The 72,089-nt window shown below is 37.7% G+C and overlaps 1 long non-coding RNA gene across 2 annotated transcripts; it reads left to right on the top strand.

Annotated features, from left to right (window-relative positions):
* The first annotated feature begins 38,031 nt into the window (after window positions 1–38,031).
* Window positions 38,032–59,698, top strand: LOC125251407. Of its 2 annotated transcripts, none has more exons than XR_007180991.1 (3): window positions 38,032–38,159; window positions 41,343–41,462; window positions 59,428–59,698. It is a non-coding gene; the product is annotated as an uncharacterized LOC125251407 (long non-coding RNA). The 2 variants fall into 2 exon arrangements; XR_007180990.1 differs by having other exon boundaries at window positions 38,047–38,168.
* The last annotated feature ends 12,391 nt before the right edge of the window (window positions 59,699–72,089 follow it).

Raw genomic sequence — 72,089 nt, 5'->3', positions numbered from 1 at the left:
AACCAGAAAGAGACAATAAAACATTGAAATAAACTGTGTCACCTTTCCTCTGAGAGGCCAAAACACAAGACTAAATGAATCACAAATCATCTGCATTTCAGTTTTCAGAGCATGAATTCAGCTTTCTCAGCTGTCTCTTGTTAATTCCTGATAGCTCAGGAAGAATTTTAAACATTTCCCCCTTCTTTGGAAACAATAAATCAGGGCTACATCACTTTGGAAAGCTCAACGGTCACAAATCCCTTTTTGCACAAATTTTTTATAGTAATTATTTTATGTTAATGAGGCAAGCAGTGTAGAATGCATAATGACCAAACTGTTATATTACAGTATGATTAATTTTATAACATGGTAACAGTTATATATCATAAAATGGTTCATGTTTCTGGAAATTAAAGCTAAACATCTCCTATATACAGTACTAGGCTACTGTTCAAAAGTTTCAAAAGATTTTTTTTGGAAGAAGTCTCTTATGCTCACCAAGGCTTTATTGGCATGAATCAAAAATAAAGCAAAAACAGTAATACTGTGAAATATTATGTAAGGAATAACTGAAGAGGCGAAGCGGATTCTTTCTAAGAATTCAAATTATTCAAATCGTCAATTATTCCACTTATACTACAGTTACCACACCTCAAGACACTGTTCTGATATTGTATTTCAAGATATTTGTCAGGCTTTTGTAATTAAAAAACTGCGGGACTAATTTCTTATGCATCACATCCCAAGCCTCTGTTGCAAATTCAAAAAGGTCATTTCAGAACTAGCAATGAAGGCTTGAGCCTTGACAGCAGAATAATACTGTTGATAAAGTTATTAACACACAGAGAGAGAGAGAGAATAAGCATATGTGAATTAGCCTACCTGAGTCTGTGCGTCTCTCACAGCAGCAGTGTCTCTACTAATAGAAAACAAAGTTTATCTACCTCTAGAACCGCACAGTTATTACCTCGCTGGTGAGAAATGCCATGTAACTTTTAAGTTGCTAAACTATTTTACTGATTAATTCGTCAGAGCAACACTGACAAAAGGTTTCTGTGCGAGTGTGTGTCTGTATTACATGTGTATGTTTGAAAGCGAGAGAGCGAGAGAGTATGAGCTTTCAGGACACAATAAAACGTATTTTGTGGCAAAAACCATGACAATAATTTGTCATTTTCATCCTATTGTTTACTATATTTATTTGCTTGGTCGGTACCATTGTAGGTTTTGTTTCTTTTGCGGTTGAAATAACTGAAATCATTTGACGGAGTGATATGGCACTGTAATGTGGTCAAGACCTGCTAGAACTACTTTAGCCGTGCGTTTCCCTGAAAATAACTGCACACCTTAGAACGATGGTCAACCAATCAGATTCGAGCATTCAATAGCCCCATAGTACAATACAATTTAAAAAACAATGTAGAAAACAATTGTGCTTAATATTTTTGTGAAAACAATTCAGGATTCTGTGATGAATAGGTAAACAGAATTTATTATAAGTAGACATTTTTTGCAACAATGTAAACGTTTTACTGTTACTCTTGATCAATTTAATGCGCCCTTGCTGAATAAAGTATTCTTTCAAAAAAATAAATAAAATTGTACTGACCCCAAACTACTGAATGGCAGTGCATTACATAACCTACCTATTTTCATATTTAATAATACAGTGAATTAAATACTATTATACGGTTAGCTCCTGTCCTTGAACAATAGCTGTGTTTTATTCACGATAAAACACGGCTATGACTGCTTCACCCATCGAATCTGTGTATCACTACCCAACACCATTAGCAACTACTCTTAGCAATGTAAACTGTTTGTTCTCAATTGATATTGTTCATTGAAACTTACCGTATTATGTAGAAGAGTATTGTGAGAAAGAGATCGAGTGAGCGAGTTTATTACCAGCATTCAGATTTAGCATTTTCCTTCAGGTCAGTCCTATGTTCATAATAAAAAATCTGTTTAAATGTCCAATGTATTAACTTGTCCTTTTAACAGTTAAGGGGTTTTTCCGTGACTGACAGCGCTAGTCAAAGCATTTGTCAGTTGTGTCTTGTTCCGTGTTCACAACAATTCAGTCTTTTCAATGTACAAGTCTTCGCTACTGAATGGCACACTCATAAAGACAGTCTTTACCGCCATCTAACGGCGTAATAATATAACTTCTGCTGCTCTTCAGGGTCAGGGATTATATTTTCCAGTGAAAGGAAGGCTTTTAGTAAAGGTTACTTCATGAAAGTTGCATTGTTACAAATATTTGGCTTTAATATTTGTATTGTGTGATAACTGTTTTATAAAAGCAATAAGGTAGTGCTGTATCATGACTAGCTTCGCGTCGTGCCTAACAATGCCCTTTAGCCGTGACTTATTCACGATAAAAAGCACAGCCTCTCGTACCTTATTGCTTACTTAAATGTAAGGTATATTTCAATTTGAATTAACTTTGACAAAAAAATTATGATTAAAATAAATGAAAGTCTGCCATCCATGCAAAAATTCAAACTCCACATCAGTTTTCTTGCAGTCTTACTGCTCCAAATTTCAGCTTTGCTTGGCAGCCATTACCTAATACACTACACTGGACACAAGTGGAGCATTACAATGCATCAAAAAACAAAAAGCAAAAACAACAACTTGCTGCCCTAAATCCTTATAAATGGACATGAATTGAGAATTTCACCTCTCCAGGTTTAATCACAATGACTAACTTGAGGAAAACTGATGTCACAGTTTTTAGCTCAGAAATAGACTTATTAAATTTTCACCTGGGAAGTATTTCACAGCAAGTTGAAAAAGTGCCACAATAGGACATGCTAAATGTCCACAACCCCTGAAGTACGCCATTTTAAAAGTGAAGTCAAATATCAGGGTTCCTAATTAGGACCCAGGATCGTTCTATTGTGCTAATTGGTGGAAAGACCGCTGACATCTGATCCAGTTCAGCAGGGCAGTGAACCAGGGCTATGGGGGTCTCAACAGTCATAAGCAGTCTTATCTCTAACAGTAGAGGGTCTCATTTAGCTTATGAACCAGCATGCATCACTGCCTAATGAGCGAGAAGATATAGAAGAGCGAACTGTGACAGCAGCAACAAACAATTCACCAATGACATCATCAAACTATTAGGGAGATGATATTATTGTCTGGATATGTGATGGCACAAGGACCAATTAAGATGATGGCGGATGATCAATACATTTGTGGTTAGATAGCTGAGGTTTAGGGTGCATTATAAATGTGTCAGAGTCAGCGGGGCGGGTTTTAACATTTCATCCAACATACGCTTCCTCTAGACAATTTGGCAACAAAATGGGATGTTTATTTTGTTTTCGTTAACAAGAGCGCGCTCTCCCCATTCGCAGCATGCATTACAGAGCAGCCATGAGTTTCAGTCTGACACCCCTGCCAATTATGTTTGTTGGATGACTTCAATATCATCGTTTTATTAGAGGGATGTAATTTGTGCTATGGATTTACAGTCAACGTAATAGAAATCCTGCCTTCCAGGTCTGTTCTGTGCTATAAAATAAGGCAGCTGTATAAATCTTACTTACTACATTAGGCTGATTTGGGGGAGTGTGGGGACTAAGGTAGACTTTTTTCTTTCCTTTTTTTTTTTTTTTGTGCTAATTTATTTTGATTTACTTGGTTTTGCTGCAAGGATGTAATCATTACCTAATCAGAAAATTAGTCACACAAGTAGCCTGTCTGTTTTGTATCCTCACCTCCTAAATCTCCTCATGAATGTTTCATTCAAACATCTTGAATAAGGAAAGGATTTCACAGGAGATGCTTCCGATTTACACACACTTTCTGAGCCTTAAAAGGCGGCCCTACTCTGACAAGCCCTCAAAAGTGTAACTGTCACTTTTATTGGTGAGTCACATTTTTCCGGAAGCACAAGGCCCAATGCTGACAATTATTTCTCCAAATAACAGATCTAAATGACAGACACTAATACAGAGACACATTTCAGACTGGGAAGAGGTTGTTTCCGTACGTGCTGGATAATATATCTTCTGGCACCTGTGCTTTATTGGCGTTAAGCTATCCGTATGCAATCGGCAGCCTTGCTTTAAAGGGTATTCAAGTTGCCAGAGTGAAGAAAAGTCAATATTGATCCAGAGTCTGTGTGCATTTTGTTGGGTAGATGCTAATTCGCAGGCCCTCTCTCCTCTGTTCAGGTCAGGAAGAAGAGCTGGTCTTAGAATAGCGCTGAGGATCGAGCTCGAAATGCACACTGGCTATTTTAGTGCTTGGCGTGAAGCCGGTAAAAGAGCACGGGGGTTTTGAGAGAAGACGCTGTAATCAATGCTGCTGTTTTTCCAGAGGACTTTGGATGTCTGTGCTGGGATAGAAGAGTAGAATAATCACAGTTTTGCATTAGATAATCCTGACCACATGGATGTTCGCCAAGAGACTGATGTGTAACGAATGTGCAGACAGAGTGACGATGTCACTAAAATGCTGCTCACATCTGTCTCAGACATATGGCTAAAGTAAATACTGCCTTTCAATTTGCGTTTGTCAATAAGATGCATTCATACTTGTGGTGAACATGTGATTATAAAAGCAATTAGATGACTGTACGGGAACAGTTGTGTTTATGATGAATTAAAATGTATATAGGAAAAGGAATGATAGAATATTTTAAGGATATGCACATCTAAAGAGAGCTAAATCTGCCTCAAATGGAAAATTAACTCATAAATCTGTATGTCCGCCATTTAGCCAAGTAAACATTTGTGTATGTGTGAGTGTGCAAGGCAGTGTCACCAACCAATGCGTGACATCCTGCATTTGTGACATCCTCATGTCAGTTTGGAGGACTCTCTAAAAGCCTCTGCAATCTCTGGCTATAATCACATGTTTGAATGGTGCAAAAATAGTCTGTTTATCATGTTTATACTTTAAATATATCAGTACAGTCACATTCTACCTACTATTATATATAGATATCTTAACCACTGCACAACAATATAACAAAACAAAAAGACAACAAAGAGATACATAAATTAAAATAAAAATGGTGCATATGGCTTGTGTGCTGTTAGTTTGCAATTACCGTAGGCTCGAGATGACAACACGTGACGTTCTATTTGGAGCTGGGAATTATTTGTTTCTATAGCACCACTATCAATGCCTAAATGAATCTGTCAGGTGTAACAGGTCACGTGGTACAAGTAGGAGCTCTCAGAAAAGTCCCATCTTACAAGCGGTAATTACGAGCTCTATGAGGACGTGAACGGTATTTACAAGTTCAAACCTCGAAATTATGGCAATTTCAACATGGCGTGCTGCAGTCACAAGATATGTGAACTCCAATGGTATTACACTTGACTGGCATCAAACCTGTTGTATAGCTTCTTGAGGTGGCAATATTTGTAGGTCCAAATGCAAGATGTAGGATTGGGAGGAAAGAATGATTATCAGTTAATAATGACTTTTGATGCGTTCCCATGCAAAGCTCTCATATGTTTATTTACACACATTTAATATACATAAGCATATACACTACCGTTCAAAAGTTTGGGGTCTGTAAGATTTTTTAAACAGAAATTAATACTTTTATTCAGCAAGGATTCGGGGTGTAACAATATTCAAACTGAACCAAAAAACTACGATACACCACACGATATGAACCGCGATACTCTGATAGTGTACCGGATACGCCCCGCCCCCTGCTGCCTCGCTCAGCCCTGGCCCATTGCATCTACATGACGAATATAGCTTTGTAGCCTAACCACCATTAACCATAAGACAAATCGCTCTTTGATGTGGCATGACAGATTTGTATGCAGGCAATGTTGCCAAGTCCGCGGGATTGGGTTAATTTAACAGTGTTGCCGCGGGTTGTTTTTCATGTCCGCGGGTTGAAGCGACAACAAATAACATGATATTTAGCCCCTGGAATTTGATTTGATATATTAGACAATGTAATACTGAAAAAATACTTGTCAAGGGTAGCACAATAAAGTTTAAACAAAACTTATTTCCATTATTTCCGTTGTGTGTAAATGCGAATTTTATCCCATTGAAATGTGACTGGTCTAGTTTTGAGCAGCAATTGAGCGGGTTTTGTTGTGAAAACCTGGCAACCCTGCATACAGGCGCCTCAGTTCAAGCTGCAGCGCGGAGCGCGAATGAACTCGATCATCTCATCCTCTTTAATACTAGTTACAGAATAAACACGAATGAACATCTGAAGTTTGTTTGTTGAAAGAGACAGTACAACTTACTGAAATGTATCATATCTTGTGTAATCGCTCAATCAGTGTTTCAACAGCAAAAAAACGTCAATAAAACAACTTGTAAACACTGTCACGTAGCATTTAGCTCAGGCGAGTCCACAGCTTGTTAGTTCACCAGAGAAATTAACTCTCTCACTAAATATATGTACTATATTAGCCTATACATTCATTATATTTTACTTTACTTGTTAGTGATGTCTTGATTATTTAATGTAAGTTTAAATAAATCTGTCATTAAAATGACAGCCACTGTGTAAATGATTACATTTCAACAACGAATTGGGGTAAAAACAACTTTAGAATTAGATTTAGAAGTTAATGCAAAAACTGCCTTATGTGCAGTTTACAAGTTTGCATATAATTTGTTATTTTAGTTTGAATTATTATTTCTAAAAACAAATAGCAACTGAATTTAGGCTAATAGTTTAGGCTCTGAACCTTTATTATTATAGTAATGTGCATGTAAGCACTCCTTATATAGTTTACAGCATTGGCAGAGTTTTTTTTTATCCTTAAGAAACTTTTAATTATAATTGAATTCATTTAAAGACAGAGACACAATTTGTTCAGTAAACTACTGTTTAATAAAAAAAACAATTTTGCTTTCTCCCCCTGCTGTACTGGACTGTACTGAACTGCGACTTCAAAACCGAGGTACGAACCAAACTGTCAGTTGTGTGTATCATTAAACTCCTAGCAAGGATGCATTCAATTGATCAAAAGTGTCAGCAAAGTAATTTATAATGTTGCAAAATACTCATTTTCTAATAAATGCTGTTCTTTTGAACTTTCTATTCATCAAACAATTCTGAAAAAAATGTAGTTCATAGTTTTCACAAAAATATTAATCAGCACCACAGTTTTCAACATTGATAATAATAGGAAATGTTGAATTATTGAGCCCCAAATCAGCAAGTTAGAATGATTTCTGAATGCTGTGACATGGCTGTGACAATATCTCACAGTATTCCTGTTTTTACTGCATTTATGATCAAATAAATGCAGCCTCGGTGAGCATAAGAAGCTTTTTTCAAAAGTGTTTTGAACAGTAGGGAGTGTGTGAATCCGCATTCTCATCTAACACTTTGAGCATTTGAAAGGAGCCTCTCTTGTAGACGTCTCTCAGGGCTACCAAAGGCCTTGTTGAGCGATTAGGCCTGTTGTTAAAGTGTGTTGTGGTCTCTGTGCTGCACCCTCAAAGGACAGAGTGATGGATGTAATACAAATATCCCTGTCCTGGTGAGATTATCCCTACATCTTTTGACAGAGGAGGAGGAAGTGACTAGAAAGAAGTCGAGAAAGAGAGAGTGGGAATTTAATGGTTGTGTGAACGAATACACGCTCCATGCTTCGCGTTCTGAATGGAGCAGAGGAGCTGTGTATGTATTCATGAGCTGTGATGAAGGAGGGAGAGATTTGTAATGGAGTGAGAAACTCCGGTGAAGGGCAGAGAACAATTTGAGATACATTAGCCACACCTCCTACCCCGCACTTCCTCCCTTGTTTCATGTGATTGATAGCGCACCTCAGCAGCCTTTGCTAATAGAAAGCTCTACTCTTCATGAGGGGAACAGCATATGTCTCATTTTACGCAGGAGAATAGAAAGGCTATAAATGGCTCGGCCAAAAGCAAGCAAGCAAAATCTGCGATGATGAGCCTACCTGTCTGCAAAACATTAAAAAAAGCACTTGCAGACTTTTTTTTAAAGCTGACTTTCATCACAGCACATAATTATATCCACCAAATCAGCACAGACCTTCTGGAAACGGTGCTAAAAATGTTGCTTACTTCATGCAGGCTGCTGAATATTCGTCTTGTAAAGGATTAGTTCACTTCAGATTTAAAATTTCCTGATAATTTACTCCCCCCCCCCATGTCATCCAAGATGTTTATGTCTCTCTTTCTTCAATCAAAAAGAATAAAGGTTTTTGAGGAAAACATTCCAGGATTTTTCTCATATAGTGGACTTTACCAGGGATCAACTAGTTGAAGGTCCAAATTGCAGTTTCAGTGCAGCTTCAAAGGGCTCAAACGCCCTTTACAAAAGTTTTTGCAAGCCACAACAACTTTTTTGCCATACCGCGTGACCTATCCAATGTGATTATGTAATGCGTGGCACTCGCAGAGCAATGCAAGACTAGCATTTGTGGTTAAAATGTATATACATTTTTTCTTTTTTTTTTTAGAAAATGCACTTTGAAGCTGCACTGAAACTGAAATTTGGACCTTCAACCCGTTGAACCACATTGAAGTACACTATATGGAGAAAAATCCTGGAATGTTTTCCTCGAAAAACCTTAATTTCATCTCGACTAAAGAAAGAAAGACATGAACATCTTGGATGACATATTTGAAGGGTGAGTAAATTATCAGGAAATTTTAGTTCTGAAGTGAACTAATCCTTTAACGCTTTTGAACAGCTCTGACCTGGACTTTGATTCTTGCTATCGAGTATATAAAAAAAAAAGTTCAAGGGAGCAGTCACTGCTCTGCGCAGTCTGTTGCATGCTGGGAGGGCTTGTGGTGTATGTCATCCTATCAGTCTCACACATTAAAGAGTAAACACCAGTGTCTTCTCATTAGCAGCTTCTAAGTAATGATCCCTTTAATTATTAGGTATGCAGAGATGTTAAAGTGTTAGGGCTGAATGTCACAAATGTGTTTTGTAGTCCACGCTGTGCAGTAGTCTCTCTGCCTAAAAGAGCTTTTCTTTATTCGGTAAGCTTGACTTAGTGTTCTGCTTTTTGTAGGGTTATTATTTTATTCAAAAGTAAAAATGCTATTTATATAATGAATTCAAAAATGTCAGATGTCAAGATATCATAATGAAAATAGCAGAATAGAATTAAAAATTACAGTATTTCTTTAAAAGAAATGTGTCTGGCATAATATTTTATTCCTTTTTCCTCAAAGTAATATGCAACATTTTCACAAAATGCTTCACTGCTTAAAGGGTTAGTTCACCCAAAAATGAAATGAAAATTCTGTCATTTATTACTCACCCTCATGTCGTTCCACACCCGTAAGACCTTCGTTAATCTTCGGAACACAAATTAAGATATTTTTGATCAAATCGGATCGCTCAGTGAGGCCTGCATTGACAGCAAGATATGTGACTACAGTGGTCCAACCTTAATGTTATGAAGCGACAAGAATACTTTTGTGCGCCCCAAAACCAAAATAATGACTTTATTCAACAATATCTAGTGATGGGCGATTTCAAAATACTGCTTCATGAATCTTTTGTTTTGAATCAGTGGTTCAGAGCGTGTATCAAAGTACCTAAAGTCACTGAACCATTGAAATTTCAAAATTTTTCGAAACACTTATGACGTAACAAAGCCTTGTTTACTGAAATCACGTGACTTTGGCCGTTTGATACATGTTCCGAACCACTGATTCAAAACAAAAGATTCATAAAGCTTTGAACTTCATGAAGCAGTGTTTTGAAATTGCCCATCTGAAAGTGTTAATTACCTTGCTGTCAATGGAGGCCTCACTGAGCCAACAGATTTTATCAAAAATATCTTAATTTGTGCTCTGAAGATGAACGAAGGTCTTATGGGTGTGGAACGACATGATTACAGAATTTTCATTTTTGGGTGAACTAACCCTTTAATAATATTTTGCAGAAACTTGCTGGAAAAAAAAAAATCAAACAAATTATATCAGGTGTGGACCCCTGCAGACCCTCATAACTTTGTGTCAAGATCAAAAAATATTGCGTTATGCAGTGTCACTTTGAAAAGCAATTTATATACTTTTTTGTAAAACGATAAATAATGATAAATATCAATCAGGCATTAAATCACTGTATTTCAGCATCTTAATGAAAACACCTCTTCTACTCAAAATATAGAGATTTGTATATAATGCAGTAAATTGCTGTCTGTCCATTCCAAGTGAAAGAGGATCAAATGAACCATAAGGCCCTTCCCTATGCACTCATTGGGATACATTTTTATGAAGTGCACATTCCAGTGCATCTGGACACATCAAAAGCATTACAACATCACTTGTATGAGCACAGCCTCCAAGCAAGCACACTTACAAAGCTATGAGGGATCGATCATTTCACCAAGCAGTCGTCTGTTGAGTATAGATGGCTCTTATGTGCAAAGATAGAAAGACTGCATTAAGTACAGCTCTAGGGGAGTTAAAACCTTGGATTAAAATGCAAAATTTCTAAAGAAAGCATTCTGAATGTCAATCAGTGTTACAGAAAATATATATGCAAAGGATGTCCTTCTTAAAGGACAAAACCAATGAAATTGACTGAAAATTTCTTCTTGATTTATATACAAGACCCTGCTAAACTCTCTACATGCTACACACACTCATTTAGTTTAGTAAATTTTGGCCACATTGTGCAACCGTAATAATTTATAAAAAATTCTAGTTGTGATAACTGCATTTATATAAAATCTCCATTTCCTATCACAAATATTACTTTTGTCCACAATTTAACCTAAACAGGTTAAATTGTTGGCGTCCTTGCAGTGTTTATCACAACATCAACTGTTATATTTCAGAAGTGCATCCTATATTCCATACATTCTCTGAATGATCATTTAAGGGATACACTCTCTGATTTAAAAAGGAATAGTCTTAGGCTCAGTCGACAACTTTTGTGGCATAATGTTGAATAAATCGAGGTTACTTTGAGAAATTGACATTCTTACAGCTATTTTATGGTTTATGGTGTTGAATTGTCATGGCAACAAAAGTTGTATTACACAGTAAAGGTTAGCAAGCGAATCTTGTGGCTATACTATTGTAATTGTGAGTATTTTAATGTTTTCAGATTGGCCCTATTCACTTCCATAAATGCCTTACTGCAGAATCCCATATTTTTGTTTAAAGGGGACCTATAATGCCCCTTTTTACAAAATGTAATATAAGTCTGGTGCCCTCATAGTTCACTGACAAGGTTTGTACTGTAAATATGATTTTTCCTAATGAAAGAGTGCTCTAACATAGCTCACTTTCAGCTGTTATTTTATCTATGGTTTCTTTTCTTACAGATGCTCGATGTAAATCAGATACAGATAAATTAGCACAGTACCAGTACATTTATTTGAATGCATTAATGAGAGCGACTTTGTGTGTGAATTAGTCATACTGTCTTTCTATTAAGCTGTGGGTTGTAAGTAGTTACTTCAAAAGTAGAAAAATATATGCTATAAGTTTTGAGTTTCTAAGCTACTTTAATGATAAATCACAGGACAGAGATGACAACAAGTTTCTGCACTACTCTCTGTGCATACGATCTTCACGTGATATGCAGCTACTGTCTGAACGAGTGTTCGAGTGCCACAATGCATCAGCTCAGTAGCTCAATATAATAATACACATCTGATGGTCTAAAATCGCTTGAATGTCCAAACTGGCAAGCCTTAAAACACATACAATTGACAAAGTTTAGTGAAGATGCAAGTGAAAGTGATCTCACTTTGGGGCTCGTCGCTCACGCTCTGTCTGAGTGGGTCGACTCGGCGTTTGAGTTAATCTCCGTGTTGCTTCCATGCCACTGACTGAACAGGGCAGAGTCATGTGACTACACATGCGGTAGTATGTTTTTAAGGGAAAAGTATTAACAGGATTAAAAAACTGAAATAATCGACATTGGGAAATTACGACGATTAGAGGTTCTGAATTTCGGTTTGATTACTATTTGATTAATCGTCCAGCCCTACTTATCAAATTTGCCCCTATTTGGGTGTGAGCAAAAACCACGACATTTTGTGTGTCTCTTTAAATGCAAATCATCTCCTGCTCCTGGCCGCTTTACAGAAGAGGGCGGAGTTTAACAGCTTAACAACAACAAAGCTGGAGAATCTTACGCAGCCAAAATGATGATTGTCAGTAACGGTGTTCAGCCTTACATTGTTCAAAACAGAGTCGGACACTGATGGAGAGACTCAGGAAGAAGTTACAACTTTTAGAATGCATCTGGACATTTCAGAATGGTTAGTGGATAAATTTATGTAGTTTCTGTGGAGTTGATTCAACTCATCAACTAGCACATCGTCATGTTAATCTTTTGTGCAAATCCAGCGTTGAATTGACCCTCGTTTGTGAAGCATTCTGGCGTAAAATGACGGCATGGCAACAACACTCTACTAAAACAACTCTTCCTCTTCTCTAAAGCAGCCCAACATGGCCTCACCCCCTTTGTTGCATGTTCTTAGGGACAGAGTTTATGTAAATTTTAGGGTTAGTGAAGTCACCAACCCGGGAAGAAGCTTGTTGTATACAAAGCTTGTTGTAGCCCTTACCAGCTGTTTGTTGTAGTCCTTAAACAGCGATGTCTTTAAAAGAAAATATCTCCCTTTGCATTGAACTTTGAGCGTCATAACTTTGCAGATGTTATGCTCTAACAGCAGCATTACATACTAACTAAAGTTAGGAAAGTGAAATCATTATCAACCACCCCTTTTAAAAAAAAAACAATCAGGACAAGACAATTCCTTTTGTCGACTAAGTTTAACTTGTTTCTTGCAGATGCTGTTTTCTCTCCTAAAACTTAGCAGTGTGCACATGACCTAAGGGGTCAAAAAGAGCAATATTAAAACAAATTAAACTTAAAGAAGTCCTGTATCATGAAACTTTGTATATCAAGAGGAAAGTTTGTAGATTTCGAATTTTCAGTATTAGAAACCGAGTTGTAAATGCCAACATCTCTGCATGAAATCAGCACGGTAGATAATAATTAAAGACACGGTTCCCTATTCATTTTAACAAACAATTTAGAACACTTAAAAAAATCCTCTAATGGTAAAATCATCTCTCTCATTAGTTATTCAGTAACTCATTTGTTCCCTCCACCCATTCCTGTGATGTCACACACAGTGAGTCATTCACGCAACTTTGCAGAGAGCACATCTTTAAAAAGAATAGTTTTTGACACCTCATCTATTATTTCAGCCCAAAAATAAGCTGTTAATTTGCATTCAAAGGGAAAACATATCACGTTTAACACAGTATGTTTTCTTAGCATGAGGAAACGAAACACACAAACTACTCAACTAAAGCAGATGCACACAACATGTGGTGCACAAATATAACCTCTGAAAGACATTGCAGTTTCATAACATAGGCTATACCCAACAGATGTGTTGTCTCATCCCTCAGACAAACTTAGTTATAGATAGTTATTAGTTTGTATAATGTAAATTTTACAAGGATTGTCATTTATTTGACAGATGTGTCTGGCTTTAGCACAACCAGCTAAATTGAGGGACAGTTTTACTGTAAAGTCTGCTTGCAGAGTCATGTCTCTATCAGACTGACCATGAAAACCAGCATCTGTTATAGTCTGTCCGCCAATAACAGGTATTCAGATCTCAACCATTGAGCACACACTGTGAAAGCCCTCTGTAGAGACTCAGCCTTGGACAATATGCAGCCTTGATGTGTGTTGAATCTCATCCGTAGAATCATTTCTCCAAAAATGCAGACACAAACAGTTTAGATAAAAAAGTAAACTTTCAAAACTATTCTCTTTATTTTGCAGTCATCTGAAAAGCAAATACTTAATTCGCTTTTAGAGTCAGCTATCAAACAACCTTTACCTTACTCTAAGACTGAAGGATGAAAAGGAATTTCAAGTATTTTAATTGGCTCGAGGGCTAAACTCAAAAGACCCGAACATTAAGCTCTGAGTAAAGCCCTTTTCACATTTTCTTCTCTAAAGCGATCTATTTGGGAGTAAAAAAGGATTTTAGATGAGAAATATAGGACAGGACTTACATTTTTCCATTGGAAATTGATTTGATCGTAAAAGGTGGACGTTACATACCAGAATGAAGACCTGAATGAGAGTTTGCTAAAAATGTCCATTAATTAACATGATCTAATTGTTAAAACTATAGTTATCAAACATTTTGTTTAGAGATTATGAACATTTTATAGCAAAGTATTAAATAAGTAGACTGATTTCATGTTGACTGTATAATGCATTCAATTACTATAATCGTTGCTTGTAACACATATACTACCGTTCAAAAGTTGGGGTCAGCAAGATTTTTTTTTTTTTTTTTTTTTGAAAGAAATTAATTCTTTTACACAACATTGATGATAATGAAATATTGAAAAAAGTTAGCAAATTAGCATATTATTTCTGAAGGATCGTGTAACATTGAAGACTGGAATAATGACTGCTGAAAAATCAGCTTTGCCATAACAGGAATAAATCACACTTTAAAATAGATTAAAATTTAAATTTTTAATTTAGTTTGTACAATCTGAATTTTACAATGATTGTCCTTTACTTGACAATATATGTGTGGGATTTCAGCACAACCAGCTACATCGATGGACAATATTACTGTTTTTACTGTATTTTTGATCAAAGAAATGCAGCTTAGTTATTAGGAGATTAGGACATGAGAGGAACATGAGGTCCAGAGTCTTTTCCTGCATTTTAGGTAAAATTAAAAGTCTCTGTCAATGAGTTTCGACATTGTTTAGTCAGCCTCTAAGCTCTGGAATCATTTCATCAAAACTTAGCCAACCCTTCCCACACAATCACGCAAATAGATAACCCAACCATCACTAGATCTGTCAAGCTCAACCACCGTTTTCCTCTTTTCTTTACTGAATAACAGCACAGTTCAGTTCTTTCCAACACATATGTCATGAAACAGCCATAATTTCCCTTAGTATATAAAGCTCTGTCTCAATGTTTTAATTTAACTGGCGAATGTAGTTTAAAACAAGTAATTCATTTAGTCTCGCAGCCCTTTGTTCATGGGCAGCAGCCATAAATGCGACTATCCTGAAAATCAATTTCACGTTTTAAGAGACCACAACAAAAAGTTGGCCAATGGTAAAACATCTATTACACTATACAGTGTAATCATTTTCATTAATTGCAATAAAGCTGAATAAAATCAAATATAAATATTAGATAAAAAACTTCAAATACAGGTACACTATGTACAGGTACACTATGTACCTCTAACTTTTTTGTTTGTTGTGAGTCAATACATCAATCCTTCTTCCAAAACAGGTTTTTGTCTCACTCTGATTCACTACGGTAAGCCTATTATAAGTGTTTTTATTTTAGACATAGCAGGATGGTTTTCGTGGGAAATACATACATACGTCATTCGCCCCTGATAGTCTAGTCATATCCGTAAACAGAAAAAAATTGCTCCAGTTACTTTAATGTGTATATGGCGTAGGAGTGGCATAGGTTAGTTGTCACAATGAACAAGAAAGGTTGACATCTAGCACGCTATAATCTCAAACCTCCCAGGAATCATCCTTTAAAAAAAAAAAAAAAACACCAAACAGAGAGTCGAACACCACAGAGTTCGTAATAAAATGAAAATCATCATTGGTTTGGCTTTTCAGATATGGTGAGGACTGAGGGATTTGAAATGTTATAAAAGCGACACGGAGATGATGTTTTTATTACTCAACAGGTGAGTAAGGTATTTTATTGAACAGATAAATTGTCATATGTAGCTCTCTAACAGAGTTCATTGTAAAGCATTATCTATTGTGAAGGGTCATTTCATCATGGGTTGTTGTAGCACTGTGCTTAAGTTTATTCAAGGAAATGCTGTATCTATTAATGGATATAACTACAGTAAAGTCTTCCTCTAGTCAGCTTGAAAGCCTTTCAATCTAAACTGGTTATTTTTCTCAAGCAAAACACTGAGCCGAAACACAACCAAAACAATGTTCTTCCACAAAATGCATGCAGTTTTGTTTTTTAACTACTAGAGGGCCACAGGTGACAAAGTGTACCTTTAAATGGAAATTAAAAATGTTGCCTTGGCAGCTATCTGAAATAAAACTTAAGTCAGAATACACAACTTTTAAATGGCTGCCGAAAAAGACGTGTTTTGAAATCAGATGTTGGGGAGTTAACTGGACCATGCTAACCACCACCTTTTTCTATAAACTCACAGTAAAACAAAAAATTTTTTACACACGTATTTATTGAACTTTCTGGGGATGAGAGAACATTAGAAATGCTCTGGTCTAAAAGATTGTCATCCATGACAAAAGGTTCAGCTTTTGCTATTAAAAACTACATTCCTTCAAAGTCTGAGACGAGGAACATCCGGCTAAGATGCCGATAGTGCTGAAAATAAATGGAAAAGCACCAGGAGGATGACTCACACTCACTGACTGACCCCTCCTGAGCTCTTCGCTTTGCAGTGTTATATTAGCCCAGCGCTTCCAGTCAGCGCATTCTCTCATCTCCACGGCTCACTTTGTCTGCTGTTTCATTCTGAAGTGCCTGCTGTTTCATTTGTGCTCCACCAATGCTTTGTCACAAAACAGACAGTGGTTTAAAAATAAAAATTCATGGGGAGGTGAAGGAAGTTGTGAAGTGACATAAAAAGTAGGACTGGTGAAAGATGTGATTCTTGCTCCTAGGCATCCGAAACTATCTTCCAGAAAATGTTCCGGAAATTATCTGATATATTGCACACACAGGGAGTCCCGGCGGTCAAGAGTATATTTTTATAATCTCATATCAATTCTAAAAGAGGCCATTTCATATTCAGTATGATGACTAATTAATGATGACTATTAGTTACTTTTATTCATATTAGTGTCTCAAATTGAAAATGAATGGGGATCGTGTTCAAAGGCAGAAGATAGTAGTATTTCATGCCTGGTAAATGAAAATCTCAAGGGGAAGAGTCGGATGGAATTAACAGTGTTCCAGGAGTGTAACTAGATACATATAACTTCAAAAGGCAAGCACAGCTCTAGCAGTTGAAATGTACTTTAAGACAACAACATGCAAACTAAGCGTTGAGTCAAATTTCGGGAATTGTACAAGATTTCCAACTTTGGCAGTCTTTGATCGCTTAGTATGACATGCTCATAAACGGCTGATTAATTGCCTTTGCAGTGAATCTCTGGCTCAAAACACATGTATGTGAACACCAATGTGTCTGCATGCAAAAACTGACTAGTCTAGTCAAATTTTGGCTTGCTATGGTAGTCTGTGTTACCAGTGTTACACAGTGTTTGGCCGTACACTGAGCAAGTTCTTTGTAGTGAATCAAAAGCATATAATGTAGTAGCACGACCAGAGTAAGCTGATTCTTGAAACAAATTACACTTATGAGCTGATCCTTTTCAATAAATAAAATACATACAGTACAGTTGTACAACAGTCTGATTCTTAAAACAAACGACTCAAAAATAAACACTGCCATTGTAGCCTAATGCCTGAAACAAATGACTGCTATGAGCTGGTTCTTCTGAGTGAATCATAAACATATAGCTTGACCAGTGAAGCCTTATTCCTGGTTTGAGCTATTCTTTAAATTATCTGGAAATTTTTACAGGGTAGCATTTAAGATTAAGTAAGCAAAGAAAATGTCATCAAAATGGACCTTATAACTGAAATATAGGGTGCTTTCACACCTGCCTCATTTAGTTCGGTTGAATCGTACCAGAGTTCGTTTCCCCCTTTGGTGCGGTTCGTTTGGGCAGGTGTGAAAGCAGCAATCGCACTCGGGTGCGCACCAAAAGCGGACCAAACAAGCGTACCGAGACCTGCTTGAAGAGGTGGTCTCGGTACGCTTTCAAACGAACTCTGGAGCGGTTCGCTTGAGATGTGAAAGCAATCCGACTTAGTTAACGGACCAACGAACCAAATGATGTCATAATTCATAACGGGAAATTTGATATAATAAGCGGTAGTGTCTGATTCTGTGAGTGAGCACATTATTTACCATAGCTGAAAACCAACGAGCGCCTCTGTTGTGTATTTGCACTTCTCCGTGCGAGAATGCTGTCCCGACAAAGCCTTTCCCCGCTCTGCTTCATTATAAAATGTATATGGTCTCTCTCGACACACTGACAACAGTTCGCCTACTACTAGACAGCGCTGGGAAACCAGAGACGGACCGAGAGAGAAAGAGAGAGAGCGCGTTTGAATTTGCCGCAGCATTAATATATGTAGTATAATTTAAAAGCGGGAAAGACGGCTACATTTATAAAGTGTTTGCGTGTGTCTCGACAGTTACAAATAAAGCCACAATAAACTCATGGAGCGAACTTGTCAATCATTATTTTGATGGATGACGCAGAGAAAATTCTGACCAATAAGAGGACAGTTTTACTCGCATGTGACTTGCCTAACGCATTTTGGTACGCTTTGAAATGTTGCTATGTGAAAGCAAACCGAACCAAGAAAAAAAGCAACATTGTAACAAATTTAGTCCCTGTTTCGGAACAAAACAAGCGATCCATAGGTGTGAAAACACCCATACTCAAATAAACTGCTGCTTAAAGCACATTTAAATGCTTGTGAATGCTTGTGAATCAAAACAAAACAGGAAATCTGTATTGACATCTTTCCCTAACCAGGAGCAAGAGTTTTTAATAACACTAACATATGCTCTCATATTTCATATCGTAGTCTCATACCACTAGGCCAAAATTCTTGGCCAGGTTTGACAGGTGATAGACAGGTGGCACAACCCTTAATGGAAGCCATGTTAAAGATCACTGCAATGTGCTCAGAACTTCCTGTTCATTTCCTCTTTAAAGGTGAGGAAATAAAAGTGTGAAAATCTGGTGGGAAGTGTGACTCCACCTGCCTCCTGTTCTGGATCTTAGAGGCCATCCAGTCCTGCTGTGACACTAAAGTCACACCACTTATCTCCCCTCTGCCACTTTGGCACTGGTGGGCTGGTCCTGCGGTGATATTGGTCCATCACAGCCTGCTAGTTGTCATTTAGTTCCACTACTGTACCACGTCACTCTCCGCACTGCTACCAAAGTACATTAACAAGGAGCAAATGCTAATTTTGAAATGATTTTCTTGTTGAATGATCAAAGGCGATTTGTTTTAATTGAATGACACACAGCAGGAAGAGAATAATAAAGGAACAGGAAGGAAGTGACATACGAGTCTTGTGCATTGAATAATCTGTCACAGCAACCTAAAATAATTGCTGTAACAACACTGAACAAGTTAGAACTTGCACGAGGATTACTGATATATCTCCCAGCCAAAATAGTCCTGGCTGGTGCTTCCGGAGCTCTGAGAGAGATTGTAAATGGGATCTTATTTGGAGGGCAAGGTGGGCGACCACAGCGTGGCTGTCACTGTCTCTGCAACAACAACCAACAAAGAAATAGTGTGAATAGTTTAGGTGCAAGTCTACAGGAGTCTAAGCTATTAGGATGATGAAATGAAAGACTTTTAAGTGCTTAGATCTCCAGCCATTCAACTAATAAAGGCATATTTTGCCCTTAGTTCAAACCTACGTGGAGGTGGGAGCAAGGAAGTCTCATTTAAGCATGAACCATTATGCCATGCAGCTGCTGACTGGCCCATACGTTACACAACTTTCTGGCTTTGATGTCACAGAGTTTCTATTAAAGATTTAGTCGTTTCCCCTCTAGCACTACCCACAGGATCCTGAAGCTGAACCACCTCCTTAAGGTTCATTCTGAATAACAAATCTGCCTGGCAGGGATTCATGTTTTATGTTATGTTTTAAAAATGCAAAAATGAGATGGCATATTGCAGTATAAGAGAAGGTTTTCCTTTTCTATCACCCTTGTTGCTTTGAAGTTTGATAAATATTTTACACTTTCATGATTTAATTGTTTCTTGCATGGTACATAATAGGGCTGCACGATATATCAAAATTATCGAAATATCGCAAATGTACATAGTGCAATGGCTTATGATAACTGAATGATTTTAATACTTCAGAAGATTAAGAAAAGTCTAAGAGGGCTTTCACACTGGGCTCGTTTGCCGCAGTCCGAGCCTGGGCGCGATTGTTCCCGGTGCCCCCCGCAGCACTGGTCACACTCAATTGATTCGGTCGAACCCTAGTGCGTTTGCGTTCAGCTTACTCATCGCAGACGTGCACAGCACATGACAGATAACAGAATGTGGATCAGTAAACTGTGTTTTTTTTGGTGCTATTGTGTGCAGCAGAATAAACAATACTTGGGTTTCCTGTATGTGCGTCGCATGTAGACGGTTTTCCGCTGCTTGCAAACAGACTATTTTGAGGAGACAGCTTATTACCATTCATTTGCCGCTCTGATTGCACTTGCAAAGCACGAATACACTGCAGGCTCACTCCTGCTTGAATCCAAGATAAATTATCAACACTATCATCTCTTACATGTGTTGAAGTAAATATAATATAATCAGCTAAAACACATGCGCAGGTTACTTTACTTCCTGAACAAGTGTGCACCCAAGTCCGTGTTGCTTTCATATTCACGCGAACCGCAGCACAGTTCGAGTGCAACTGAACTCAGACCACCTCCTTCACCACCCGGGTTCACATGACAGCTTTCACATTAGCGATTTTTCATGCCAACCGTGCCCCGTATCGAACTAAACTGCCAGTGTGAAAGGCCCCTAAGTTTCAGGTTGACACAGACAGCAGAGAATAGACTGGACACATGATGGTTACATACGTGTGACATGCTTAATGTTATTAAGCAATTAAGTGAAGTAAGGAGGAGTAGAAGTAGGTTTGGAGTAGGGATTTGTTTTGCAGTGGTAACGAACAACAATACCTTAATGTGCTGACTTATGTAGACTATTAGGTTTGAACTTATTGGGATTGCACTGTCTAACGATTCAGTTTATTTGAATAAATATGTCTGTAATGGCTAACGTTGCTTAACATCTCAAATCGTGGGGTTCGCAAATGGAACTTGTAGAGGTGGAGATGCCTTTTTCTCTGCAGGTTCTAGCTCTCATGTTCGGGTTACTGAAGCCCGCTCTGCAGCTTTTTCCACCCCAAGCGAGAACCCAATGCTTGAGCTCTCCAGTTCTGAGGAACTGGAAGTTCTCAGCATCGAGGTGGGGGAGATTGAGGATTCGCCACCCACCTTCCCCGAATATGAGTAGCTGGTTGAGGTTGTGTCTCGGGCAGTGGCCAAACTAAACATCGACTGGCCACAAGTAAAACAAGAGGCAAAGCTTAAAAGTAAATTGGATGAATGCTTTCTGCTGACCCGAGCACAACCTCAGCACCTTACCATTCTTCCACGATCTCCGTTATGAGCTATCAAAATTGTGGAAGAAGCCGTTCTCGTCCAGTTTATCGAGCCCATCATCTAATGTGTATGCTAACATCATGGGCTCAAAAGAGAACAGCTATGGGATGATGCCGTGGTATGGTTTTCAGAACTCATAGCGCTCCTATCAAGACTTCCATGGGAGATTCCAGCCAGGAGGGACCTGTCTCAAGCCAGGGCCTTAATATGTCACCTCCGGCCGGAGCTGTGGAAACTATGGGTCTGGCCCCTGAGGGGGACCGGCTCCTAGGGTTTGGTCTCTCAACTGAAGTTGTTAAGACCATCCTAAACTTTAGAGCTCCCTCCATGTGGAAACTGTACACCTTAAAGTGGAGAGTATTCACTTAATGATGCAGAGAGCATCAGTTGGATCCAGCTAACTGCCCAGTGGCTTCAGTGCTGGAGTTTCAGGACCATTTCTCTGGGAGTCTTTCCCCCTGCACACTTAAGGTTTACGTTGCAGCCATAGCTGCCTTCCATGCATCTTTAAGCAAAGGACCATTGGGGAGACACCACTTGGCTATTCATTTCCTTTGTGGTGGGCTAAAGATGAGGCCTGAGGCCCTTTGAACCCAAAGAGTTAATGTTGGAGAAGTTCCTTACTTTAAAGGTGGCTTTTTTGATGGCAATTACATCCTTCAAGAGAGTGGGGGACTGACAAGCCCTGACTGTCTCTCCTTCATGTTTGGAGTTTGCTCCTGGGAGAGCTAAAGCCTTTCTCCACCCTAGACCGGGTTATGTTCCCAAGGTGCCGACTAATGTGGCATGGTCTGTTTTCCTCCAGGCCTTTCATCCTCCACTGCATGTGTCGATGGATTTAGAGAAGCTATACCTTGTGTGCCCAGTGAGGGCTCTGGCCCATGGAGGAAGTCTGACCAGCTATTAGTATGCTTTGGGTCACCCAAAAAGGGGTCCCTAGCGTCAAAGCAGACAATCAGCAAGTAGAGTGTTGAGGCAATCTCTACAGCATATGAAGCGCACAGCATGAATTCACCTCTGCTGATCAAAGCACACTCTACGAGAAGTATTGCATCCTTGAAAGCTTTATTGTCAGGTGTTTCCCTCCAAGAGGTCTGTGATGCTGTGGGTTGGGCCTCCCCACACATGTTCATGAGGTTTTATAGCCTGGACCTTCCTTCCACACTGTGTTCTTGTAATACTCTTGCCCTGAGCTGTGCCCAAACAGGTTTTACACCAGGGCAGGCATTAGTCAGTGTGGCACAGTGGGCATTTCATTCCCCAATGTGTCGTAATTCGATGCAGCACGAGTTCCCTCGAAAGGGAACGTCTCAGGTTACAAATGTAACCATTGTTCCCTGAGAAGTGAACGAGATGCTGCGTCCCTTTGCCACACTTCCTGAATGCCTGAGAGTGACTTGCTTCAGCCTATCAGAAGCTGACACTATTGAATGCCAGCTTACCTTTGAAGCTTCCATGCCAATTTTATCTTGTTTCTACAAGTCTTTGAGCTCTTTTATCATTACTTGTGTTTCAGAGGACTCGTACATGTTTGTGCCAAATCACAAGTGAAATACTATAACAGGTGAGCTACCGTGCAAGTTTACCACATCAGAAAAACCATACAAATGGAGCTGGCTATGTGATGCAAACATTAAAATGTATTAGTCTACAAATCATGCACTGTGTGATCAGGAATAAAAGTTGTTGTCTTACAGCCACTAGTGTTCATTTCAGTTGAAAATTGTAGTGAATTGTATGTACAGGTATGTTTTTGGAGTTTTGCAAAAAAAAAAAAAAAAAAGAGCCTATGTTGATATTATGAAATATTAATTCCTAAATATGTTTTTTTGGGAGGTTGTACCACAGTACATTTTTCAACTTTGTACTATTTTGTAGTGTTGTCACGATACCAAAATTTTGACTTCGATACGATACTCAAATTAAATATCACGATACCGATACTTAAACGATACTATGGCAAAAACCTAAAACAGCAAGAAAAGTAAATAAATAACATATGACAGAACTTCTTTCTTCACCAGTGTGCAGGCTGATACTTCTGGATTTGAGCTTCATTGCCATGAAGTTAGAGTTAGATTTAATATAATTTTTAATGTTTATTATTTTCACGCTCGATAAAATTGTAAATTATTTGCTGTTATGCTTTTTTATACATTTAAGTGTTTTTGACAGTAAGATTATTGTAAAATTATATTACTGTAAATAATTAAAGCAATGTTATTAAAGCATAAATTGGTTTAAAATAACTGTATATACCCTTCACATATTTATGTATTTTTAAATTAATTTTATTTTTGCAACCAGATATCACTTATTAAACTTAGACTCAATAATACACCTCTTTGCGAGAGTTCTGCTTGCATGAGTAAAATAAATAAATAACACTCATTTAATGTTTGAGACCATAAACATAATGCTGGTATCACATTCACTAACCTGTCGCACTTTGAATTCTTTGTACAAATCGGGATGTTTGACGGCAAGATGCTTTTGACTCCCTTCGCTTGCGTTATTTTGTAACATCTTTTGCAGTCGGGCTTTGTGGTGTCCGTGGGCTTGCCCTGACTGTCGGCAATGTAAGCAAAATAATGCCATATATCACTTTGTGCATCTGCTTTTTTTGAGAAAGCAGATGCACAAAGCGATATATGGCATTATTTTGCATTGTTTCGTCACCATAAAAGCCGTTGCGCAGTTGAGAGGAATAAACATGCCTTAGAAGCAGCGCGCTGTACGCACACTGCCCCCTGCTGTCGCACATTAGGAAATACAGCTGGCACTCAAAGTACCGGTACTAATAAAATGAAGAACCGGACCGTTTTTAAAAGCAGGGTATCGCGATACCTTTCTAGTATCGGTATATCGTGCAACACTACTATTTTGTACAATTACAATAGTAGGAATGCAACATTTCTATTGTTGTTTGATAGGCCTAATTGGTGCACTTCAAATTAACATCAAATTAATGTCCAAATCCACAACCGACACTAAATATACATACTCTTTGATGAAGACATCAAAATAGGTAGATTTAAATGCAAATACATGTGGTCAGAAATAACTCATTAGTAAGTTCTCAGCATCTATTCCTTACAGGGAAATTATGGATCTGGAGAGAAAGTGTCCAGATGTCATGGAAACAAATCCACATGAACTGATCAAATGGCAGAGAAACAAGGCAACATGAAGCTACAGAACGCCATTGAGACAATTCCACATGAGCTCCCAGATACCATGGAAACAAATCCACACAAAGCTAGCAAATGCCGTGCAAGAAAATCCACATAAAGTCAAGGGGAAATAGAAACTGATCCAGTGAAACAGTTCAAAATGCCAAAAAACAACAAGTTACTTAATATACAGCCACAGGTCCCTGCTGTATGAAAGAAAACATTTAACAGAGACACTGATCAATACACAATCTCATGGTGAAGCGCTATAAATCTGAAGGCTTCAACCTAACATATTTATAAAAAAATAAATAAAAAAATTCATTGTGTAGATAAATTTGTGTTGATCTAATTATCTTTATATGTCCTAATAGGCTTGTTAAATATGTTTTCCTTAGACAAGCTGATTAGCTGAGCTAAAGTCACAGTGTCTGATGTAAAACAGTGTAAAACACCTTTTCAAGAGTTTGCAAGCAGGTAAAGTGCTAAACCAGCCACAAAAGACAGATAAAATGTGTATTATCAACCTCTCAATCCATGACAGGAGAGACATATTGCTGAATCTGGTCACCACCACTGAAGCTACCTTCTCTTCTATTAACAAGAGAACAGCAGGTGCCATTGACCCAACACCCACTGAGGCTTTCAATGTTGCTTATATTTTTAGTCGTACAATGGCCAAAGAGCACAAGGAGATGTTATTTGCATATGTCAAGTAAGATTTTAATTGAATCGGTGCCTCCCGTGACCTCAGCTATGATCACAGTCTCCTCAAGATTAAATGTATTAATGAGGGCTCCATGTGTCACATTCTTTGGGGGCAAACAATCTTGATTAACCCAGAAATATCATTGGGAATACTTTTTAGCACAAACTAAATCATTTTTAAGCGTAATACATTTCTGATTCTCAAATTGCCAGACACCTACTCAGAGGGAGGAATAAGTGTACTTGGGTATTTTTAGATGCAGTATCTGAACTTTATTGATTTTCCCAGACTCCATTTTAATACGTCTACAGTCCAGTATATGTAATAGGGCCTATTATAGCAAGGTGGTATCCATCCAAACTCAATGGTGCAAAAGTCTCAACTGTCGGATGCACAGTGTCCAGATAATTTATGTTCTCCTGATTCTAGCCCAGGCACTTATGGTCTTAAAATGGCAGCAAGGAAAAAATGCCTGGACCTTTCACTGTGACCTGATTCTGCTGAGACGTGACCTCTCATTATTTTCTATGCTAAGCCATCTCCTGTTGATCATGCACAGCTTTGCCATATGTCAGTGAGAATGCAACTAGCCACAAGTTCAGCTAATTGAGAGTACAATGATCAGTGTGGCACACAAAAACACAATGGGTGTCTTCACTGCAGCAGATTTTAAATGGAGGAGTCATGAAAGTAGGTTCATGATAGAAATTTCTAGTAACCATAATTAGAAATATAAGTTATTTATAAATGTGGTGAATTTGCTTTAGAGAGAGAGAGAGAGCATTTATATCAGGTGTGGTTGATTTGATTACTTCTACATAGTAAAACCAAATGTAAATCTCTCTATGTTAGAACCCAGAGTATGAAAACTATTGCAAAGATGTTAATTAAAATAAGATGAAATTGGTATCAACAAAATCAGTTGTTCCACTGCAGAGGAAACACTGAAGCTGTATCTACAGTGGCTTTTATATGTATTTACACAGACTGTTTAATGAAGTTCATAGGTGGCATGCATTTACACTGCAAAATTACAACTGCATAAATAATGAGATTATGAGATTCTTTTAAATCATTTTTTGCTATACAAGTATGAAATGTTGTGGGAAATAACTCTAACCCTAAAGATACACTATATAACCTCTAGTGGTTAAAAAACAAAACTGCATGCATTTTGCGGAAGAACATTGTTTTGATTGTGCTTCTTTTCTGTGTGACTGTGTGGATGAATATGGTTCTTCCTCCTAAATAAAAAAAGAGATTTTCCTACTGTTCATAAAACATTCACTAGTAGGCTAGTAGATTTAACCAGTTTAGATGGAAAGGATCTCAAGCTGACTAGCTAAAGACGTTACTGTAGCCCATTAACAGACATGGTACTTCCTTGAAAATAAACTTCAGCACAGTGCTACAACAACCCATGATGAAATGACCCTTCACAATAGATAATGCTTTACAATGAACTGTTAGAGAGCTACATATGGTAATTTAACCGTTCAATAAAATACATTACTCACCTGTTGAGTAATCAAAAATAAAAACATCATCTCCACATTGCTTCAAATCCCTCATTTGTTCTCACCATCTCTGAAAAGCCAAGCCATTGTTGATTCTCGTTTTATTACGAGCTCTTTTGCGTTCTCTTTTTGCAAGCAGAAGCTCCTCCGTTCTGCTTTTTTTTTTAATACGGGTGATTCTCAAGAGGTAAAATATAAACACTTATAACAGGCGAATCAGGGTAAGTCAAAGTCACATTTTGGAAGGATTGATGGTTTATTGACTATTGATTTGTCTCAGACAAGCAGACAAGCATTAATGTTGAGCACCTTATATATTATTTTAGCATAATGTGTAATAATATTTAATTTTAAACAACATTTCATTTTCAATGAAAATATTTATATAAAATATATAAACAAGGTCAAAGAATCAATTGTTGCATCTGCGAGCAACACGCAACAGTGGCGTTCCTGAATGACTTTGTGTTTTGAAAGAATTGGTTGAAAGAATGGTTCACTCATAAAGAGAGTTGCCACCTACTGCCGTATCAATGTTAGGTGCAGAAAGAGTCACCGGAAAATCCCTACCACTAATGCACAGCCAATCTGGAAATGTTCAAAAAACACAGATAAGCAGAGTGATACAAACAGTCAAAATCCTTAGTGCTGGTGAACCAGCACTCTCGGAACACCATTCAACCAATCAAATTCAAGGGCCGGAACGAATTAATATTTGTTAATAAAAATGTTAAATCAAATTTATACTAATCTGCCATTTTCATGTAAAGGGGTCCCTGTTTCAGCTGTTAGTCTGGAGGGTCAGAAAAGATTTATAACCTCTGGTATTTATGCACATCTAGAAAGAGGGAATGTTAATAGTAAATGTGAAGTTGATAACTTGCTACTCTTATTATTTATGGCAGCGTTCACATTGCTTATTGGATTGAAGAACTGTCACAGAGAGCTAATTCAATATTGAAATGTCAGCTGCTTGATTTAATCTATGTACTGCTATGTTTCCATGCAGAATTATGCATTTATGAGAAAAATGTTTTCCAACACGTCCAGACATGATTGGTTGAGATGTCTTTACACCTTATGTTCATCAAATCGTGCCAGTTTATTTATGTCACATTCACCAAGTGTGAACTCCCCCTCTAGATCTGAACAGACACCGAGCCAAACACTCTCCTGCTCTCTCTTGAGTAAAAATGCAGACAGTGAGTCGATGTCTAGATCACAGACAAGCAACAATCCCTCTGAATTTTACATTGCTTGAAGTTGTCAGTGATTTGACTAGCTGTGAATACAAAACAAGGCACATCGTCTCTAAGGAAAACTGAGTTATGCAATTCATTCTTTAGCTTATTAGATGCAAGACCATCAGTACTTTTCCAGATTAGCAGATTAACTATTCATTTTAAAGTCAATATTGAAATCCACAACGTATTTCCAAGTGAAACCTCCAGTGGACCTCCAGTAACAAAAAAAGTATTGTTTGAATTGATGGGATGTTGAAAAAAAGTGCACGATATACCAGAAATGAAGCCAGATTGAATGCAAATTTGCATCAATGCTTAAACAGATTTGGTTAACATAAGTCAATAGCTCGGATGGCCAAAGTGAAGTCAATGAAAAGGGAAAGTTATTTTGTGTTCTTATTAAAGAAAACAAAATGCATTTCTTTGGAATAACATAGACCGATAAATAACTTGTAAGACCATAATTGTGCATTTATAAAGTAAAAGGGGTCGATTTTGATTTTTATGTTGACTTACAAGGTTTTGTAAAATATATATATAACTTGACAATATTAATCTTACCATAGCTGAAGTCATGACTCTCATATGATGTATAGAATTACGAGTCAGCTATGACGATAGTGCCGATATAGTGGCATTGTACATATAACAAAGGTTCCTCCTCTTTGCGCCATCGCAGGTCATAACATATGAGCTGTACTGTAAGTCAATGAAAAGTAACATCTTTATTGCTGAAGTTATATCAGTGTCTGAAATATGAAACATCAGTTATCCACTTCAAAAAAAAAAAAAAAAAAAAAAAAAGACAGGGTCTGGAATGAACTGGATAACCTTGACAGAGGCAAGCGTCATGCTCATGTTTTGTTTTCACCTAGACAAAGAAATGCAGCACTTTTAATAATGTCTAAGGGCCAATATGTTTGAAAGAGATGAAATTCAATTAGTGCAAGCCACATCTCCACCTCCTCTGACAGGAACTTGGTTGTTAGGCAACACCAAGGACATTCCATTCTCTCAGCCAGCGCAGTTACTTCCAAACGATTCAGCAAATAAAAAAGTGTCTGTGCGGCAGTAGCAGCCAGTCTCCACCCAGACAAAAGAGGAGGCATTCAGACGCCGCATGACTTCTCTTGCTTTGCAGCCTTACTTGTTCTACCTAAGAAGTCCACAAAGTCTTTCAAAGTGGAGTCTTTCAGAGAGAATTAGATTATGTCAATCAAACAGCCAAGAGTGAAAAAAACTCAAATAGAAGGAAAAGTTAGATATGTAAAGCAGAGAACATAAAGTGTGTTTAATCAATGTCAAATGCTATATCAGATGTATCATAAAAATTGAAATTACTCTACATGAAATATTTGTAATGTATACACTACAATTCAAACGTTTGGAGTCAGTAAGATTTTTTAAAAATAAATGAATGCATTCATTTGATCAAAAACTCAAGTGCAGTTTATTAATGTGAATAATCCATAACAAAAACATAAACTGCACTTGGGTTCTCGCTACACTCGCCTCCAGTGGATCCTTCCGTTACAGAAAGCTAGACCGCCATGAACCCAGCAGTTACTCTTTTGAACTTACGTCAAGGGAATCGCTCTATTGAGAACTATGTCAAGGACTTTTGTGATGTGTGCCATCGAGTGGATTTTAATGACGTGGCGCTTAAAGACATTTTTCGTTTTGGACTCAATAAACCCCTGTGTTCTCGGCTGCCAGGGGGAAAAAGTCACTTTTCCCTGGTTCAATATGTCGACCATGCCCTGCAGTTATGTGGATCATCATTTACTGTGGGGTTTGTGGACGAAGAGCCCCACACTCCAACATTACCATCCACACCTGACTGTCTCCATGCCCCCATGTTCATGTCTGGAATTATTTATGCCACGCCAGTGCCTGCTCCCGCCATGCCTGCCACGGCAGTGTCACGTCTCGAGCCGGCCGCTTCACACTCGGGCCTGCCGGCCGCCTTGCACTCAAGCCTGCCGGCCACTTTACCCTCAAGGCCGCCGCGCCAGTGTCTCGCCCCGAGATGGCCGCCACGTCAGTGTCTCGCCCTGAGATGGCCGCCACGCCAGTGTCTCGCCCCGAGATGGCCGCCGCGCCAGTGTCTCGCCCCGAGATGGCCGCCACGTCAGTGTCTCGCCCCGAGATGGCCGCCACGCCAGTGTCTCGCCCCGAGATGGCCGCCACGTCAGTGTCTCGCCCTGAGATGGCCGACCATGCCAGCGTCATGCCACGCCAGAGTCTCGTCATGCCATGCCAGAGTCTCGTCATGCCACGCCAGAGCCTCGTCATGCCATGCCAGAGTCTCGTCATGCCATGCCAGAGTCTCGTCATGCCACGTCAGTGTCTCGCCCTGAGATGGCCGCCATGCCAGCGTCATGCCACGCCAGAGTCTCGTCATGACATGCCGAGGGGGTTTATAGGTATACAGGTATCCTGCGGCTGCGGAGCTTGGTACACCAACAAACCATGGCCCAGGTCCTCCACTGCATCGGGATCCCACGCTCCATGGCCCAGTTCCTCCCACGCTCCATGACCCAGGTCCTCCCACGCTCCACGCCCCAGGTCCTCCAGTGCATCAGGACCCCACGCTCCATGGCCCAGTTCCTCCCACGCTCCACGGCCCTGGTCCTCCAGTGCATCAGGACCCCACGCTCCATGACCCAGGTCCTCCCACGCTCCACGGCCCTGGTCCTCCAGTGCATCAGGACCCCACGCTCCATGGCCCAGTTCCTCCCACGCTCCATGACCCAGGTCCTCCCACGCTCCACGGCCCAGGTCCTCCCATGCTCCACGGCCCTGGTCCTCCAGTGCATCAGGACCCCACGCTCCATAGCCCAGTTCCTCCCACGCTCCATGACCCAGGTCCTCCCACGCTCCACGGCCCAGGTCCTCCCATGCTCCACGGCCCTGGTCCTCCAGTGCATCAGGACCCCACGCTCCACGATGATCCATCCAGCATTTAATATGATTTTCTAAAATCGATCTAGCTTACTGCAGTGTGCAACAGTGTCTCAAAGCAGCTGCCGAGCGAACGCACAGAGTAACGTTATAACATAATTTTCAACACACCCAAATGTCAAATGAAAAGCGGAAGCGGTGCCGGCGACTGCGGCATAATAAAAGTTCTGCTGCTCGCGAGGCATGTTGCATTTGTCTCTCATTAACAAACACAACTGTTTTCAATATAGATAATAAGAAGAAATGTTTCTTGAGCATCAAATCAACATATTAGAATGATTTCTGAAGAATCATGACACTGATGACTGCAGTAATGATGCTGAAAATTCAGTTTTTCTCCAATACACGTTGGCCACAATTATTAGCACCCCTAAAAATTCTTATGAAATTGTCTAGCCATGGCTTTCTGTTACACAGGAGTATAAATATGAGGTAACACAAAGGCCAAATTCCCTAAATCATCCATAACAATAGATTAAACCAAAGAATATAGCTATGTTCAGTTTCAAGTTTATTTATCATATGTACAATGTCAGCATTTTGCACATTGAAATGCTTAGGATGAGGCTCAGGCAATCTATATTAGTGCAATACATTATAAGTGCAATATAATACAGACAAATACAACTGAGAGAGAATGAGAAAGAGAGAAAAAAATACATTAATGAAATAATCTGTGAATAAATGCAAAACACATATATGTTTGTTCTGTATTTTTAAAGTGCATATGTTCTTTGTGAAAGACAATAGCCATCATGAGGTCAATATGTTGTATACATACATGTAAGGAGTGTAGTGCGCATTACAAAGTGTTAAGGGTTCTGATAGCCTGCAGGTAGAAAATGTTCTTTAATCTGTTGGTTCTAGATTGAATGCTCTTATACCGCCTGCCTGATGGCAGTTTGTTGAACAGGTTGTGTGCAGGGTGACTGGGGTCAGCAATGATTTTGCGAGCCTTCCTCAGACATCGCGTATGAAAGATGTCCTGTAAGGTGGGTAGTTTGGTGCCTGTATGATGCCTGGTGCCTGCATGGTGCCATTATGATATGCAGCAAAAGATTGTTGAGCTTAACAAAATAGAAAGTGGCTGTAAGAAAATAGCTAAAGCATTGAAAATTCACATTTCCACAATCAGGGCCATAATTAGGAAGTTCCAATCAACTGGAGATGTTATGAATCTACCTGGAAGAGGACACGTGTCTATCTTTTGTTAATGTAAGATATGAAGGTAGTTAGTTTAGATTGTTTGAGTGGCATAAGATTCTCCAAGTTGATTTTTGGGGTCAGAAAGTACCTTCATCTCCACAAGTTTTTTGGGAGGATTTCAAGAAAAAAAAAAAAAAAATTCTGCTCTCATCCAAAATAAACCATATTCATATCTTTTTCTTTTTTTTCTCTAGCCGTGAAACATATCATGTCATGCTAATCTCTTTTGCATTTAAAGGGCACCGGGATTTAACTTTAATTTCCTGCCAGTTCCACATGTTGATGATGGACTGTCTGTTTCAGCATAACCAAGAATTCATAATCACCATACAGTGTTGTGACTGTTAAGGCCGGCTATGTTTTTCTTATTAATTATGCTAATGTGTGACAAGCCTCCTTTCTAATTACTTCACTGTTGGAGGAGTGGGTCTATGCAGTGAGTCAGGGGATAAGGAGGCTGGGCTGTGGGCGAGCAGACAAAGAGATCGTTTTGATCACGCAATTTTAGCCATTTCACTGCTCATGGGTACTTGCACAAGTGTGTTAATAGCTGAAAAATATGTTGGTAACAGCGGGGCTGTGCTGAGTCACAAAAACATGAAAATGGACCTGCTCTGGTTGGAAAATGAATGAAAATGTATAGCCTTATAAGACAACGAAGAGAAAGCACGAAAGAAAGCAAGGTTAAAGGGTTAGTTCACCCAAAAATAAAAGTTCTATCATTAATTACGCACCGTCATGTTGTCCCACACCCGTAAGACCTTCGTTCATCTTCGGAACACAAATTAAGTTATTTTTTGATGAAATCCGAGAGCTCTCTGACTCCTCCATAGACAGCAATTTAACCACCACTTTCAAGTTCCAGAAAGGTACTAAAGGCATCATTAAAATAGTCAACGTGTCCAATTTTTCCAATTTTCCAATTTTTTTATGAACAAGACAGAGGGAAGTTACCAAGGGAAGGGCATGAAAAAATGTGTCACAAACCCTTGATCACTTGGAATCCGCAATGGAGCTGATTTATTATTTACAGTTTTTTTCCTTATGATTTTTTTTACGCACCATTCTATTGGCCTGTATTTATGCGCTGCTGGAGAAAATTAAAAAAATTAAACAAACGAAAAAGATAACAATATTAACAGTCAGCTTAAGGTAGCTACAAGTATTATGCGGCCAAATAGCTATCAAAATAACACCAATATCATACAGTACTAGAGTTTTATGGGGTGAGGGTAAATTAAGCATGATCTGCTGTGACATCACAATCATGGTGCGTTGTGGTCTATGGATCTGCCTTACATGTTGGGTAGACTCGCTCTCTCGTCCACTTGAAGTTGAACTCACTTTAAAATGGCGGTGGGGATTGCCCAAGGAGAAGTGCTTATGGAAGTTTGCAAGTGTATCTAGAAGTGGAGTTAAATGCAGCCTAAGAAGAAGCATGCCTTTGATTTTCTTTGTTTTAGAAATACGTTATATAGAAAAATGTCCTGTTGCAAAAAAAAAAACATTGCATATAAAAGTGCTGTATAATCGTATTATAGTGCTTTAAAATCTTATAATATAATTTTAAAATCTTATATATATATACATATATATTGAAATATGTCACACCCACTGGAGCCTCATCAATAGGGCAGGTATGCACTGAATAACTGCACTATAGTTTACTGAATAAACTAACCCTGTAACATAACCTGCAGGTTATGTTCAGAGAATAAATTTTATACTGTACCCTAAAAAATTACCTCAGATTTTTGGAGCTGAAACTTGAGGTTATCCAGTAAACTTATCCAGTTATGTCACATAACATGCTTTTTGGCTGATATGTTCACTCATAAAAAAAATAAATAAAAACAACTACAATAAAAAATAATAAAATAAATATCTAGTTCAGTCATAGAACTGTAGATGCCACAGGCTGATAGGTCCTTTACATGCAATATGCAAGAAATAACACCATTACCACATGGCACATGCTGATTCTGCAGCCAATGATATTGTTTTCTCAACATTTAAATAGTCTGGTTCAGTGTTAGCTGTAGGCTAGTCCTGCAGCGCTCTATCAGAGTTCCTCTAAAACCATCCACCTCCCCCAGCTCCACCTGTCTATATCTGCAACAAGGATTTATGTATGTCTACTCATGCAGCAGCAGCATATCTTACATGCTCACAGCAGCATGTCAGTGTATCTAATGGCAGTAGCAAGTCCATATTTGCTCTGCAGCAGCGTAGCAGATCTAGTCCACCAAGACCAAATACATTAACATTGCCATTTCATTAACATGCCAAAACTACTTTGATAGTTGTCTTGATTGAAATATTCCCAATTATTTATTTCAGACAAAAAAAGACCATTCCGTTCTGGTGGAGAAGTACAGATGACACAGCCCTGTCACTACATCCTGCATGCATCATCATGTCATATGTCTGCTTGTCAATCTGGTTATGTTCATGTATGTCGTTCTTATTTTACGACTCATGGTACCAAAACATGAATCAGCCTGGCAGTTGGACAAATAACCCACGCACTGGAGAATGGCACATATCAGACAGCCTCAACAAGGGAGATTACTGGATTGTGTTAAAAAAATACCCTACACTTAAATAAACCAATGAATTTTCCTTCATGAAAACAATTCACCTCAGTGTAAAAAAAAAAAAAAAAAAGTGCAACTAAGAAAATCAATTCATCAGCCCTAATTACAAATATGAGGCACTTCAATATTGTTATTTCAAACCCTGGACAAACCCATGCAAATGCAAAACTCCCTAGGGGCTTAAATAAATAACTATGCTGCTTAATATAAATTCTCAGCATTGGGAAGAACTGGTCATAAATAATGTATTAAATATAAAGTTAAATGGAGAAGATATTAAATTAATTAGACTGAAATGACCTGCCACAACTCCTGAATATTCAGTGAGCTGCTTTTCTCACTTGTCCAGCTTGCATGACTTGTATGGCAACGCTACCTGCTAACACACAGTTATTTCAGGTAAATTTCAAACTAATGACTTTCCTCAAATACATCCTGATTAACAATTTAAGTGTAAAATCATTTAAAATAATTTTGTGTAATCCCTCTAATTCACCTGTCTCTACATTTATTTACAGCAAAATGAGCATAAAAACTAATTTTCAGTCTGAAAATCAGATCAAAGTAGTTTCGTTCAATCATCCAGTATTTCAAAGCTATTTCCAGTTTGTATGTCAGTAAGTATGCATTATTAATGTAAATAGTAAACAAGGCTGTTAAGCTCAAAAATGACAAAAAGGTACCACACTCTTAAAAATTCAAGTTCCAAAAGGGTTTTTTTTTCACAGCAATGCCATTTTTTGTTCCTTAAAGAACTTTTCAGTAAAGAGTTCTTAAAAAGAACCATTTTTGTCTAAGTGTGAAGAACATTTTTTAAAGTTTTTTAAAAACTTAACTTTTTTTTCCCATTATAAAGAACCTTTTTACCAGTGGAAAGTTTCCATAGATGTTAAAGGTTCTAAACGTTATCTAAAGGTTATAAATATGAGTCTTCTAAAGCCATAAAGGATATCTGTTCTCTGTTAAAAACTTTAACATCTTTGTCTTGTATGATCTGATAACAACAACAAAAAAATGTTGTAGATGTGTGTGCTCCACCAAGAAGTCCAAGTGCAGTGATCTTCAGTTCCCCCTGGTATATGTTACTCTCTCCCCTTCTGCTGCTGTGGGCTGCACTCATTCTTTGATTCCATAATGCCTCACAGGCATGTTTCGCTCCATGAAAGGATTAACGCTTGAAGGTTACGTTAAGACAACATTCATGATCAAACTTAATTTTTTCATACATGACAGCCTTCAAAACAATATATGATCATGAACGAAGAATCTTATAAGAATCTCTGCCTGCTGCTCTAAACACATGCATGTCAAATCAGGGGTCATGACATGAGAAATCAAATTTGTCTTGATCTTTTGACATCAGAGGTCTTTGTACCATTAGAACTTCATGCAAGTTTCTTAGCTTAAAATGTCCTCCTCATTATAAACAAAGCATTTATTTAATTATGCTCCAAAAATGGCTCGTTCTGATATTGGGTGACCTGTGAAGTCACACAAGGCAAATACATTTGCATATGACTGCCTCTAGCACAAGACATCAACTAATACTTATACATCATCTCACCACAGGCCCCGCCCACTGGCATTCAGTCGCTTAAAGGCTGACATTTGCCTACACTGACTGGATGCAGTGTTGTTGCATCAAAAGCAAATAGATCCCATTTTAATCTCTGATGCTGACTGGATACAGTTTTGGTCTAAAATAGTCAAAACATATTGGATGGCTTTAGAAGAATCTGAATTTATTTGCAGGCCTATAGACCATTTTATGGTGATTTTGCCAGCCTTTTTTTGGAGGTCACATCCTATAATGAAAAACTTCTTGCACATTTTCAAAAACGAATTTCCATGATATTTCCATCATGATCTTTCAGTAATTTGAAATTACTGGATGAGGGGTTTAATTTGATTTCAAACCAATTCTACAACGCGTCATTCATACTTATTTGTGAATATTTCACTAATTAATTAAAAAGAACTGACTCAAAAGAATGATTTGCAATTAGAGTAGACCTCTGGCAAGGTATGACCTGGAAAACACCATTGAAAATGTCCAAATAGCCTATTTTTCTTTGACCTGTACATTTTCATCTTTTAAGATAAAAGAGATGTAATACTAGCCTGTAATACATAAACTAAGGCTACTACTTCAGAACTCACTTCATCTCCAGTCCACAAAGACAATTTACTGAAACTAAGCTGCAATAATGGCTCATTTCAAAACTTATGCGATGTCAGACATAACACCACATAGCCGTCCATCCAAACACATCAACGACACAACGACTGTTCAACATCCAACTCAGGCCTAGCAGTTAAAGGGTTAGTTCACCCAAAAATGAAAATAATGTCATTTATTACTCACCCTCATGTCGTTCTACACCCGTAAGACCTTCGTTCATCTTCGTTGATGAAATCCGATGGCTCAGTGAGGCCTCTATAGACAGCAATGCCACTTAACTTCTCAAGATCCAGAAAAGTATTTCTTTTATCATATTCATATTTAAAACAGTTCATGTGAGTACAGTGGTTCAATCTTAATATTATAAAGCGAAGAGAAAACTTTTTGTGCGCCAAAAAATAACAAATTAACGACTTTTCAACGATATCTAGTGATGACCGACTTCAAAACACTGCTTCGAATCTTTTGTTTCGAATCAGTGATTCGGATCGCGTGTCAAAATGCCAAACTGCTGAAATCACGTGACTTTGGCGCTCCGAATAACTGATTCGAAATAAAAGATTCGAAGTGTTTTGAAATCGGCCATCACTAGATATCGTTGAAAAGTCGTTATTTTGGCGCACAAACGGTTTTCTCGTCGCTTTATAATATTAAGACTGAACCACTCACATGAACTGTTTTAAATATGTTTTGAGTAACGTGTAAAACGACATGAGGGTGAGTAATAAATGACATTATTTTCATTTTGGGGTAAACTAACCCTTTAAAGTTAGTAATATAAGTGTGATAGACCGACAGTATGGCACCAAGTGAAGAAAATGTCAGTATAAACATGAAAAACTTATGATAAGAGTAAAACGTGGAAAGATTCTCAAACCTCGTGCTGTTTCTGGCTGTGTTGTTGAGCAGGTGCCGCTCTGTAGGACATCATTTCCGCGTTAACTATATCTTGACTCGTACATTCAGTGCGACCAATAGGCCTAACTTACAGTTTTTTTATGAACATGCCTCAATGCTTGCAAAGGCAGTTATAGACGAATGAGAAAGGAATATTAGGGCAAATCCACAGACTATCAAAACGCTGTATCATTTATAATAACGATGCCCTATCGTCGTTCTTTTAATTCAAATCTTTTTGGTGAATCGATCGAAATGATTCGATCTCGAATCGGACTGGATCGTTGAAAATCGGACTCGGTTCTCGAATCGACAGCTCACCGATTTATTGAACAGACTTTCTTTTTCCAACATGTCCGATTTCGAAATATGCTGAGAGATCATTTGGAGTGAACCGAGAATGATGGTGAGGAAAGTAAGTTAATTTTACAGCCGAATAGAGGAAATGTTACAATGGAAACGTACTTGAAGAAGAATGTTGAAGTATACCAAAAAGACTTTAATCTAGCTAGTACTGTTCATTGTTATGTAAATTATAGGTTTAGGAATTTGATGAATGAGCTGAATCATGCTAAAAACAAACCGGGAAACATGAAATTACAATAATAAATCTAATTTAAAATTTCAAATGGCTTTATTTGAATGTTTTAGAGCAACCCTGCAGAGTTCCAACCCTGCTCTAACACACCTACCTGCAGTTTTCAAATATTGCTGCCTTCACGTGCTATCAGAAATTTCTATCAGAAATGTATATGTAAATATGCACTACTTTAACGACAAGACACAGCGATATAGCTGTTGTGAAAAAAACTAATAAAAAATACCAGTCACAGCAGCAATCATTCTCCCCTCTACCATCTTTAAGTTTATGACATACCCAACTCAGGAACTTTAAAATGATATGGTATCACAATGATCCTCCAGTATTCCAGTGGTAAATACAACTTGAGAGTGTGTTCATGGCCAGTTTTTAACTAGGAAACTAGTATTTACGATAATTATGATAGCATGTGAAGGAAGCATCAGCCTGAAGGACTTGATTAGTTAGGTGCGTGTTGAAGGTATAACATCTGCAGGGCCGTGGCCCTCCAGGAACTGAGGGTGCATCTCAATCAGCTGCCTAGTTCAGAAGTCAGGGCACTGATCCATTGATCATGTTGTTCTCATGAAACACTAATGTTTAGATATAGAAATGTAAAGAAATGTTGTATTAAATTGTATTATTTCAATTTCTTGATGTTATTGATGTCAGCTATGCTCAGTCAAAACTTCACCATTTTTACCATCTGTCAAGCAAAGGTTAAAACAACAAAAATTGACAGTCTGAACTCTGAACAGATCAATTAAACCCTATCTCCTGGTTTCACAGACAAGGCTTAAGCTAGTCCTAGACTAAAATGCATGAGCTTTTTTAACTGAAAGAAACGTGTACTGACAAATCTTAAAAAAATGTCTGTCATTGTTTTGTCTCTTGATGCATAACAGTAATGTTTTTTTTTTCTAGGGCTCGCTTGGGTCATTGGTGAATTAAAAGTGTAAAAAACATAATGGAGATATAATTAATTAAAAGTTTTATTAAGTGTTAACAATGAGATTATGTGATTTTTATAATCAATTAACACTGCTTTTGTCATTTTTTACAATATGGACAAAATTTGTCACGAAATAAGTCATTTGGTTTAACCAAAATTTCAGTTTTACCAAATGACACTTTTGGTTATACTGAATGATGATAATGATGACAAATGATGCTAACAGGCTAATATCTAGCTAACTAGCAAAAGGACAGTCAAACATTTTATATTTAGTAAAAGTTTTTAAAATAGTATAACATTTTCCATGTTTTATAGCGGTTGTACCAAATGGCCTGTTGTTTCGGGAGCAAGTGAAAACATGAATTTTTCAAATAGTTAAAAGAGAATTAGTTACTTTGCTTCATGACCATGTGGTCCTTTGCAGGGCTGCGTTCAGCCCCGACAAAACGTTACAAAACGTTTTTTAAACGGAAACGGTGGAGCGTTGAACACCCTGTTCTGATGACGCAAGTGTTGATACTATGGCAGCTGAGAAGGCCATTCTTTGTGTTGTTTTTGAAGAATTTTCTAAGCCTGATGAAGTCGGTATAAATACGTGTTTAATACTACAAAATACACTCGATATTACAGTCACTGCTCTTGCCGTCCAGAATAAAAGAGAACATCCCAATCGAGTAAAGGAATTTGTGGAAACTTCTAATTATTGTGGTACAACATTTGCCTTGTATTTCAGCACAAATAAAATGGCTGTATTGGCCTTTGGACGGTTAAACTGAATGACCTTTTAACACTTAAAAATCTTTAAAATACCTTTATATATAGCAAAATATAATTACAACCTTTTGGACTCAATAAAAGAGATCTAGTTGTACTACCTTACATACTTTAGATATCATATCTTTTTGGACAAAAAAAAAAAAAAAAAAGACCCGTCACGTCATTAACCGTTTATAAAAGTTACTTAAATGCCTAATTGAACTAAGGCCTAATCCTAGTTTAGTCTAAGCCCTGTCTGTGAAACCGGTCCTTTATGTTTACTATATGAATGCAATACAATTCATTTAGCTTAAAGTGAGGGAGTCTTGTATTACACACGTCTTGTATTGCTAAAGATCTCAAAGTTAATTTTTGGCCCACACATCAAAAAGTGTCTACTCAAAATAATCAGAAGAATTGCTGTAAGAGTTGGCTTTGCCTGGTAAGTCTAGCCGTAGGGTCTCATTAATTATCTATAGCTGCCAAAACAAACCTGGCAACAGTACTATTAAAAAATGTGATCCATGATAGATTTGGATACCCAGAGTTGCCCTCTAATCATGCTGATATATCCTATGCCTGTATGTCATTCACTTGACTGAACCATGCATTCTAATACATTTCTGTTTTGTTTTGAACCTGCAATTTAAATGAGCTGTGTTCTTTGAACATTCAAGGTAAACCAATATTGGGTGGAAAAGTCAAGACTCTTCATGAGTAATTTAGGAATGGGTGATAAAATAGTCATGGAGGAAGCCAAAAGCCATGACAGCCAATCCGTGTGGATCTGGCCTAGTGACAGTAGGTCAGGAATCAAGTCATATAAAGGCCACTGAGGAAGAACCAGAGTGGGTCATCACCAGGCACCCGCATTTCTTGCAATGACATATCGAATCCGAAATTGTTTTTACTTTGATAAATGCCTGATGTTATTTCTCCTCCACTGAATGCAACACCTCAAGGGCTGTTTACTTGGAGATGAGTCATGTGGCTTATGATTTTGAGAAAGAGTTAGATGAGGGCTTTGTCAACAAGGGAAATTATGCTGCTTCTCCTCTTCCTTTGATTAACATGAATAACCAAGGAAGAAAATACTGCAATATTGGCATTGTGCTACTTGAATTAATATTTAGCAGTGATTTATGAGAATCAAAGCAATCCTATGATATTTCAAGCGTTCTTGAATAAATAGCGAGAAAAAAACCCACCAGAGCAAACGTAATATTGTGTGAATGTCATTCTCTTAAGAACAATTTCAATAAATCGCTTACACCTTGTGTATTTTTCTTCCGTTGCAGATCAATGACTGCTAGAAGTGGAAAAAGAGACTCATGAAACAGGATTTCCCTCAACTTAACGAGAGCACGCGCTCCAACATCGAGCTTTCCACCTGAGCCTGTCTTATTATAATGACTAAAGTGAGTAAACTATTTCATACCATTTGTTTGCAATCTCAGCCCACCTTCAGCTGTGTGGAGCAACACCAGTGGAATCTATTCATCCCCAGGCTCACCTTTCTGTCAAAATTATGTCCATTTCATCCCATGAGTTATTGGATTTCGTACGCTCGGCAGTTTATTAAAGTCAGCAGTGTTGGTCAGGGCACGGACTTAATTGACTCGGTCATAAGTTGACTCATAAGCCTCTCGGTTTTCTTGCTCAGTGATCTCCCCCTTGCTCCTCTGGGCCTGTCAGTTCCTCTTAACAGGCAGGAGTTTTGGGCTTCTTTTCGTCCTTTGTTGATTGGACTGAAAACATCCTACACCAGGTCTCTGATTGAGTGTCTCTTCGGAGTCCAGAGGTGACACTCTCCCCTTACCGCGCTGTCTAAAACAACCACAGCTCTCTGTTAAAACGAAATAGAAGTGTTTGAACGAGTAGAATATAAAGAGCTGTTTTAAGATCTGGCCAGAGGTGACGGTCACCGTTGGAGTATACGGATGCCTTGATGAATTGGAACAAAAATATGTTGTTTAGATATCTTAACAGTGCTTTCAATTCATTAACTAATTTTTCTGCAGTGATTTAGAATTTGGATCTTTTTATCAAACAGGTGTGAGGCTGCAAATAAATGTTCACACTGTGGAAAAATGTTGCTTCAAGCTTTTTTCTTCTATCCAATTAAATGTTGCTTAAGTTTAATTGGCAGACATGAAAACGTCTCAGTGCCATGCAAGGTGATAATTGGAGCTTCAGCCTAAAAGATCAAGTCAGTTCTAGTTAATATTTCTCAGATTCAAATAAAATGAGAGCACTGGTGCCACTGCAGATTGTGTGTGAGGAGTTGGTTCCTGCATGTGTGGGAGTGGGTATTCAATTATTAATGCCTTATAATGAATATTTGTCACGTTTGGAATGGACCTCAGGCAACATATATGAACTCTTACTTGGCGCTTCACTGAACCAACGTGATTCTCAAAAGGAATACGGCTATACGGGTCTAATCTGGTGTGGTTTTCATAGAATTTTTCATCACGCCGAAATTGTTAAAATCAGACATTGGCTCCTAATCTGTCTTTTCCTGAAAACTAGCGACAGTCTGCCAGAAAGGAATAATGTTGTTGTCAGTAAAGTTCTGATGGGCTACAAAATAGCATGTCTAATTGGCGTTCTACCGCTTGAGTGTTGAGGGGAAGCTCCAATTACTGCAGGGAAACAGACAGTTCTTAGAAACAAAACATTCTTCTCCCAGAGAGCGTTGGTAAAGTATGAGAAAGACAGATTTATGCCTCTTTATGTTTCTATATTCCTGGATGAGTATCCTGCCTCATTTTACTTTTGATTTAGAGTGAACTCTAGTGGTATTACCATGAAACATCAGCTCCTTCGTCTGAATCTGCTTGATGTTTTTCATGTGAGACCTAACATGGGAATTTCGACTCCAAGCTTTCATTCTTGCTTTCGAACACAGTTAGGGGGCTCATTCAAAATTTGCCCACGCTGCTTTAAAAGAATCAACATTATTTCTCGAATGCCATAATGGTTAGATGTGTCTAATGCTATAATTAGAATATCCGTAACATCACACACAGGTACTACACTATTTCTGCATCACTATAGTAACATGATGTAGCACTGAATAATACTGAAACAGAGACGCTGGGACTATCATGTATCATTTCTTCATAAGGCAAGTTTCAGTGAAGGGGGAAGGGGTTGCTAATGAGCGAAATTCATTTACGAAGCCACGAGGAATAGGGCGAGAGAGGGATCATGCCGTATGAGCAGCAAGTAAAGTAATAGGTTATTATATTGAGAAATCATTGTGAGACTGCATCCTAAACATCTCTGAGCCTTTGGAGTTTCAATATGGGGATTAACAGCAACATTTATATGTGAACACGTATGTTGAGCCACCAAAAAGATTTTATGACATGTTAATATTTTTTTTGCTAGCTAAAAATGAGAAAATGTCTTCGCTAGATCCGGATTTCGATTTGCCGTCTACCTGTATTAATATTACATCACAATGAATTCATTCAAGGATTTGGTTTTAAAAATAACCACTTCTGTTCCATTAATAACACTAAAAATGTGACGCAAGAAGGAGGTCATCATTTTTTATATTTTTCAGAATCTGAAAGTGATTACCAGCTAACATTGGGCTAATGAGAGGTTTCATCTTCCATAGCGTGTACTGACTGCTCTCATCTGACTAGCACAGGATGATAACTGTCTAAATTCATTTATATTAATATACAGGAGGGTGGGTCCGAATAAATCCCTCATATATATGTGCCTGTGTAATCACAGACATGCAGACCTCTTAGGATTATTTTCTTGGAGAAGTTGTCATCATATTGCTGCTAGTGTATCCAACCTCCCCCTAGTAAAGTCATTATTCTCTATAGACCGCCAGTAGAGAGAAACACCTAGAAATGGCAGAGGCTGGCGGGGGGTGGTGGGTAGCTGACTGCGCTGTCAAATGATCCGTCTGACGAGGGAATATAAGGGCTATTAAATGCTTGTTGAATCGTCTATCAACCATTCTTCACAGAATGTCACCAAGAACAATTATGAATAAGATAGGACTTTAAAAAAAACACATCTAACTCGCTTGGTCTGATACGTTTTTTTTTTTCCTTCTTTATCTGAATTAATTACGCGCAAATGTCTTTTGTGCAAGTACAACAAGCACAAAAGCTTTCCTCAAATCCCTTCACCAAGGTGTAGTCGCAAAATAATTAATTCCAAAGCTAAATATTAAAAGCAATAATTAAGCAGCTTGACAATAGATTGCACAAATAATGTGGCTCAAACCTAATGTTGCTGAACCCTTTGTGCCGATTGCATGTCATGAACTGTCCATTGCTCACAGCCACTTCTGATGTACAACGGAAGAGAATCACATTATTTATGAAGGCCTTTATGTAAACTTATCTGAGTCACTTGCACTCAAATCAAAGCTCAATAGAAACAGAGCCCTTGAGGGTAGCTCAGAACACACTTATCCCCTGGGGATTTGCCCTAAGATTTTCCTAAACCTCCAAATCCTTCTTGAGAACTGTTTGGAGCACTGCAGGTAACTTAGTTTCAAGCATACCTTCTTTGAAAAAAGTCTTTACTACTTAGTATATGATTCACATGTATCTGCATGTCTCTCATTTGTGATAAATAAAGAGAGAAAAAGCCAAAAGGCATTTAAAAAAAAAAAAAAAAAGGGGATGGAAAGAGATGATGGGATTGAGAATAAATAATAAATGAACAGCTGACATCATGCTCCAGTCTGTCGAAACCATTGCTCTTCTTGATGTAGGAGTGTGATGTCATAAGCACTTTTTATGTGAGCAATGTTTCCATCATCCTAATGTACTGTAGTTTTCTTTGTGTACTCTTCTGATGTCAGCCAATCGTTCACAGACAAAAAAGAAAAAATGGTTATATAAAGGCTGACACTGCTGACACAAAGTTTGTTTGTCTGCAAATCTGAGAAAAAATTCAAGTTTACAGAATTTTAGTGTTAAAGCAGAACTAAGTAACTTTTTTACCTTCATAAATAGTTTTCTAAGTCCTTATGATAGTTAATTGACTTGTAGTGGTGTGTTTGAGGTGACCCCCTCTGGCACGTCTATGCCAGAATACAGCACTTGCAAGTTGAGCTTCGCCGACCCGACACAATCTCGCCTCATGTTCACGTTCACGCGAGAGTGACAAAATGCTTTACGGTAATTCAAAAACAATGTATATATTATGACTTTATAAGACAATTTCGAAAATTACCCACCTCCATCGAGATTTCTTGTACTGTATTTGCAAAACTACTGCGCTGGTGAGCGTAGTAGTCGTTGTAGTCCAGAGCTGCGCTCGGAGTATTTACGACAGTGTGATTCACTGAAGGAACCTGTAGGGGGAGCTTTGCAAATCTTACCGAGTTCCGCTTTAATACTACTATATATAATGTTGAATATAATGTATAATATTGCAATGGGGGAATATTTGTGGGTCCTGATAATGCCAAATGTCTTATGTTACCAGTAAAACGTGGCCTACATTATTTACATTATTACAGAGTGCAAACATATTCATCTAAAATAAATCAGCGTTAGAATTATGAATATTTTTATTCTGGTGTCAACATTGTCCTGTGCATTGGGTTACCAGCACCAAGTCCAAGCCTATTCAGTTCCACTCCCACAGCATTTTAATCAACAGTACATTTTTTGTTATCCTTTTACCATATGTCTTGGAGAATCGCAATAATATTGTATCGTATCGTGAGTTCAGTATCATGATATGTATCGAATCGTGACATGAGAGTATCGTTACACCCCTACTATCTATCTATTATCTATCTGTCTGAATTCTGTGGTGTTCATGTCAGCTCAAGTGGATGCTATACAAAAAGTTCATGTGTAAATTTCAATTCAGTTTTTCACTCAAATTCTAATGCTTAGATAATTTATATCTGTAATAAAAGGCAAAAACAGAACCATTGTCAGACTTTGTTGGACCTCACTCAATTTTGGGGGGTGCTATACAGTCCTCTCCTTCAGTACCTCATAGGAGAACATTATTAATGAGAGGGTCTGGAGATCCTGAAGTTTTGATGTGTTGTTTTCCTCTCGGCCCAAGACCTGCGCTGTCTCAATGTCAAACCCTTCGGCCCTAATATTTTCTTGCCTCCGGCATGCAGAGAAGTGCAGCCTCAGGGGACAGAGGTGAGAACTGTCGTAATCCCAAAGTGGTTCTGACAGTGGCTCGGAAGTCACTGGAGGAGTCGTTATCTGTCATCAGTTCATTTCCCATCAGTCAGTCATTCAGTCACTGGTTGCTTATGGGTCAGCCCCACCCCTGTCAGTTATTGAAGAGTCCAGAAAAAACACATTTTGACCCTCAAACCCCTCTGAAAGGGAGAGTCACAGTGGTCTCATTTGACTTACCAGCAAATTACTGTTAGTGTGAAATGGGTGAGACATGTTATCACTTCCTCCTCATTAATGGTGACCTCCTGATAAAGAGAGTGGTAACTTGCTGTCCTCCGGCTGTGAGTGTAAAGTGCTTTAAAATGGGGTACTTTAGCAGAAGAAGTTATTTTAAGGTGTTTTTAAACAATTACCGCTTTATTGGCAAGACAATTTACATCGATTAAGTTGAATGTTGACTAAGTAATTATCTTTGACAGGCAATAAAGGAGCAAATTAGATGACTTAACATATTTAGAAGGCTTATCTCATCTTTTCTGTTAGCTGCTATGCAGCTCAATTGTTGAACAGCAGTTGGTAATAATGTCAATCAGGAAAGCATCAAACCCATTACGGAAATGTTTCAAAACACATTCTAGCATCTATCTGTGGCTCACTGCAGTCATAACTAAGTTTCTCACTATCATATATAACAGGCAGGACAAGCAGATGAGTCATCACAGGGAGTGTGCATGGACCATGACGGATTCGCTCTTGCACGGTTGGATTCTTTCTCTCCTGTCATTTTCACATGCAGTTATAAAGAGTATGGTTTGGTTTTTAGGGTTCTTTTTTCAATCGCATGTAGACAGGGTTCAGGAATAATGAAAATACATTTAAAATATAAAATATGAGTAAATAAGTTTCATTAGTTATGATTAAATTAATCATCAAACATCAAATGATTTAGCCTTTAATTGTATAGAAAGCTACACATTATACAGTATATTTTCTGATAAATAATAAATCAATGAAAAAAGGTTGTTTTATTCACTTGTGGGGTTCTGAAGTAAGTTTTGAGCAGTAGAAGTTGTAGAAAAGAAATAGTAATAACGTGAACATGTGAACACTGAGCTTTATGTTAAGCTAAAATGCTATTTGTAGTCCTTACATACACCTGTAACAACACTGCAGAAATCATGTTCCTACAAATATTTTTGTCTAATATTCCAATTAAAAGATCTAAAAAAAAAAATATTGAAACAAGATAAACATGCTTGTGAATCAACACTTCATAAGATTCATAAAGTGTACTGTGTTAGTGTCTTACACTGTAAACCAGAATAAGTTGGGCTAAATCAAAAAATTTGAGGTAATCAGTTACATCAAATTTTTTGAGTTATGATGTTCCCAATTTTAAGTAAGCAGAACTATCAAGTTTTGAGTTTTTAGTACTCATGCATGTTAATTGCTCCTAACTAACTCATACATTTTGATAGCAATTAACATAAAATAGTTAATTAACTTTTTTATATTGAGTTCTTGCAAATTAAATGAGTTATTTACTTCACTGTAAACCCAAGAAAAATACAAAAAATGCCAATTTGTTAATTTGCTAACATGTTAACAATAGCATGGTATAGCATTTAATGAATAAGTACAACAACTTAAAACATGTAACTTACCTGCTCTCAAACCAAGCCGCATGCGCTACTTGTCACCGTGATGGTAAGTCTCCAAAAACCCACATTAACAGGAACTCTTCTAAATCAACATAACAAAACATTAATCAATCTCCCTCGCCTTTAATCTTGCACAAACAAACATTATAAAACACTTAATTTTAGCATTTACTCTTTCTTTCGAGTGCCATGGGCAAAGCATGCTGGGAAATAGAAATCCCAGCCCAGTTTCAGTTAAACTTAAGTTAGTTTAAATGAAAAGAAATGAGTTCATACAACTCAAAACAATAAAAGTTCAGTTTACTTAAAATATATCAGTTCTGTGAACTCAAAAGCAAAAGAAAGTTCCAAATAGCAGTTAATTTAACTGAACTAATTTGTTCAATTTAAGTTTGTTCTACTCAAACCAATTAAGTATTTTGAGCATTCAGGTTTACAGTGTATTGTACTGGCCGATTGTTTTACTGTAAGCATAACCAAGTTAAAATAAGTGTAAAAATCTACCAGTGCTGTAAGATGTTTTGTTTGAATATCTTGGCATCGCAGTTTCTTAAACAAATTGATCTTGTTTTAAGTATATTTACACATTTCACAGGAAAACAAGTCAAAGTGCTGTACTGTACTGGCAGATTTTTAACCTATTTTTCATTTTTATACTCAAAATTGTGAAAAAACTATGTGTTTATTTTAATTACATTGTTTACCTTGAGTTATCAAATGGAATACATTACAAAGGACATGTTTTACGTTATATTCTTTAATATGTAGTAGCCTCTATTTTAAAAGTAACCTTTCCATCCCTGTAAGTGGACATACTCCCACACACACGCAGGTTCGAAGCTCTAGGAAAGGATTAGCTTTGAAATCTACCGCCCCCTTCATTCTCACGGGGTAAAGCGGCCGAAATGAGAGATTGAGTCAAAGGAACGTTCCTGCCAGAGAGATCCAGTCTATGGGGAAAAGACGGCTGACGGGCTGAGAAACGATATTAAATACATCCCTGTCATTTATTGATCTTGTGCATTGACACTGGCCTCATCAGCCTCCTGAGCTTTAGAGCTGCAGGCCAGTTCTCCTGCACTGCCTCCCACTCTTATCCACACTAATGATTGCTTAGCTCCAATCCAGACCGGATGATTTGTAAATAAGTACGGTGGACGATCCATTCATTCGGAATATTCATGGAGCAGTTGATTCCCACGGGAGTGCTAATGATGTCTGTTCTGGTAAGAAAAGAAAAGGGATGGTAAAAATAGTAAGTGCTTTTCAAGGAAGTGATGATGCTTACAAATCCTTAAAATCCATGCATGAATTAGGCAAATGTAAGATGCAAATGAAGTTGTTTGATGTATGTAAGTGTTTGTATTAGTAAGAGACAGAAATAGATCCTTTAAATGCTCTCTTAGACAGTATGTCATTAAAGGGATAGTTCTCCCAAAAATGCAGTTTCTGTCATCGGTTACTCGTAGTGTTGTTCCAAACCCGGATGACTTTTTTTCTTCTGCAGAAGATATTTGAAGAACGTTTCAGCTGTACTTGTCCATTCAAGCTTCAAAAAGGACATAAAGGTAGCGTGAAATTAAGCCATACAACTTAACTGGTATATTCCAAGTTTTATGAAGGGAGACAATCACTTTGTATGCACACATACCTAGACTACATTAAATATGGAGACACAAACCTCAAACGTTATGGGACGTGTAGGAACCAATAAAGTTCATCTTTAGATCATATTTGAAGTTTGTGTTGCCATAATTGATGTAGACTTTGTATGTGTGTACATTTATCAACGTCTACCTTTTTTTTTTGTCTATACAAGTTTTGGAACTTGTATAGACAAAACGTTCTTCGAGATTTCTTTGAGTTTTTCAGATTAAAGTCATACAGGTTTGGAACGATAAGAGTCGATGACAGAATTTAAATTATTGGGTGAACTGTCCTTTTAAAGGATTAGTTCACTTCAGAATTAAAATTTCCTGATAATTTACTCACCCTCATGTCATCCAAGATGTTCATGTCTTTCTTTCTTGAGTCGAAAAGAAATTAAGGTTTTTGAGGAAAACATTCCTGGATTTTTCCCCATATAGTGGACTTCACCGGGGTACAACGGGTTGAATGAACTTTCACCTACGTCACGCATGACCTTTCTAGCGTAATTACATCATGTGTGGCGGATCGCAGAGCTAGTGCAAGACAAGCATTTGTGGTTAAAAAGTATATATATATATATATATATATATATATATATATATATTTTTTTTAGAAAATGACCCATTGTTTCATTAGATAAAACCCTTATTCCTTGTCTGGGATCATGTAGAGCATTTTTTGAAGCTGCACTGAAACTGCAATTTGGACCTTTAACCCATTGTACCCCAGTGAAGTCCACTATATAGAGAAAAATCCTGGAATGTTTTCTTAAAAACAATAATTTCTTTTCATATGAAGAAAGAAAGACATGAACATCTTGAATGACATGGTGGTGAGTAAATTATCAGGAAATTTTAATTCAGAAGTGAATTAATCCTTTAAGAGCCTTTAAGATTGTAACATGCAAATTACAATGTGCAGAAACGAACACAACCTGTTGAAGAAAAGCTCCACACAGCAGATGATCAAGTCTATGTGAACCGGAAGTTGACCGACTTCAGAATTGTGATGTATGTCAGAGAGAAACGTATTATTTAATGAGGAAAAAATAGAGGGCAGGGTTTTTTTTTTTGTAGCAAATTTTCAGACGTTGACTAAAGATTACAAAGACGAATATGTGGCGCTCAACGTAGGGAGCCTCATGGTGCCTCTGTTCGTGCTCATGCTGTCTGTGCTCTGGTACTTCCAGATCCAGTATCGGCAGTTCTTCACTGCACCTGCCACCGCCTCACTCGTGGGCATCACCATCTTCTTTAGTTTTGTTGCGTTCGGGGTATACCGCCGTCGATGGCTGTTACTATCCAATTATATTCAGCATATACGTCTTTGCACACACACAGATACTTATTCTTCGCACTTTCTCACTTACCAGTGCCAGTGGCAATGTCTTCTGGGATTTCTGGACTTTTGAGGTTTGCTGAAGGCTGTGATATCAGAGAAACATCTCTGAGGTCGTCTTTTTTGTTATTGTAGTTTTCATTTGTTTTTGTTGTTGTTTTTGTTCATCACTTTTGCCATTTTTCATTTTATTCTGTGTATTTGCACAGATTAATTGTTCACCACAAGACTAGTAATGTGTGCTAGCAAACTAATTAGGGTCATTTTTGATTCCATGCTGACTTTAAAGGTACTTTGAATTATTTAGACAGCTCATACAATGAGTGTGAAAGAGTTCAAACACCTATTCTGAAAAGGCTTGTAATAGATGTAAAAGTCAGTGTTAAGTTTGTACTGAGCCCTCTTCACATATGTTTTCTCAGAAAGTGTTAGAGACCCTGTGTGTGAGGTATTGCATATTTATAGTCAAGGCATACGAATCTTGGCTCGGTGAAACCTGTCTTACGCTTCGGCTGCTTTTGTACATGCTTCCTTTAAAATGGTCTGATTATTTCCTATCATGAAAGCTAAATTCTGCTGAATCCTCGCATTTATTTTAAGGAGTTTCCAAATGTGGCACATCAAAATGGCCTTAGGCAAGTCTGGCAGAAAGACAAAACAGGTTGTGAGCTTTCAGCACTCTCTTCAGTGCACGATGCACTGCTTACAATAAGACGATTCTTTCCAATACAAAATCCCATTTTACAGGTTCATTAGATTACACCGCCTCATTCCCTGTATCTATTTTTGAAATGTCGTTCACTGTTGTCACACAGTGATGGTCGAAAACAATCTTGTGACATTTTTCCCAAATATCAGAATGCAGCTGGATGAGGTTATACGGCGGAGACCCAAATAAAGATCTGGCTTTGTCAATCTAGCAGAGATCTATCACCTCCCCTAATGTCACTCTCTGCCCTTCCTAGAAATTAATTAAACTCACAGTCCCTCTAATTCCTCTTGACGTCTTTAGCAATGACGAGGTGGAGACGAGGGATACTTGGGCTCCTGAAATTACTGGAAATGAATTGTCTTTTACACCCAGACTAGAGCCACTGGTGGCGACCTTAAGCTAAGCCAAAGGGGAGTCATGTCTGTCTTTGTATTCTGCCGCCGCGCGAGCCATCCATCAGATTTTAAGGTCACTGTTGATTCTTAGTCATTCTAGTAAAAGACCAAGACACTTGTGTATACAAACCCACACACTTTCTCTCTCACAAACACAGGCACATATTAGGTTTACATAATGTGAAACCTCACTCGCACACTCAAGTATGGGATCCAAAAGTCGGAAAACAATGAAAAAATGCTTTTGTTTTGTATTTTTCAGACTCCTAAACCTTTATTTGATGTGTTTAATTTAGATTATATTCCACATTACATTATTTAGATTACATCCACGCACTTTTATGCAAACTTTGGAATATTGCATTCAAAAATGATTGATGGAAACACCTAGATGCAAATATTAAAAATGAGTGTGGATAACTTGAAGTGGATGCTTTTTTTGGTAAGAAGACATGTTCATAAACTAGAAATAATAATATTTACAGAATAAGTTCCTAATTGTGCATCAAAAAAGCCATGTGACTTTGCCTTAAAGGGGAAAAAATGAAAATTATTCCATGATTTACTCACCCTCAAGTCATCCTAGGTGTATATGACTATCTTCTTTCAGACGAACACAATCGGAGATATATTTAAAAATATCCTTAGTCCTCCAAGGTTTATAATGGTTGTGAAGGGGGTGCCACATTTTGAAGCCAAAAATAATGTATCCACCCATAAAAAGTAATCCATATGACTCCAGGGGGTTAATAAAGGCCTTCTGAAGCGAATCGATATGTCTTTGTAAGGAAAATATCTATATTAAAAAATTTATAAATTCAAACAACTAGCTTCCGGTGGACGACCGTACGCATAATGTGCAAGTCGATTTGCGGCGGAAGAGTAAATTTGTTGCACAGCCCTATTTGTTTGTAACGCGAGAGGTGTTACAATACTCCTACATCCTGCATCATACGTCGTGTCAGAGGATTACTCATTTGGCACAAGTCCACTTGTGCATTCTGCGTACGGTCATCTGCCGGAAGCTAGTTGTTTTAATTTATAAAGTTTTAAATATGGATATTTTTCTTACAAAAACGCATCGCGGATTACTTTTTTATGGATGGATGCATTATTTTTGGCTTCAAGGAATAACGGTCAGTTTTATAACGGTTTCTTTTCTGAAATTAGACATCATTAAGCCTTCGAAATGAGACATGGCTAAGTTTGTTAGATCAATTTCATATCGTCTGTGTGCTTTAAAAAAAAAAGTAATTTATTTATCATAAGAATTTTATTATTTCTGGCTGTTTGTCATTTCCCCAAAAGTGATGTTTTTGTTTTCTTGAACACATAGGATGAAAACGCTGCTTTATCTGCAGATTGTTTTTGCATATTCTGGTTAGTTTGCATAAATTAAATTGGCATCTTGAATATGCTTAAGATGTTTGGATCCCACTGTAAATGCACAAATAGGTATCACGTGTAAGCGTATTGCCCAAAGAACTATGCGTAGAAATACAAAATACTCAAAAACGCGAAGGAGGCAATGCATGTGTTACCAAGTTCTGTGACCAAAGTTCTGCGATTTATAAAAAGCTGGCGCTATTTCTGGGGACGCTTGCTCAGGGAGATCTCTACCTGTTTAGTGACAGACTGAGATGCTGAGAGGTTCCTTTGGTGATCATAAAGCAGAGAGGAGGAGGATAAAGAGGAAGATGCCAGCGCAGGCTTCTGATGAAACACAACAAGGGACCCCTCTGCAGAGAACCCATAAAATCTCACAGTATGCTCTGAAGTCCCACTCCTTACTCACCTCAGCAGCTCCCTAAGAAAGAGGAGAAGAAAGTGGCTCTCACATTCACAATAACAAGTGACAAGAGGCACAGAGTCCACATAAAGTATACTGCCAACACCCCCTACGTAGTGTGAGTTGGTTACAAAGAATGTGATATATGTACAGTATATCAGCCTGCTTTGTAAATCCGATCCTGCAATATCATTTTGTTTTTCTATATCAGCATGAAAATAAAAAGTGACTTTGTTTCTTGTAATTGCAACGTTATTTGTCAGAATGCGACTTTATATCTCGCAATTGCATCTTTGTTCCTCATAATTTCATCTTTATATTTCAAAATTGCATTTTTTTGGCAATCGACAGTTTACTTTATGCAATTGTATATTGTGACTTTATATCAAATTGTGGCTTTATTTCCACAAGCGAGACTTTATAAGTCACAAATGTTAATTCATGAATTTATATCTTACAATGTGACTATATCTCACAGTTGCAATTTTATTTCTTGCAATTGCGACATTATATCTCAAAATGTGACTTTATAGCGATCATATTGCTACCTTGCTTCTCGTAATTGCGTCTTTATTTTTCACAATGTGACTTTATGTCTCATATTACGACTGTTTCTCATATTTGCAACCATATCACAGTGAGACTTTATTTCTTATTTTAAATTGTATCACACATTTTTTTTTTTTTTACGCTGAGATGGAAACAGACTTCCATAGAAAGTGACTTTCATTGATACAGACAAGATGAGAAGATTATCGGATTTGATGTTTTTCCATTTTTCAGTGAATTGACCAAATTCAGTAATAACATTGACACATTTAGAAAGAGTCATCCAGTTATATTCACTACTAAACTGATGGGAGTGGGAGGGAGCTGACACGATTATTAAACAAAAATCTAAGCTCATCTTAAGTGTGTGTTTTCTGATCAGGCTGCGAATATGGGTATCTCTCTGTACTGTGTAATGCTGTGTGAGGGAACTATTAAACAGTGCTGTGTCCGCTATAAAGCAGGTAATGGCCAGCACAGCATGTAAGAGTGTGTGAGAGAGATGCTAGTTCAAAGACTGAACCCCACTGCTGTCTGTGTGATTGATGGATGACCATTACAACCACAGCCTGTTTTCCTCACCGCCTCTGTAAGACACACCAATTTATACACCCACATGTAACTACATAGACACATACGCAAGCAAACAAAAAGTCAAATGTGCTATCCGCGCAGAATTAGATTATTAAACATCATTTAAGTTACAATTATTAACACTGGATGTTTGTGATTTCATGTTCTAATTTGGACGGGACTGGTTCTCTACTCTAAATAAGGTGTTTATTATGGAATTATGATGACACCCATTGAAATAAGATGTGTAAATAGTCATTTAAATAATGTGTTTGCAGGAAAGTAATTAATTAAGGTTACTACTACAGGTATTGATACTATATGGAGGATGTGCTTGAACTACCAACTGTTGTTTTAGTTACAGACGCAGGTGAATAAATGTGCAGAAGCAATAAAATCACAAAGTATATTTGTGAAACAAATTCAGCTGAAAACTAGTCCCATACAAATAGAGCTATAGACAAAAAAAGACAGCAAAACACTCAGACTCCATGAATACTGGAACGTTGCTTTTAATCTTTTACCATTTTATAGGAAGTTTGTTACCTAGTAACACGTTCCTTTTCCTTTTTATATCACTGATTGATTCAGGACGCTCTACGTTTAAATATGATTTGAATGCAAATGCAGTCTCCATTTTAAATAACAGAGTGTGATGCTGAGAGGAGAAGATCAGTGTGATTCTCGCTGTAAGTAAATTCTGTTAATGATCATGCCGTCAAGTGTCTGTAACTTCTACTTTACTGCTTCAACTAATTATCGCCTGAGTGGAAAATCAACATATTATTCAACATTTGGTAAATTCTGGTAAAGTACTGCTCGCAACCTTCAAAAGCACACCAACGCACTATACAAAATATTGTAAAAGTAGTCCATACAACTCTTGTTTTCCACAGAAGAAAATTAGTCATACAGATTTGGAATGACATAAGGGTCAGTAATTGATGACAGAATTAAAATTTCGGGGTAAACTGTCCATTTAAACAATTAAAGGTGCCCTAGAACCCCTTTTCACAAGATGTAATATAAGTCTAAGGTGTCCCCTGAATGTGTCTGTGAAGTTTCAGTTCAAAATACCCCATAGATTTTTTTTTTATTCATTTTTTTAACTGCCTATTTTTGGGCATCATTAAATATGCGCCAATTCAGGCTGCGGCCCCTTTAAATGCTCACGCTCCCCACCCCCGAGCTCGCAACTGCCTTAAACAGCATAAACAAAGTTCACACAGCTAATATAACCCTCAAAATTGATCTTTACAAAGTGTTCATCATGCAGCATGTCTAATCGCGTAAGTATGGTATTTATTTGGATGTTTACATTTGATTCTAAATGAGTTTGATAGTGCTCCGTGGCTAAAGCTAACATTACACACTGTTGGAGAGATTTATAAAGAATGAAGATGTTTATGAATTATACAAACTGCAAGTGTTTAAAAATGAAAATAACGACGGCTCTTGTCTCCACTTTAACCACATTTAACAGTACATTAGCAACATGCTAACGAAACATTTAGAAAGACAATTTACAAATATCACTAAATATATCATGTAATCATGGATCATGTCAGTTATTATTGCTCCATCTGCCATTTTTCGCTATTGTCCTTGCTTGCTTACCTAGTCTGATGATTCAGCTGTGCACAGATCCAGACGTTAATACTGGCTGCCCTTGTCTAATGCCTTGAACATGGGCTGGCATATGCAAATATTGGGGGCGTACATATTAATGATCCCAACTGTTACGTAACAGTCGGTGTTATGTTGAGACTCGCCTGTTCTTCGGAGGTCTTTTAAACAAATGAGATTTATATAAGAAGGAGGAAACAATGGTGTTTGAGACTCACTGTATGTCATTTCCATGTACTGAACTCTTGTTATTCAACTATGCCAAGATAAATTCAATTTTCCATTCTACGGCACCTTTAAACGTACTTATTTTTGATGATCGTCATTCATGCTGTATCTCAAAATGAGTTAATTTTATAGTTCGTCATATTTCCTGTAAAAGTAATGGAGAGGAATATTCAAATATTACAAGAAATAAAAAAGCTAAGAAATGAATATTAATACAATCAAATGTTATGCGTTGTTAATCTACAGGCTATCCACTGTGTCTCTTCTGTCACGAGCTGTAGTTAAAGCTGTTGATCCGCATGCCTCATAGTATCACTGACTGCCAGCCTAATGATCGCTCTAATTAAAGTGAATGTATTTGTGCAGTGTTTTCTAGGCAGCCAGACAAGCATGATGGTGTCAACAGCATCCTACTCGTCTCCTTCACCAGCAACCAATGATGCATTTAGACAAATATAATGATTGTTGCCATTGCTTCACAAATGGGCAAACACATTTGGTTGAAAACAAGAATAAAATGGCGAGCTATCAATTTCACTTTCTAAAGGATCATACTGCCGTTTCGCAGTATGAATACACAAGTGCAATACCTGCATGGGTGCAGTGACTGAGTATTGAATAAGAATTATGGGCCACTATAGTCTCATCTGGTAATTGAAATGAATCAGCCATTTACAACCACATGGCAGTTTAAAAATGAACAGTTAGCTCATGCAGACACCTGTTGGGACTGACTAACAGCTTGTTCTTACTCATTGTACTCATCTCAGGAAGAGAGAGGACTGACTTTTTGCCAGTTACCCAACACGGGCAAAAAGCAAGATTGATCAGCTGAAAAACTACAGTAGATTGATGTTGGTTCAATTAGACCTTTTAGGAAAGATAATACGGTTCAGCTCGGGCTGTTTTAAAGGAGAGAGCACTTCATTTAATTGTTCTTTTGTGATAATGCAGGTGACATTAAATGGCATGTGATCTTCCACCTGAAGCATTTTAAAAACCATTTGGTGTTTTTGTGAGCGGGAGGGGTGCGATTAATGATTCTTTTTGGCAGTAATTATAATAATCTGTGTTTCTGTGATAAATGACAGCATGTTAAATTATTTCTTAGAGAAGAAACACAACTTGACCTTTAAAGGGAAGCACCTTTGAGAATCCAGCGAGGCATCTAATGAAAAAAAGAAAATAAATGGATTAAATGCAATTTTGACAGATTTTATCTGTTTTACAGAAAAAATAATGTCCTTTAAATAAATATCTGATACTTGACAGAGCAAATATGGAAGTGATTAAATATAATTAGTTGACTGAAGTATGAAAATCCTGTTTTGTAGGCTACTGCTTGTAAATTTCTAATCCTAATAGTAGTACTAAAGCTGTCATAATAATAAGACTGATTATAGCTGGAAATGAATTGAGCGAATTAATTCAAAACAAACAAGTATGAAGTAAATTGTGAGTTAACACTTCCCAAATCCGTTATTGCCACATAATTCTAATGTTTCCCTAGTTTTGCATTGGAAAAGCAAGTATGCACTGATGAGCTGAACAAAAGGATTGAGCTAGCATCACTTTTGTTGTGTTTTTCATTTTGATAGAAAGACTTTGCAGATTGCATTGGTTTTCATAAATGAGGCTTTGAAGTGCGATGTTGTGCGTAGAGAATCAGGATCAGAGACTTTGCATCATTATATCAGGCGGGGGATAAGCGAGCACCCGTGTCTCCGGGGCCTGGATTGAGCTGGGCGGGAAGAGAAACAATGCAATTATGATAGATGACGGGATTCCCCTGCTCTCGAACAGAAGTGAGCTTTTGATGACCTGCTGAAGCCAGAGGCCTTCCTTCTAGCTTCACCTCAATGTAAATTTCTGGCTGTTTTCTGCTCCGTGCAGCAGCTCAGATGAAATCCTCTCAAAGGAGAAGATCGGATCTAATGAAAGCCATTCCTCTTTGTGATGACTGTTAAAATGTCACCAGCTCCTTTTTAGGAATACCCTTAATGACATTAAAGAGAGAGAGAACCACAGATGGCTACGGGGAAGGAGATATCAGTTAGACAAAAAAACAAACCGTGTTTGTCTGTTTCATTCGGGTTTTTGAGGATTCTCAAGTTTGCGATGGGTCAGCAAAGGGTGGCAGGAGAGCAGATATTCTCTCAACTACTTGAGATCTTCACACATCTCCCAGAAATGTGTGAATATGTCTGGGAGATATATTCACACATCTCTAGGAAATGTGATTATCTTTGAATGTGACTGCACCGAATCTTATAAAACCACTGACCATCAAAGCCTGCTGTTCTCCAGGGTGAGCATGCAGGTACAGCTCTCTTATTATCCTCTGTTGAGAGCGGCACGAGTGGGAAATGCCTTGTCATTTATTTCGTGACTCCTAGTCGAAGTCATTGAAATAGGATTCTGACCCCGGAAGATTTGCTGTGGGTTTTGAGGCAGGAAAAGGAGAGAGCGGCCTGTTCCCGGCTAATGTATTACTGAAGATGATCACTTCAAAACCACATATGTCTGCCATTGTATATTAATTGAAAAACAAAGTAAATCAGCATGACTCCTATTGGTTAGAAAGTGATTATTTTTCTACCCATGCTGCCGCAACCTAATGGAGTTCTGGCATAGTGGATTTCAACAGCTTGTATAATGACTAAGCTTTTGGAAAAGAACCTGTGATGATCCATTATTGTTTTTCTCTTCCTGTTTGCAGATCAGATTGAGAAAACACTACGCCAAGACCTGGGTACATCCTGATTCTGTTTGGAGTCAGCACGTCCTGTTGATTCGCTTTCATTTGAAGCACATGCCACGAATGCAGTACACTTTGGCGGCCCATGACTTTCTTTAAAGGCACAAATAGTTAGTAAAACAAATGTTCTTGTTCCTGAAAAGTTATATTTATTTATATATATATATATATATATACACTATGACCATCTTCCTAATATTGTGTTGGTCCCCCTTTTGCTGCCAGAACAGCCCTGACCCGTCGAGGCATGGACTCCACTAGACCCCTGAAGGTGTGCTGTGGTATCTAGCACCAACATGTTAGCAGCAGATCCTTTAAGTCTTGTAAGTTGCGAGGTGCTGCCTCCATGGATCGGACTTGTTTGTTCGATTGGTTTGAGATCTGGGGAATTTGGAGGCCAAGTCAATACCTCAAACTCATTGTTGTGCTCCTCAAACCATTCCTGAACCATTTTTGCTTTGTGGCAGGGCGCATTATCCTGCTGAAAGAGGCCACAGCCACCAGGGAATACCGTTTCCATGAAAGAGTGTACATGGTCTGCAACAATGCTTGGGTAGGTGGTACGTGTCAAAGTAACATCCACATGGATGGCAGGATCCAAGGTTTCCCAGCAGAACATTGCCCAAAGCATCACACTGCCTCTGCCGGCTTGCCTTCTTCCCATAGTGCATCCTGGTGCCATGTGTTTCCCAGGTAAGCGACGCGGCCATCCACGTGATGTAAAAGAAAACATGATTCATCAGACCAGGCCACCTTCTTCCATTGCTCCGTGTTCCAGTTCTGACGCTCGCTGTTGGCTCTTTCGGCGGTGGAGAGGGGTCAGCATGGGCACCCTGACTGGTCTGCGGCTATGCAGCAGCATACGCAACAAACTGTGATGCACTGTGTATTCTGACACTTTTCTATCAGAACCAGCATTAACTTCTTGAGCAATTTGAGCTACAGTAGCTCGTCTGTTGGATCGGACCACATAGGCCAGTCTTCGCTCCCAACATGCATCAATGAGCCTTGGCCGCCCATGACCCTGTCAGCGGTTCACCACTGTTCCTTCCTAGATACTGACCACTGCAGACCGGGAACACCCCACAAGAGCTGCAGTTTTGGAGATGCTCTGACATCTGTTCTGTAGAAGAGTTCTGTCTTCTAGCCATCACAATTTGGCCCTCGTCAGACTAGCTCAAATCCTTTCGCTTGCCCATTTTTCCTGCTTCTAACACATCAACTTTGAAGAGGGTAAGTCAGATAAGTCTTCATTTTGTTTTTTATCACTGTAACTTATGATGTTGCTTGTATTTGAGTGCTGTAAAGGGTCTTTCATCACCATGACTGCAAAATATTTTGTAATTTTCTTTAGAGGAAATCAATCATAGTGAAAGGTTAAATGTCACAGCAAATATTACTTTTTGTTTTTTATTAAAAATTTGAATGTCAGCATGATCTTCTGATTCCACCGGAGAAGAACTGAATCAATCTAATCTGTCTTTGACAACATTTCTATACAAAACTCTGTAATCAAAAACTTTACAAGAAAAGTGACACTAATCAATTAATTGGTGAATTGACACATGCAACTTTTATTTCCTTTTCAGTCTGCTGCAGTGTAATGCTGCACTGATTGATTTACATATTTTCACACCAAAATGTATTAAGTGCATCAAAACTTTAGTCAGTGTTGTTTGTGTGTCATCCTCCTTTAGTTCTCTTTTCCCATTCCCTATAAACAGACATTAGAGAGAACACAGTTAATGAGTACAACATATTTATCTGATTTATTTGATTGATCACAATGCCAAGACTGCCATTTCCTTGTCCACTGAGATGACGGCATTAAAAGAGATTACCCTCAAGAAATCTGATTTTAAAATGTTCATGTGTTTTTTTTTCTACTCTGAAATATTTAATCTAAAATCGATAGCATTCCTGTGAGGTAACATTAATACATTTTTAATGCAGTGGGTGTTGTTTTGGATCATGCTGCCTCACTAAAATCACTCACCACCTATTCAACAACACGTTTGAAAAATTCATGTTATGCACTTAGTTTGATTTGTATTTCCCAGTTGTATGAAAAATTTCCCATAAAAACAAAGAGCAAAGTGTAAAGGCAATATTGAATTTTCTATCTATCTATCTGTCTGTCTGCCTGTCTATCTGTCTGTCTGTCTGTTTCTGTCTATCTATCTATCTATCTATCTATCTATCTATCTATCTATCTATCTATCTATCTATCTATCTGTCTATCTATCTATCTGTCTATCTATCTGTCTGTCTGTCTGTCTGTCTGTCTGTCTGTCCGTATATCTATATTGTTCTGTCTATCTAGCTGTCTGTCTGTCTGTCTATATCTATCAATTCAATTCAAAATTGCTTTATTGGCATGACTGTAAATAATACAATATTGCCAAATCTTGGAATACATATATACATAAAACAATAATAAAAACATCAATATAATAGAAGAAAATATTATCAAATATTATAACACTATCAAATATTATAATATTTGATAGTGTTATGATATTTGATAATATTTTCTTTTTTACAGCAATATTGTATTATTTACAGTCATGCCAATAAAGCAACTTTGAATTGAATTGATAAATATAGACAGACAGACAGCTAGATAGACAGAACAATATAGATAGACAGACGGACAGACAGAAACAGACAGACAGATAGATAGATAGATAGATAGATAGATAGATAGATAGATACATACATACATACATACATACATACATACATACATAGATACATAGATAGATACATAGATAGACAGATGTTACACTGTTAATTACTATCTATCTATCCATCTGTCTGTCTGCCTGTCTATATCTATCTATCTATCTGTCTATCTGTCTGTCTGTCTATATCTATCTATCTATCTATCTATCTGTCTGTCTGCCTGTCTATATCTATCTATCTATCTATCTATCTATCTATCTATCTATCTATCTATCTGTCTGTCTGTCTGTCTGTCTACCATGCTATATATCGTTCTATTTATCTGTATGTTATATCGATCTATCTATTTTATCTATCTGTCTCTCTGTCTATCTACACAGCAAAATGCCCAGTGTTAAATGAACACCCAAAGTGTACATATGACTCCATCTTGTCGGGTGTTAAAAAATAACACTGACGCAGTGTTAAAGTTAATGAGATAATTGATTGATGATTGAGTGATGATTGACAATTAGTGGAGACACCTGATGATGATAATAAGCAGAATCACTGAAGAAACAACAAGAGAAAAAGAGAGAGACACAACAACTACAACTGACTTCCAGCCATTAAACATTATTACACTTATTATTAACCAGTTTGATTTGATTTCTGTCATACATCAACAAAAGTTCTTACTGAGAATTAACAGATGTTTAGATGTTAATGTTTGAATGAAAGTTTAGTTTGAAGTCACCATGATGGTGAAAAGCATTTCCTTTAGTTGGGCTCTTGACTCTCTTTATTAACATTAATTTATCTCTGGCTGTTCCAACTTTGTGTTTGTAAAGCACATTTGTTATAGTCAGAGAAACTATGATCTATACTGTTTCCCAATAGTGCTGTAAGCCAAAGGTTATCAGTTTAGGTTTACAATGCTTTGGGAATCACAGTCATAATGGTTGTGTTTTCTCATTGTGAAATGGTCAGATTCATTGGTGACATCCAGCATTAACTGGTGATATAGATGTTATATTATTTCTTTACAGTAAATCTGTTGAGATCCAGCAGAGCTCTTACAATCTGAAAAGTTTTTATTTTTAAACACAAACAGACATCAAGAATCAGCATATGACCCTCAACAATGGTGACAATCAAACAAAGCGCTTCATGTTGCAGTGCATGATGGGAGCCACCAATCAAAACTCATCCATGGCTCCCATCATGCATTGCTGCATGAATAAATTATGCAGCTGAATTGTCCTGTAATTTTCGTAGATTGTTCATGTTTGCTTTATTTTTCTGTTGTTTTGTTGTGACAGTAGCTTGTTCTGTGATGTTCAGAGTCGATCTGTTTGTCAGTATTTTGTATTTATTTATCGTCACCGTTCTTGAGAATCAGATGCTGATTCTTGATGTCTGTGTGTGTTTAAACACTGAAGCTTCAGTGCATAATGTATTATTCTTAAAAAAAAGAGAAAAAAAAAGGTCTTCCTGCTGTTGGATCTCAAGCTGTAAACTCACATGACTACAATCATTAACACTAAAGCTACACGTCAAGCACACAGTCAGAGATTTAGACTTTAAATGACAACTGGCTTAATTCAACATTCATAAAATTATATTGTGACCAGATCCTTTTTTCTCTGACTATAACAAATGTGCTTTACAAACACAAAGTTGGAGCAGTCAGAGAAAATTAATAATAAAAGGTAAAGAGTCAAGAGCCCAACTAAAGCAAACGCTGACCTCTTTCATGGTGACTTGAAATAAAACATTCCATAAATCATTAATTAAGACCTTTTTTCTCTCTTTCCTTCAGTGATTCTGCTTATTATCATCAGGTGTCTCCACTAATTGTCAATCATCACTCAATCATCAATCAATTATCAATCAATTATCTCATTAACTTTAACACTGCTTCAGTGTTACTTTTTAACTCCCAGTAAGATGGAGTCATATGTACACTTTGGGTGTTCATTTAACACTGGGCATTTTGCTGTGTATCTATTGTTCTATCTATTCTGTCTGTCTTTTTTAAGTATTTTTAAACTTTACCACAGTTTTGTCAAGCTCAAAATGCAATTCTGTATTTCAATTAAATGGACTGACCTCTGAGTGACAAAGCATATCTTCTGGTATGAAAATTTTGACAACCACTTCTGGTTTAAAAAAAGTTAAGTGAAACTTCACAAATAGTGTCACTTGCAGACATAGATGCATACTCACGAAGCGGATCATGCTCAGAGCCGGGGTGTTTCGACATGGTCTGCAGTGCAGATGGTTAATCAGCTTCTTGACCTGCAGGATGCTGATCTGGTCCCCGCTCTTAACTGGCTCTAGCGCTGGTTTGGGATTTGTCAGGCCTTTTCAAGAGGTCCCAGTGGGGTCTACAGCATCATTGACCCCAGCTCAGATGTGCTTGATTAAGGCACGGGTCAATGTTTTAATTCAGCCTGAGCCATAGTTGCTATTCTGCCCTTCACACAGAGATCAGGCCCTGGAATAATGAGATTTTCTCCTGCAGGTGATTATATGGAGCAGTCAGCCTGAAAGGCTATGATCCTCAGGGATGTTCACCCTTCAGGTTTGGACATCAGCATTACCCCGGATGCTAATTTTAGGCATTCCGTTTTTAGGGTGGGCAGTGGGAGCCAACGTAATCATTTCCTTTTCTTCAAATACGTCAGTTTGACTGTCTGCTTCGGGTTGGTCGATCACTGAACTGTCCATGGACTTTTCATAGAGGTAATTAATGTTGGTAATCTCTAATAATGTTTTCAGACGTGAAATCTTTGATAAATAGAATACTTTTCTCTCATCAGTTAAAAACCGATGACCTGACGTCATTGTAGAGTATTTGTGGTTGTACTATTTTGGACGGGGAGCAAGAGCTGCTTAAAGTCTGGCTCAATAAAGATGACGAATATGACAGCACCTCTCAGAGCGGTGTCAGCCAATTCGTCATCCTGTCTGATGACATGATGAACAGCCCCATCCACTCGTCCCATATGACTCTTCACACAGCGCTGCCGAGGCGCGTGTCTCGCCCAAACGCTGCCTGCCAGTCACAGCGTTCCCTTTGTCGCAGATCTGTACCTCAGTGCTGCATGTGACAGTAGGGGTCACATCTGCAGTCAGGCTTATTTTGTTAATAAAGCCACTTGACTGACGATGGCAAAACCCTGTGGATGAGAGAGACCAAGTTTGACACAATCTGTCCAACACAATTGTCTTAATGTCCAGTTAATATTTCTTTTCACTATGTACTTTTCTTCATCTCACACATCATCTTTTGCCTATTATTTGTATCCCAACTAATGAATTAAATCTTCTGCTTTGTTATGCATCTAGAAGACACTGAACAAAATCTGGCTGATTCTTCAAAATGAAGAAACTTCTATATTGTATAAACAAAATGAAGAAAATATCTATATTGTATAAACAAACTCTTACAAACATTTATCAATATTTAAGGGCCAAGCACTGAATGTGTGTAGGCACCTATTGTATCTGTTAGTCGTTTTCTTCTTCTTCTTCTTCTTCTTCTTCTTCTTCTTCTTCTTCTTCTTCTTCTTCTTCTTCTTCCTCTTCTTCCACAATGTAAGTCTATGGCAGCCCATAGAACCACTTGTGGGGAAGTTATGAAATTTGGCACATAGATAGAGGACAGTCTGAACTGTTACCATAACAAGTTTGAAGACTCTAACTCAAACCCTCTAACGCCACCAACTGTCCAAATGTGAGTTTATGTTTATGCTAATAACTTTTGAATTGTAAGGGCTGGAAACAAAACTTTTCTCTTCTAATTCCTTGGCTCAATTTTATGAAAAAAAAAAAAAAAAAAAAACTTTTTCTAACTCCTCATAGACCAGTCCCTCGATTTTCACAAAAATCTAATCAGATCATCTTTATACCATGCCAACAAAAAGATATGGATCCTGGGAAAAACTAGGTTGCTACTGGAAGAGGTGTTAGTGAGGCCAGCAGGGGGTGATGGGGAAACTATACTGTCCAAAAAACACTGTCCTTCGGATGAGATGTTAAGGTCCTGACTTTCTGTGGTCATTAAAAAACCCAGGATGTCCTTCAGAAAATAGAAGGGGTTTAACCCTGGAGTACTGGCCAAATTTGCCTATTGGCCTCTGTCCACCATGGTCTAATAATCATTCCCATGTATACTGATTGGCTTCATCACTCTGTCTGTTCTTCACCAATAAGCTAGTGTGTGATGGGTGTCCTGGAGCAATATGTCTGCCGTCACATCATCCAGGTGGATTCTGGACATTGGTGGTGGTTGAGAAGATTCCCTTCCATATATAAAGCGCTTTGAGTGCAGAGAAAAGCACTATATAAATGTAACAAATTATTATTATAATTATTATTATTACCTTGGAATGCATCCTCTGAAGGCAGCTTTTTTCAGCTTTTGGACACAGCCAATATCTAATTTTCCCATGTCAGCCATTTTAGGCATCGGCCATTTAGTATTTTGTCGAAAATGCTATAGTTTACGAATGCATTGATGTATCGTTATGAAACTTCGAAATGATGCCTCAAAAAGTTTTGGTGCGGCGCCACCTTGTGGTCAAAAATTATAATAAAATTTCAAAAATGCTAATAGCTTTTGATTTATATTGCCTATATATTTTTAAAACTAGTCTTGATAGATTCTGAGACATACAGAAAGCAATGATACCAATAATACCATAGTTGGTCGAACTTGTTGCCTGCCAATTTCAATTTCCATGAAAACCTACTTTTTTTAACTTCTCCTAGACCGTTGGTCTGATTTTCACCAAATTTGAGTCAAAAAAAGTTATACCAAACCATTAAAGTTTAACGCATCAAAAAATCTTTTAACAGCCTCAAGACTTTGGCATATTGACACCAAACTTTGTGTGTCATTGTCACCCCACACTGACCACACTACATCAATTTTCTCACAGCGCCACCTATTGGTCGAAAGTGATAAGCAATCAAATCGTATTACTAGTGATTATTTCACTAAAAGATTTTTCAGGCATTTTGTATAAAGTCATCTAAAATGTCTTTAATTATTCATTGTTGCAGTTGGTCTGATGCTCCCAACCAAGCTTGCCTAAATCCTCATGCCTTTTTTTGTGCTTGGCCCCTTGATTGCTTTATATAGTGCTTTGCTTTTTACAATGCAGATTGTGTCAAAGCAGCTTTACAGTGATAACTGGTATATAATTTTGGCTGCATCTCTTAAAGAAAATGATGTCATTGTCCATCTTAAAGGGTTAGTTCACCCAAAAATGAAAATAATGTAATTTATTACTCACCCTCATGCCATTCCACAACCGTAAGGCCTTCGTTCATCTTCGGAACACAAATTAAGTTATTTTTAAAGAAATCCGATGGCTCAGTGAGGCCTCTATAGACAGCAATGCCACTGAACTTCTCAAGATCCAGAAAGGTTCTCAAAACATATTTAAATCAGTTCATGTGAGTACAGTGGTTCAATATTAATATTATAAAGCGACGAGAATAAAAAACAAAATAACGACTTATATCTTTTTTTAAGTAATACTTTAAATTGTTAGTCCATTTTTTAAATTTTTAATTTGTTTTCTGTTTTATAGTTATTTGCTAAATGAAATCTGTTAATGAGGTTTGGTTAAAAAAAAAATAAATAAATAAAAAATTATATAATAACAAAATATATAAATACAATTAAACTGTTGTCTGTATTCTCCCTCTACACCTACTGCCACCTCATCCTGGGGTTGTAATTTGTAGCAACCGCACTCTTTGACATTAATTTACACAGTTTATGGATGTTATTTTTCAAAATGATTTACAAGTTGCACAAATGGAGGGAAATTATAGGCTATCAAAGTCTCCTCTAATAATAAACTGGCAAAGTGAAATGTGACGAGGCTGGAGTTACTCTTGACATTAGAGCTGAGAAGCGATTTGAGTTCAAATAATGAGAATGATTTGCTTGTGATGCCTCAAAAGCATGTTACTTTGAATAACAACTAAGCATTCAAATACACTGGAATACACATTAAGAAACAATTACATTAGCTCAAAGTATATGCTTCATGTTGGCTCTATTTCTGTAATTTCCTGATGCCATAAATCTTGCAGATAATTAAATACAAACACACACACACTTGCACACAGTTACAGTGCTGCTAAATAGCCTGAGATGAAACAATGGATCAATGGTAAGGCTAGAAGAGCCAAGAAATGATTTAATGTCATAATATACATCATATTTGGCATCCTATTGCTGATGGTTTTCAGTTATTTATTATGAAGGCACAAAGCTACTTCTAACCAATGAGATGACCCCATGATTGAGGTAAAGAACTATATTCCACCTATACTGCAGCGCCTTCTGTCCTTTATGTAAATGCAATATAAATCTTAATCTTTGATGTCTTGTTTACTTGGTAAACCAAAAATACTACTTTTTGAGATGAGGTTTGAATATGATGCAGGCTGAAATGGTTTCCATAGTAACGCCTCAGAAGAATAGACGGATGAGAGAGGGAAAGTCATGAGCAGGTGTGGCATGAAGAAGTACATCAATTACTGTTCCACAGAGAGGATCTTCATCTTCAAACACAGAAAAATAATAATGCAGTGAAATATTAGCAATATTCACAGAGAGCTGGCTAATATTGATCACAGTGTGTTGTTGTTTTAAACTATAAGTAAATCTCCAGGTGGACCGAAAAGACAGATGGGGAGCCTTGGAGTCTTTAATAATAAGTCACTGTTGGATATTGATGTAATATTTATCCATTAGTTCGTATTCATATTCACTCAATTATGTATTAAAAACAACTTTAAATGTCTTTGGGAGAAAGTACACTGCCATTTTTCTATTACAATTATGTTGAATTAAGCCATGATGATGATTGTTTTTAGGTGATCATGGGAAATGATCTTTTACTTGAGCAAATGATTTGCATTTTAAATAGTCTAGGTGATTTACCCTTTAAAAGGAAAGGTGCTTCATAACATCTCACGGTCAGGGAAATTTTCATTCATTTCTTCTGCCTCATTTGAAACTGAAAAGAGAAATGCATAACATGGAACGCAGAAGTTGCCTCCCACGTGAACATGCAATAATCTGAAAACATAAAACTCAAATAAATCATTCTGCCACAACTGGATTCATGTGATCCTCCCCCAGAATCTCATAAAGATCAGTGTGAATGTTATTAGAGCATTTCATAAAAAATAAAAAAAAAACTGATATTTTTGCTAAAATACTGAGCCATCTCCCGCTGTAAGAAAAATTAGCTTTGATTAACATTTCATTACTTTGCAAAAAATTACTGTCATTCACTGCCCTTTAATTGTTCCTTGTATATCCCGCAAAATGAGGCAATAAAAGACAGACATTTTATTTGTTTAATGAAGTTTACAAATGTAAAACCTAGCCTAGTGTTTCCACCCTTAGGAAATATTCTTTGATTATGGGTTTCAGAGGGAGAAGGAAAACAGCAATAAAAGTAATTTTATCTGAGGCATGAGGGAAAATAAAAAACTCTTAGTGACACGCCTCTCTGTAATTGCTCTTACTGAGACGGCTCATGTTGTCTCATCCTTGGAGAAACATCAGGGAAAATTGCAGCAGGGGAGGAGATGTGTGGGGTTAAGAGAATAATAGTATGACTGATGGCTCTCAAGAAGTGATTTGCCGATTTCGTTTTTATTTGGTTTTACTGTCCATTTCCTTTTCATGCTTGCTGGGTTTGACATGCCGGATAGGACATTTTCAGATGAAAATGTTGCAAGTTTATTTTTTAATTGGTTTAATTTATTAAAATAATCTGATCACATTTCTTTCTTTCTTTCTTTCTTTCTTTCTTTCTTTCTTTCTTTCTTTCTTTCTTTCGTTCAATTCTTTACAAACCCCATTCCTTGTCTTGATCCTATGCATATGCATCTAAATGTCATATTTTCATATTTATGAATACGAAGAATCATATTGTGAAATGATGAATGATAAGATGCTGTATTTTCAATTACCTGTGAAAATGAGAATTTGAGGCATGAGCGTCACGATTAAAGGCATCCTTTTCTGTTTAGAATGAACTAAAATCTATCATTCAAAATAGTATAAATATTTGTCTCATCCTTTAGTGACCAAAAAATAGGGCTATTCAGTGGAAATGGCAACATTCATCTAACAGAGATTTATATCCAGTTGATGAACAGATTTTGCATATCAATGCAGGCATCGGAGATTGAAATCCATTCCATTTAACAGATAGCTTTTTGATGCCTTTCCATTATGAGGATGTCACCCTAAGGTCGAATGAAAATGCCATCCCAGTCGAAGCCAGGCAGTTTGCTGATGGCTCAGAGCCCACTCTAAGATGGTGAAATATCCCCTCATAGGTTAACCTCAGTCTCCACAATGATAACAAGGATAACAGACCCTGCCAGTGTTTTGTAATGCTGCTTTATTGTATGCTGCATGTTAATAAGCAATAAGATTTGCATTTTGGGGGGATGGTTATGTAAACAGTCCAAATTGAAATTCAGATCTCACTCACTTGCTTAAGAGTTTGCAATGACTGACCATGTCAAAAAAAAAAAATGATTGTTTCGCTTCACTGTATTTTTTTTTTTTTTTTTAATTTAAAAAAATACTTGTCATAGTCTTTATTCCATTTACCTTGAAAGTTAAGTCAGTGAGAGCAGAGAAATATGCCACCCATGCACATGATTTATGCTGTTTTTATCTAGGCAACAGCACGGGAGAAAAATGCTAGAGTGATTCTTTGCCACCTGACTTACAGATGAGAAAAACCCAAGGTCGCAAGTTGAGCCATTTCAATAGTTTTACCTGCGTTTCCCTGGGAACACTTTTTTAGACTTAATCAACCTGTACAATGGTTCGTTCTGCCTAAGCAGCGAGTCCCTGATTGCTTTTGTTGCATGGCAGCACAATCTTCTTCCCGGAACAAGCCCGCATCTCCTGTCTCGTTAAAACACTGGAAACAGGTCTGGATTACGCAGAACCTCACATCAAGAGTGTGATGAGGCAAAGAATCACACAATCCTTTTTTTTTTTTTTTTATTAATGTACAGTACTTGTTCTAATGTGGGATTAGACAGGAAAATGTATGATTTAAATCATCAAATCATCACTGCCAAAATAGCTCTAAAAGAAATAAAAGCATCAAGCTTTGTGTGTTGCAAAATTACAATCAAAAGTGGTTTGTAATCACATTCCAATCGTTTCACACATTCCAGCTCCATTCCAGGTGCACTCATAAAGACGGTAATCAATGAAATCAGCATTTTGAACAAATCATTTGGGTAACTGATTCAATGACTAAATCAAAAAGGCCGTCACTTGTTTCACTCCTGAATAAATCAGCATTTTGAACAAATCCCTCAAGGATTAACTCATAACAAGTCATTTGCTTCCTTCCGGAATCTATCAGTGCTGTGAACGTATTAGTTGAGTTAGTGTGTCTAAATCGTCCTAATGTGAAGTGGGGAGGAAAGTTTGAGTGGACAAAGACTCTCCAAGGATCACAGCTGGAGAATTGCAGAGATTAGTTGAGTCTTGAGTCTCAGAAAGCCTAAAAAAAATTATCAAACAGCACCTACATCCCCACAAGATGTTCGGGAGGGTTTCAAGAAAAATCCTCTGCTCTCATCCAGAAACAAGCTCCAACATATTCAGTTGTCAGACAAGACTGGAACTTCAAACGGGACCGGCTTCTATGGTCAGATGAAACTAAAACAAGAGCTTCTTGGCAGCAAACCCACCAGATGGGTTTGGTGCACACATGGATAAAAAGTACCCCATACCCACGGTTAAATATACTGCTGTATCTTTAATGTTGTGTGCCTATTTTTCTGCTGGAGGTCCTGGACATCTTGTTCAGACACATGGTATCATGGATTCTATCAAATACCAACAGATAAAAAATTAAAACCTGACCGCTTCTGCT

Source organism: Megalobrama amblycephala, linkage group LG17, assembly GCF_018812025.1.
Source record: "Megalobrama amblycephala isolate DHTTF-2021 linkage group LG17, ASM1881202v1, whole genome shotgun sequence".
NCBI lineage: Eukaryota > Metazoa > Chordata > Actinopteri > Cypriniformes > Xenocyprididae > Megalobrama > Megalobrama amblycephala.
The sequence above is the reverse complement of the archived record's forward strand: the minus strand, read 5'-3'. Positions and strand labels throughout refer to the sequence as shown.